The sequence below is a fragment of the Cetorhinus maximus genome, chromosome 19 (genome assembly GCF_964194155.1).
Source record: "Cetorhinus maximus chromosome 19, sCetMax3.hap1.1, whole genome shotgun sequence".
NCBI classification, from domain to species: domain Eukaryota; kingdom Metazoa; phylum Chordata; class Chondrichthyes; order Lamniformes; family Cetorhinidae; genus Cetorhinus; species Cetorhinus maximus.
Window position 1 is genome coordinate 90,784,522 of NC_135897.1, and position 72,089 is coordinate 90,856,610.

General features: G+C 45.9%; 1 protein-coding gene across 4 annotated transcripts; it reads right to left on the minus strand.

Annotated features, from left to right (window-relative positions):
* Positions 1-2,772: 2,772 nt before the first annotated feature.
* LOC144694030 (interleukin-1 receptor accessory protein-like) lies at positions 2,773-53,450 on the minus strand. Of its 4 annotated transcripts, XM_078564370.1 has the most exons (12): positions 53,310-53,450; positions 52,560-53,262; positions 38,646-38,722; positions 31,641-31,926; positions 29,980-30,205; positions 26,635-26,803; positions 26,471-26,542; positions 25,799-25,925; positions 20,537-20,685; positions 15,624-15,767; positions 14,709-14,852; positions 2,773-6,519 (listed from the first exon to the last, which is right to left on the minus strand). In XM_078564370.1, exons 3-12 carry the CDS (start codon positions 38,719-38,721, stop codon positions 5,999-6,001), a joined length of 1,914 nt encoding a protein of 637 aa, XP_078420496.1. In that variant the 5' UTR covers position 38,722; positions 52,560-53,262; positions 53,310-53,450; the 3' UTR covers positions 2,773-5,998. The 4 variants fall into 4 exon arrangements, with proteins under 4 accessions (XP_078420496.1, XP_078420497.1, XP_078420500.1 ...); XM_078564371.1 differs by lacking the exons at positions 52,560-53,262; positions 53,310-53,450 and adding an exon at positions 46,099-46,181; XM_078564374.1 differs by lacking the exons at positions 52,560-53,262; positions 53,310-53,450 and adding an exon at positions 46,089-46,122.
* Between the last annotated feature and the right edge of the window lie 18,639 nt (positions 53,451-72,089).

A 72,089-nucleotide genomic window follows, 5' to 3' on the forward strand; every position in this document is an offset into this window, starting at 1 on the left:
GCTATGATCCAGTTCGGGACCTTTTGTTTAAAGTAGACAAAGTTTGAGATTCAAGACACTTGCTAAGAGAATAAAGGCACAAGGTTCCATGGGTTCTGAACAAACAAAAATGAATCTTACTATAAAAGATCAGGAACATACAATTTATAATATCTATTTTGTACTATTACATTCAGGTTAATATGAAATACATGTGAATTAACAGGCAAGCTGTGATCAAATACACCACATTGCACAATAAATAGCAAATGCAACCAAGACAGATTCCACAGATTTCTCAACAACCCACCCAGCCATCAGTAAACACTGAGTCAACCGGTCTCGTTGAAACCCTGTGTCCCTCACGAGGGATTCCAGTTTTTACCTTCAAAGATCTTGCCTTGGAATTCTCTCCAAAAGTCACTCCAACTCAGATGGCCTCAACAAGGACCAACCTCGCAGGATTTCAACCTCGTCTCACAAGACTCCGTTCCCCTGGATTCCCAAGGTTGTGCTCCGGCGCTAACTTCTGCTCTTCAGCCATTCTGATCGGAATATCACTGCTGCAAAGGATTACCCTCACCCCGATGGCTCACAGCACAGGGGTCACCAACCTTCTGCTTTGTCCTTGGGTCTACACCATTTAGGATCTTAATTTCCAAGGCTATCCTGTTAGCACATCAGCTAGCCCCTAACAGACAACAAGAAGATTATTGTACATTGTGGATCAGTCAGAATACTGTCTTCATGAGGGAGGGACAGCACCATGATACAATCTGCCATGGCCCACTCCACTTTGGGATATATCGTATTTTCTTCAATGTGAATTTCTAATTATTATTTATAAAAGTTTGGGGGTGGTGGGTGTTGGGGGGAGTTGGAAGATGAAAGCCTACTTATTTGCCTGATTGACAGTCAAGAATCATCCAATGAAGAGTCTGTCCACTCTGCAATTGGCTGGGCGGCACGAGGGCAGACATGTTGAGTGACCAATGGCAGGGTGCGGGGGGAACAGGGCAAATGGAAGCCAGAGGACACGTGAAGAATTGAAGCCGGCAATCCTAACTTTGGTGAGCCTCGATCGGGCATCCAAGGTGTCCATGCCACGTAAATGTGGCTGCAGCATAGACTAGGCAAGATTGGAGTGAGAAGGCTGGAGTGAGAACAGAGCGCATTTCATTTCCTGTACTAGAGGAAGTGGCAGTACTGCAGTATCAGCAGCCAGTTCAGGAAACCCTTGCACCTGAACAGCAGATGAAAGGAAACTGCACAACAACATTAAAGCTGCTCAAATTACTATTTGCTCACAGAACATGGGCATCACTGGCAAAGTTAGCATTTATTGCCCATCTCTGACTGCTCTGGAGGTGGTGATGGTGAGCCACCTTCTTGAGACAGGGTAAAGACAGCTAAAAGACAGTTAGTGAATCAAATAGGATTTCATGACAATCCCAGAGTTACGTGGTTAACAATAATGAAACCAGCTCTTTATTCCAGATTTTTAAGTTTAAATTCCCCAGCTGTGTGATAGGATTCAAATCAAAGTACTTTACATAGTGAAATAAATTAGATAAAGGAAAGAATTGCAAATTGGGCAGTACCTCATTAATTCATTCTTTTTTACATGTTTAAGATGCAAAGTGCAGTGGCCATTATGTTGGTCAAACTGGCAGTAACTTATAGTGTGTCGTGTTGTCCAGTATGTGAGCTACAACGTGGCTAATCGAATTTCTAATTAGTAAATAAAAAAATGGATAATTGGCAGAGTGATTGGGCCAATGATCTCACTATCATATTCATGCAAACTTTAAACTTTCTGTGCGCTTGTTGATAAAATGGTGAGAGCACGGGAGGTTTTATTTTTGTTCAGTGAGAATGTTATGGTTCCGAGGGTATTGAATTGTGGTGAGCACTTCATCCTCTACCATATGTCTGAAATGTTTTAAACAAGTACCTCGAGACACTGTTAAGCACCTTCTAAAAATCTACATGCAGCTGCATCTATTACATTCCCTTCGGAAAACATGCAATAAGCTGCCACAAAGTGGTTATCGCACAAAATTAGACAGGATTGGAAGTAACATATTAGCATGGATTGAGGGTTGGTTAACAGATAGACAACAGGGAGTAAATGGGACATTTTCAGATCGGCAGGTCATTACTAGTGGGGTGCCACAGCAATTGGTGCTGGGGCCTCAGCTACTTTAGTGACTTGGATGAGGGGACTGGTTGTGATGTATTCAACTTTGTTGACAAAACAAAGCTAGGTGGGAAAATAAGCTGTGAGGGCGACACAAGGAGGCTGCAAAGGGATATAGACAGGTTAAGTAGATGAGTTGGTGGATTGGCAGCCAGAATATAATGTGAAGTTATCCACTTTGGTAGGAAATATAGAAAAGCCAACTATTTCTCCACCCCCACCCCCCCACCCCCACCCCCACCCCACCCCCCAACCCCCCCGCCCCTGCCACCACCCCCCCCCACCCACCTTCCCCCCACCCCCCACCACCCCCCGCCCCCAGAGGTGACAGGTTGGGAAATCGAGTTTTGCTGAAAAAATACATTTTGTCGAAGCTTTTCATCTTGCACTCATCAGGACAATCGCAAGAACACCAACGTCAGGGGAAACAACAATGTACAACATACTGTATGAGAAGAGAGTGCTGATTGGTTGGCAAGTGGACCTGATAGGTAGAGGCGTTGCCATGGAAATGTTGATAATCAGAGGGACCTGGGTGTCCTTGTGCACAAATCACAAAGTTAGCATGAAGGTACAGTTAGCATGTAGGAAAGCACATGGCATTTTAGCCTTTATTATAAACGGATGGGAGTATAAGTGTACAGAAGTCTTAGTACAATTTCATTGGACATCGGTGAGACGACACTGGAGTACTATGTATTGTTTTGGTCTCCTTGCCAAAGCAAGGATACAGTGTATGTTTACCGTACAAGGAGTGCATCAAAGATTGGTTCCTGGGATGAGGAGATTGACCTATGACAAGAGATAGAGTAGACTGGACCTATATTCCTTTGATTGAAACTGGGATTTGACATGGTGGACACTGGGAAGTTTAGAATTAGAGGTTACAGTCTCCGAAAGGGATTGGCAATTTAAGACTGAGATGAGGAGAAATTTCTTCACTCAAAGGGTTGTAAATCTTCAGAATTGTCTATCCAGAGAGCGGTGGATGAGCAGTTGATGAATATATTCAAGCCAGATATCAATAGATATTTGGATACTCATGGAATCAAGGGATGTGGGATAGTGCAAGTAGGTCAGCCATGATTTTATTGAATGGAGGATCAGGCTCGTTGGGCCAAATGGTCTACTCCTGCTCCTATTTCTCATGTTCTTATGTTCATCCATTCAATCTCTTCAAAAAAAATTACATTTCTCAAGTAGAATTGCCTCTAGTTTCACAAGATATTCGCTTGGGCAGCCCCTTGGATGGATCGAAAGTTTTTCCCGACAATATGTAACCCTATGATAATGCGACTCTGCACCATAACGATGAAAATGACGTGTTACATGAATTAATGCTACATGCTCACACAAAGAATCCTCCAATTCTCTGATAGTTGAACCAATTAACAATTTAGTGTAATGAGGTCGTATAAAAATCAACTAACTGGTTTATTTTACAACAGTTAAGTGAACAAGCAGAGTAATATTTATAGCAAGTAATATAGTCATATATTATTATATAGTAATATTATTATAGTAATATTTATAGAATTCACTGAGCCTCCTTGAACAGCACCTTCCAAACCCACAAACACTACCACCTAAAAGGACAAGGGCAGCAGATACATGGGAACACCATCACCTGGAAGTTCCCCTCCAAGCCATCCTGACTTGGAAATATATTGCTGTTCCTTCACTGTCGCTGGGTCAAAATCCTGGAACTCCCTCCCCAACAGCACTGCGGGTGTACCTACACCACATGGACTGCAGCGGTTCAAGAAGGCAGCTCACCACCACTTTCTCAAGGGCAATTAGGGATGGGCAATAAATGCTGGCCTAGCCAGCGACGCCCACATCCCATGAGCCAATAAAAAAAAAGTCTCAAATTCAGCATCACATCTTTTAACAAATAAAATAACAAACACACTACACTGCCCCAGTTATTGGGCCAATTATCACTTTCCTAGTCAATAATATGCACTGCTTCGAGGCAGTTGTATCTTCAGGTGGTCCTGCTTACTCCCCAGTTACAGGTCTTCTCCCAGAAACTGGCCAAGGCCATGTGTTCACCTGTCCTCTTGATGATTCGCTAAATGTGATACCATCAGGATGACCTCTGGCTCTCCCCCAGCTCCTCTTGCTTTGTCCAGGAGAGCTGCCAATTAAAGCAGCCACTATTGCTTTGTGTTTGGGTCCCTCGAAACCATCACTCCTTGATCACAATTGAACGGAAACATCCTTACTTGAAATGGCACTGGAAGTCCCTAAGGAGTTTAAACTCTGCGTCCATTGTCTCACGTTGAAGTATTTGGCACATCAGCCTCTAATACACCATTTCCTAGCCCCCTGTTTGGTGAATTTGACTCCTTGAATTCTAAATTTAACAGTAGCATTTTAAAACTAATAACCATAGTCTGAATGTTCAGTGGACCAACACTAAGAAATTCCAAAAGTGAGACCCTGCCCATTTCTAAATATTTACTTTGTTTTGTCTGAAGTTAGAGATTCTATCAGTGTGACCACACCTGACATTCAACTAATCAGCCCAAAGTTACCATTTATCCTTCTCTCCTTCCGTGAACACAGGGCGCACGTTGACTACATTCCAGTGCCACTCTCCCATCTCCTCCTGGACTTCTTTCAGCAGCAATGCCAAGGCCCAATGACTCATCCACCTTGTTAAACTGTGGAATGGAGAGAGTGGGGAGCAATTGGAGTAGGGAGAGAGGGGTGGTGGTGGGGGTGACCCATGACGGGATGGAATATTGGCACACCTTTGCCTTTGTTCTTTTGATTTTCTGCTTCTCACGTTGAATTGGGCCAGAATCTACATGATAGAGGCCTGGAACATTGGTTACGCGTACCCAGAGTCAATGCTGTTGTGGTTGGCAGGACAGGGTGGGGGAGGTAAGGAAATGGGAGCAATTGGTAGGCAAGATGGAGAGATTTATGGGCAAGTCTGCAACTTTTGTGCTACAGTTTAGAGTTGGATGCAAGGAGGAGCTATCATGATGGCTGCATTGTGGTGGAACATGAATGGGCAGAGATGGTTCCCAGATCTGATTAGTTCAGTACTCAAGCTGAAGGGCAATATTCTGGAACTAGATTGGCTGGTTAATTTCCTGCGACGTGATTGGATGAAAATTTAATGCTGGCCTGATAACAGGAAGTTACTTGTTTACACAGAGAACGGTGAACAGCTGGAACATGGTTGAGGTGCAGACACCAAACTCATTGAAGGAACAGCACTGTCAAACCTACGCTACACTCCCCTGTTGTAGTGTTATGTTTACCTTGTATTGAACCTTGACTAGGCCGCTTGGAGCACTCTGCACTGTTCTGGTCTCCATGTTACAAAAAGTATAGAGGCAGTGGAAAATGTTTAAACAAGGATTCACGAGGATAATATTAGAGCTCAAAGGATATATTGATCAGGAAAGGCGGAATCATTTGGGGCTCTTTTCTCTACAAAAGGGAAACATGGACCTGAATCTTGCGCTTGTCAGGTGAGACCGCACGTCCTTTAGCAGCTAACCCTATCAGACCACACCGCAAAGGGACGGTTGTCTTTGTAACAATTGGTATATCACGTAGCATTCTTAACAAGATCTTCGTTGAGATGGGGTGAGATGGAATGGAATAGGCATATCGCATCATAATTCCACCCTCCCCCACACCCAAAACAAGCCATGTATCATGGACTGTTTAAAGATATGACCCGCAACTTTGCTTCTCTTGCTTGCCCCCTGATTTGCACCATTTAAGATTCTGTGAAAAGGAGCATTCTCTACAGGGAGAATACCTTTTTTTTATATATAAATAGAGCATTAATGTTCAACAAAGCGTTGAGGACCTGGCTTCTTCTGTAGTAGAGTTTTCAGAAACTGTAGGCGTTTCGATTGCTCTTTCATCGCAGGTATCAAGACACTTGCTGGTGATAAAACAGTTCTCAGAAACAGGTGGGTTGAGCAAGTTTCCGCCCTGCACGAGTGAGTCAAGTTTTTTGTATGTTAGCCTCTCGCTCTTCCTTTCGGACGTCTGTGTTTTCCTTTTCGTGGGAAGAGCAAGCCGAAGCCGCTTCCAAAACTGGCTCCTCAGATCCTGCGACTTTTCCCCTTCCCACTTGATGGTCGCCATCACCGCCTTCAGCCTTCTCAGCTCTGCCACATGGCTGACTTTCCTCACCGGGATGAACTCCACCAGTATAACTCTGATCTGCCCAGTGCTGGCCATGCGCTCAGTGCCAGCCTTCAGCTCTAGAAGCGCCTGTGTCCCATTTACCAGGTAATTCGGGCTCAGCACTACTACCAGCCTCCTGCTTTTCCAAATACAGGCCAACGTCTCATCTGTAATGACTAAGAAATAAAAGATGGAGATGTTAGAGGAGAGGAGGATGGTCGACATTCACAATGAACCACTGTCAAAACTACGCTGCACTCCCCTGTTGCCTTGTTTATGTTTCCCTTGTATTGAACCTTGACTAGGCCGCTCGGAGCACTCTGCACTGTTCTGGTCTCCATGTTACAAGAAGTATAGAGGCAGTGGAAAAGGTTTAAACAAGAATTCACGAGGATAATATTAGAGCTCAAAGGATATATTTATCAGGAAAAGCGGAATCAGTCGGGGCTCTTTTCTCCACAAAAGGGAAACATGGGCCTGAATCTTGTGCGTGTCGGGTGCACACAATCGGCCGGCCCAGAAGCGGACGCATTATGCACTTCCGCCTGCGATAGGCCCCAAACGCTGGCTGACTGACCAATTAACGGGCTACCAGCATGAAACGCGCACTGAGGAGATCTCGGCGCTGCCGGGGGTGGGGGGGGAAAGAGGGCAGGCAGCCAGAAAAGTGAGGGTGCGGGCGGGCACTCCTAACGAACACCCACCCTGGAGGCAGACAGCCGCTCCGGAGCTGCACATCTGGACAGGTGAAATGAGAAGGAAAAAAAATGCAGCCAACTCTACCTCTACGCAGCTACACATTCAAGCAGCTGACAACAGAACTCGAAAAACCATCAGTCACCAGACATATTTTTAAATTATATTTCACCCTGGACATTTCATCCCATCCTGGGGATCGAGGCTGCGGCGAAAATGTGAAGCCCGCCAGGCCGATTGGCCTCTCCGACAACTGCAAAAGTGGGCGGGCAACGTAAAATTGTGGTCAATAGGCTTTTTAATGACCTTAATAGGCCTCTGAGGTGTCAGCAGGCATGGCTCTAACTCCTGCACGCGGCCGCCCACCTCAATGTTACACGCATGGGCCATGACGTTGGGATATCATTTCGCGCAATTTTATGTGTGTTCGGGTTGGGCGCGTGCCTGGCCCCCGGAATGCAAAATTCAGGCCACCAAGTTTAATTGGATTGAGATCTTTAAGATATACGAAAGGGTTTGATACAATAGACATGGGGCAGGACTTTTCAGATGACAGCGTTTCCATCCCCAGCACTCAAGGGGTCAGCAGGGATCGCATCTCCGAGGATTAATTGGCTGGAGACAGGACCTCCGTCTGACTCTGTAGTCCCAGCGGTGCCAGCAGCAGCAGCAGCCGTGGCCAGGACTGAGACTAGAAGCAGTCCCCGAGGTTCAAAGTTCTGGAGTCCAAGACCAGGTAAGTGTAGGGGATCTACACCCAGGGGTGTATTGGGGAGCTGGGGGCTGTGGGGATGATGGGGGTCTTGATGGAGAGGCTTGGAAGGTTTGGGGGGTTGTTGGAGGAGGGGGCACCTGTGGGAGGCAGACCCTGAGGGTGGTCATGCCCGATGTTGAAAGGAGATCCTTGAGGAGGGTAGGAGGGCTTCCCCCCCCACAAGGGTGACCTGCCAGGCTTCCCGCTGAAACTTCCCCTGTCAACCTCAAAGTTGACCGCTTAAGTCTCAGTTGTAGAAACTGGTAAGCAGGCCACACTAGGCCTCACCTGTGCCTCCCCTCCCCCACATCCCTGTAAAATTGCAGACTGGTGGGGGACCAGTGGCATGAAGCCCCCCCAAATCCCCTCACCTGCAAACCTGCCAGCAGGGGACTGTAAAATTCTGTCACCTGGAGAAAGGTTTCTTATTCCCTTTTGCAGGAATCCAAAACTAGAAATCATGAACATTCACTAAAAAAAAAATCCAACAGGGGATTCAGGAGAAACTTCTTCACTCAGAAGATGGGCGAGAATGTGGAACTTGCTACCGGAAGGGGTGGTTGAAGTGAATAGCAGAGAAAGAAAGCTAGATAAACAAATGAGAGAAAGGAATAGAAGGATATGCTGATTGGTTGAGGTGAAGAGGGGTGGGAGTAGTCTCATGTGGAGATTAAACACCAGCATGGAGCAGCGGGGCTGAATGGCCTGTTGCTGTGCTGCAAACTGGATCATGTACATTAATCTCCACCAACTGCCCCTGCTGCAGGCATTGGGTCCCATGCCGAGGTTCGATGCCACCTATGCCAGACGCCCTCTGGTGCCAAACAGGCAGTCTTCAAATGAGCCTGAATAAATGCCAGTGGGATGCTCAATCAGATGGACACCAATTGGGAGATTAATCCAACTGCTATCCCACGGGTATATACACACTTTAAGATAGAACCATTGAACTGATAAAGATGGGGACCCCACCCGAAATCAGGAGCAATGGAGGTTAGTGGCAGCTTTTCTATTGGCACCTCAGCGGAGATCAAGTAATCCAGCACAGAGCTGGGATTGAAGACTTCACCCAGTGATAAACTGAGATTCGACATCATAGCTAGTTTGGGTGAACACACAGTACCCTTGCCCGATGAGAGACACACTGTAGTGCAGGAAGGGCCCAAGTTTCATTTCCAACATGTTAAGATAATTGATCCCAGTGGTTGATAGAATCAGAGCACAGAAGAGATTGTTCAGCCTAACCAGTAATTTATAAATGTTCAACATGACTTCCTTGCTTTTGTACTGGACGGTTCTATTGATTACGCCAAGGATCCTGTGTGTTACTTTTCCCTTAAAATAGCCTCTTAAACTTGTCCTGTCACCAAAGACTGGTGTATGTGATGGTTCAGTAAGGATACCACAACTGGTCTAGTTCATCACTGGGTTCCTGCTCCTGATAACTATATAATGACACTGTTAGAATACATTCTTTGTAAGATACATTAAGTATAGATGCATATACACATAGGGTGAGGATTTGGTTTAATCTTTAATGATTAAGTTGTTTGTCTCCTTTTTACTTCTAAGTGGCTTGCAGATTTGTACTGAAATACTGAAATGGTTAAATTTGTTCATTCTCAAGGCGCCTTAGATTTTAAAATGTCTGGGTACAATTTAGCGAAGTGAACTGTTTAGCTTTTGCGAAAAGTGCAACGAGGGCCAAATGACCACCTTCTGTGTAATTACTATTCTGTGATTCTATTTGTGTGACTCTTGCCTGTTTGACTAAACTTTGTCAATACAATAGACCCTAGAGAACGATAGAAACTTAGACAATGGGGCCAAGAGGATTAGTTACATGGCTGAATGGTAAACAAGTTGGCATCTGGAAGGAGCTACCTCATTTTGGGGGTTCTTATTCAGAAAAACTGTTATCAGGATACAATGAAACATCTAGTGTGTGTGACTAGAGACCTATAAAGATCTTGAACTTTCCTTCACAATTTGTAGAGCCAGCACTGAAGAGATTGATAAAGATGACATCCCTATTCAGAGGCACAACATAGGAATTGCATTTATTTCTCTGTATGACCACTGCTCAGAGATATTACCTGTAAGACTTGGCTGAACCCTGTAAAAAGGATTAAGTTGCAAACCATGTAAGGTGAATGGGCCAAAATTTGGCAGATGGAGTTTAAACGCGGATAAGTGTGAGGTTATCCATTTTGGTCGGAAGAATAAAAAGGCGACTTATTATTTAAATGGAGAGAAACTTCAGAATGCTTCAGTGCAGAGGGATCTGGGTGTCCTCGTGCATGAATCGCTGAAAGCTAGTATGCAGGTACAGCAGGTAATAAGGAAGGCAAATGGAATTTTGGCTAAAGGAATAGAGTATAAAAATAGGGAAGTGTTGTCGCAACTGTACAGGGCATTGGTGAGACCGCACCTGGAGTACTGTGCACAGTTTTGGTCCCCTTACTTGAGGAAGGATGTGGTTGCATTGGAGGCGGTTCAGAGGAGGTTCACTAGATTGATTCCAGAGATGCAGGGCTTGTCTTATGAGCAGAGATTGAGCAGTTTAGGCCTATACTCGCTAGAGTTTAGAAGGATGAGAGGAGATCTAATTGAGGTATATAAGATGCTAAAGGGGATAGACAAAGTAGACGTGGAGCGGATGTTTCACCTTCTGGAGCATTCTAGAACGAGAGGCCATAGTTTTAGGCTAAGGGGTGGTAGATTTAAATCAGAGATGAGGAGGAATTACTTTTCTCAAAGGGTCGTGAATCTGTGGAATTCACTACCTCAGAGTGCAGTGGATGCTGGGACGCTGAATAAATTTAAGGAGGAGATAGACAGATTTTTTATTAGTAATGGGTTGAAAGGTTATGGGGAGAGGGCGGGAAATTGGAGTTGAGGCTGAAATGAGATCAGCCATGATTATAATGGAATGGTGGGGCAGGCTCGAGGGGCTGAATTGCCTACTCCTGCTCCTAGCTCTTATGTTCTTATGTTTGGTTGTCAGATTTCAATTATCTTGCAACCTATGAAACTTTGGGGTCAGAACAGGGTCAGGGTCAGGTTCAGTTGTGGTTTCCCCACCCCCCACCCCCCACAACAAGTTGGACAACCCGATGACTTAATTTTTACCACCAAGGCTCACACATGAAGAGTGACCATATGGGCGAGATGCTTAAAGGACATTGATACCTCTGGAACCTAACCCAAGTACAATAAGGGAGAGGAGACCTTGAAACAAATGGAGAGAGAGAGAGAGAGAGAGAGAGAGGGAGGGAGAGAGACCAAACTCTGATTAGCTCAGTCACGGTACCAAAATGGCTACCTTGTTGGCTTCTGGCATGTCCTGTGTCATCACATATCTCTAAATGTGGGACCTTGTGGATCTCATGTTGCATTTCTCACAGAGCTTGGAGATTGGATAGAAATACTGGAGTGGGAAAGCCTGCTTCAAACAGAAACAACTATGAAATACAACACACAAATCAAACTAATACCTCCATCGAATTTAAACCACGGGATTGGACCACACCCTGAGATTAAGCTAGTTATTTTCCTATATCTAGGGAACTTCAACAAAAGCAGCAGATGCTAATGGGCAGATTCCTCAAGGCTCCCAGTGCAACAGCCCATCAATGATAAAAGTTTCATTCTTATTTTCCAATCCCTTCATGGCTTCAACCCTCCCTATCTCTGTCATCACCTCCAGATTTACAACCCTCTGAGATCCCTGCGCTCCTCCAAATCTGACCTCTTGTGCATCTACGATTTCCATCACTCTGCCACTGGCATATTGAAGACGTTATTACAGGGCACTTCGATAAACTCAAGGCAATCAGGCAGAGTCAACATGGTTTTGTGAGAGGGAAATCATGTTTACCCAATTTATTGGCGTCCTTTGAAGAAGTAACATGTGGCTGTGGATAAAGGTGGATGTACCGTACTTAACTTTTCAGAAGGCGTTTGATAATGTGCCACATAAAATGTTATTGCGGAAAATAAAAGCTCATGGCCTAGGGGGTAACATATTGGCATGGGTAGAAGATTGGCTGGCTAACAGGAAACAACAGGCATAAATTTCCTGGTTGGCAGATGTAACGTGTGGCGTGCCACAGGGATCAGTGCTGGGGCCTCAACTCTTTACAATTTATATAAATGGTTTGGATGAAAGGACTGATGGTACGGTTTCTAAATTTGCTGATGGCACAAAGGTAGGTAAGAAAGGAAATTGAGAAGAGGACATAAGGAAATCGCAGAAAATATATAGTTGGGTTAGATGAGTGGTCAAAGATCTGGCAAATGGAGTACAATGTGAGGTCATCCATTCTGGCATGACGAATAAAAAAAGCATATTATCTAAGTGGTGAAGATTGCAGAGCTCTGAGATGCAGAGGGATCTGGGTGTTCTAGTGTATGAATTGCAAAAGGTTAGTATGCAGGTGCAGCAATAAATTAGCAAAGCTAATAGAATGTTATTGTTGATCGCGAGGGGATTGAATACAAAAGTAGGGAGGTTATACTTCAGTTATACAGGGCATTGGTGAGACCACATCTGGAGCACTGTGTACAGTATTGGCCTCCTTATTTAAGGAAAGATGTAAGTGCATTGGAAGCAGTTCAAAGAAGGTTTACTAGATTAATATCTGGAATGGGCGGGTTGTCTTATGAGGAAAGGGGGACAGGTCAGGCTTGTATCTGCTGTGAAATGAGAAAAAATCTTTTTCACACAGTGAGTGGTTCGGGTGAACTGCTCGAACGTGTGGTGGAGGCAGATTCAACCGAGGCATTCGAGAGGGCATTAGATGATTATTTGAATAGAAACAATATGCAAAGGTACGGGTTGATGGCACTAAGTCATAATGCTCATTCGGAGAGCTAGTGCAGACACAATGGGCCGAAGAGCCTCCTTCTACACCATAACAATTTTGTGATTCTTTGTTTAGAAGAGTAAGAGGCAACTTGATTGAAACCTTTAGGATCCTGGGGGGACTTGACAGGGTGGACTGGAGAGGATGTTTCCTCTTGTGGGAGAATATAGAACTAGGGGTCACTGCTTAAAAATAAGGGGTTGCCCATTTAGGACAGAGATGAGGAAAAAGCCTTTCTCTAAGGGTTGAGAACCTTTGGCACTCCCTTCCTCAAAAGGTGGTTGAGGCACATTTTTTGAATACCATTAAGGCAGAGGTAGATAGATTTGTGATAAGCAAGGGGGTGAAAAGTTATTGGGGGTAGGCAGGAATGTGGATTTGAGGTTAAAATGAGATCAGCCATGATTTTATTGAATGGTGGAGCAGGCAAGAGAGGCTGAGTGACCTACTCCTGCTCCTAATTCGTATGCCCATATCTGTGTCCTGAACTGCCTGGGCCCTAAACCTCTCCATCTCTCTACCTCACTTTCCCCTTTCAAGGTCCTCCTTAAAACCTGCCTCCTCATCCGAGCTTTTGGTGATTTGTCTCGATATCAACTCCTTTGGTTCTGTGTCAAGCTTTGATCGATAACGCCCTTGTGAAGTGCCATGAGATGTTTTGCTATTTGAAAGGTGCCACATAAATGCTAGTTGAGGTTGTTGTTGCAGTATCTGTGGTTTTTCTCGTTCCTCATTGGTGAACGTGGGTCAACAGAAAGGGAACAGAGTGAGGAAGGTTCAGGGCCCATCAGATAGTAAAAGGTGCTCAGAAGACTTGCTCCTCTAGGGTGAAGTTAAACCAGAAAAGATCATTTAGACAAATCTCCCCACCCCCATCACATTCCTGAGAAGTAATTGTTTGAAGACCCCTACCGGAACCCCCCGCCACCCTCCCCCCACCAGCACATCTGGACCTTTATGACCTCCTCCAGTCAGGAAACTATTACCAAGACCAAACCAGAGTGCCTTCTGCTTCCCGGAATGTCCAGCAGGAGACAGGCAGCAAATAAAACCAGATAGAGAAGGTACTTTCTTGTGCTCAGCCCCTACCCTCACCCTGAGGGTAGCAGATAACATTCCCTCCCAAAGGGCTATTCCATGAAAACTAACTGAAGTCACCCCAGCAGACGCACATTGGCAACTCTCAGACAGCAATTTGCAAAGTTGGCACCAGAGTCAATACCTTTACATCAAATGAAAGGAACAGACGCTCAACAAGTAACTTGCCCTCCTGAATTTTCTCCAAGGTGCTGAGGGACCAACATCTGTCCAGCAGCTTTCCCCGAGAGACAGTTAGCTGAACAAAGCAAACCCAGTCTGATCCAGATCTTACCAAATGCCCCCACATTAAAAAAAATTGTCTAGGAGGAGCATTGACAAGGATTTGTGAGCAGGAGCGGTCACAGAGAACAAAAGAAAAGAACAGATTGTGGCCTGGAAACTTTGATGTGAATGGTGGAACAGGCTCAAGGGGCTGAATGGCCTACTCCTGTTCTTACTTTCCCATGATCCAGGAGCCCCACATGATTTATCTCCTCCTCGGATTGCATCAGTATAGTTATCGTCCAAGTGACCAATGCAGCGCAGGCGAGGGAACGATTCTGTGTTTTCTTACATGTTTTAAGCAGTGGATCTAAAGTGGGTGCAGAGAGGAAGAAGCAGTCCAGGAGCAAATGTTGAGCCTCAGAAGGTGTAATATTCAGTTCTCTATCTGTGTCGCACTAGTTCACCTCTCAGTGTGGTCGGGACTGAGAGGGTGTCACATTCGGCTGCAACACCACGGGTTAGGGAATTGGGAATGGCACTCAAACAGGGCTCTTAATTCCGATTGTGATTCAGCCGGTCACACCCGTCGGAAGTTTTCTGGGTAGGAGTCAACACCTTCAGAAGATAGGAAACAGAGGGAAAGCGGTTATGGGAATACAGGGTTGGGGAGGGGATGGTGTTGGGGGAGAAATATATAAGGTGACCTTTAAGAGGATAGTAAGCAGCTCCACTCCATACATACTTCCACCAGGTAAACTGTCCCGGTCATAGATGCAGACTCTGTATCCGTATTCATTTTCCAGAACGGATCGAAGAGTCGTAAGGACAAACTCTTCCTCTTCGGCGTTCCTCGCGTACGACATGTAGACATCAAACTCCTTCCCATCTGTAAATCACAAGAGGACAACAGAGAAAACCTTCAGTCCGAATGCTGTGTGTGTCACCTCCCTTGTTGTGCCCTTCCCAGTTATATAAACAGGGTATGACAACAGAATGGTTAGGTTACTGAACGAGTAGTCCAGAGACGTGGATCATTAATCCAGGAGGGCTGGATGACTGGTGTGGACATGATGGGCCGAAGGGCCTCTTTCCATCCTGTAAAACTCTGTGATCCAATGGATCTAAAGAACAAGAGAGATCCCTGATGGTTCAATACTGTAAAAAGGACTTGGGTTAACACTGAGTGTACTGCAGCCCAGACAGTGGCGAGTGGGAGGCACAATGACTGACTTCAACAGCCCTTGTGCATTGGAGCTGCTGCTAAGTGCTCCCACGTGTGGACAGGCTCTGGGTTACTGTGGTCAGCCATCTCCACACTGTTACACTGTTACATCCATCCTGTCAATTGGGTGGGGTGCTGGAAGGTGATGAGTGCCAGCGAGGAGTCAGCATTTTCAACAAGGAAAAAGGAAGGGAGAATACTTCTGGTATAAATTTAAATTCAATAATATGAATTAACTGAAAAGCATGAGTCAAGTCCGGGAGTTCAACCCGAGCAGCTCCAGCTTGCACACAGCCGTGGCAATGATAGTGTCACGTGGAACTGGGGACCCGCACTTCCGGGATCCACTTTTTAGGAATTCTGAGCTTTTCAAAACGGGTACAATAAAGTCAAAGAATTCAGCTGGTACACTGTTACATTGCAGGGTTCCCTCACCTCCTATTGTTTCATCAGTCCCAAAGTACAGTCGGTAAAGCAGTATGATTTCCATCCACCAGAAGTGGTAGACAATGATTGAAGTGACCAGTATCAGCAGCGTAACTCCTAACGCACAGCCAAGTTCAATCGCGTAACTGGGAGCTGGAGAAGTGATAAAACAACTTGTTAGAAGGAAAACAACATAGTGTAAAGTACAAAAATAACGGACCCTTAAAGAACACCCTTAATACCACCAGAACATCCAGAGAACCTTTGAAACCAATAACATTTTAGCCGAATTTTGGGTGGAAAACCGCTGAGACAATTACAAAAATATTAGGGCAGTTAGTAGTTGATTGGAGCCATAGAGTCATAGAGGTCTACAGCACAGAAAAAGGCCCTTCGGCCCATCGAGTCTGCGCCGGTCAAACAAGTACCTAACTATTCTAATCCCATTTTCCAGCACTAGACCCAAAGCCTTGTATTCCATGGCATTGCAAGTGCACATCCAAACACTTCTTAAATGTTATGAGGGTTTCTGCCTCTACCACCCTTTCAGGCAGTGAGTTCCAGATTCCCCTTTGGATGAAAAAATTCTTCCTCACATCCCCTCTAAACCTCCTGCCCCTTACCTTAAATCTATGCCCCCTGGGTATTGATCCCTCCACCAAGGGGAAAAGTTCCTTCCTGTCTACCCTTTCTATGCCCCTCATAATTTTATACACCTCAATCATGTCCCCCCTCAATCTGCTCTGCTCCAGGGAAAATAACCCTAGTCTATCCAATCTCTCCTCATAACTAAAACTCTCCAGCCCAGGCATCATCCTGGTAAATCTCCTCTGCACTCTCTCTAGTGCAATCACATCCTTCCTATAATGCGGATTCCAGAACTGCACGCAATACTCTAGCTGTGGCCTAACCAGCGTTTTATACAGTTCCAGCATAACCTCCCTGCTCTTATATTCTATGCCTTGGCTAATAAAGGCAAGTGTCCCATTTGCCTTCTTAACCACCTTATCTACCTGTCCTGCTACCTTAAGGGACCGGTGGACATGCACACCAAGGTCTCTCTGATCCTTGTTACTTCCCAGGGTCCTACCATTCATTGTGTATTCCCATGCCTTATTTGTCCTGTCCAAGTGCATCACCTCACACTTATCTGGATTAAATTCCATTTGCCACTGATCAGCCCATCTGACCAGTCCGTCTATATCCTAGAAACCATAGAACCATAGAAAAGTTACAGCACAGAAGGAAGCCATTCGGCCCATCTTGTCCATGCCAGCCCGAGGTCACCCAGGTGCCCTTTCTAATCCCACCTTCCTGCACCCGGCCCATAGCCCTGCAGCTTACAGCACTTAAGGTGCAGATCCAGGTACTTTTTAAAAGAGTCCTCCTGTAATCTAAGGCTATCCTCCTCACTATTTACCGCCCCACCAATTTTTGTGTCATCCGCAAACTTACTGATCAACCCTCCTACAAGTCTAAATCGTTTATATATACCACAAGCAGCAAGGGACCCAACACCGATCCCTGTGAAACCCCACTGGACACAGGCATCCAGTCACAAAAACACCCTTCGACCATCACCCTCTGCTTCCTGCCACTCAGCCAATTCTGGATCCAATTTGCCAAATTGCCTTGGATCCGATGGACTCTTACCTTCATCATCAGTCTCCCATGTGGGACCTTATCAAAAGCCTTGCTGAAGTCCAAGTAGACTACGTCAAATGCATTGCCCTCGTCTACACACCTGATCACCACTTCGAAAAATTCAATCAAATTGGTCAGAAATGACCTCCCCTTAACAAAACCATGCTGACTGTCCTTGATTAATCCCTGCCTCTCCAAGTGTAGATGAATTTTATCCCTCAGAATTGCTTCGAATAGTTTCCCCACTACTGAGGTTAGACTGACTTGGTCTGTAGTTCCCTGGTTTATCCCTTCCTCCCTTCTAGAATAACAGTACCACATTGGCTGTCCTCCAGTCCCCTGGCACCTCTCCTGTGGCCAGAGAGGTATTGAAAATTATTGCCAGCGCCCCTGCTATCTCCTCCCTTGCCTCACTCAACAGCCTGGGATACATTTCATCCGGGCCTGGAGATTCATCTACTTTTAAGCCTGCCAGACCACTTAGAATCTCCTCCCTTTCTATGCTAATTTCTTTAGCGAAGAGCCTTTAGGGAAGGTTAGTCACTTTATAAAAAACAGGCATTATCTCCATGACAACTGTGCTGGGGAGTTTTGTGCGGTGGATTCTGGGTGGTAAAATGGCCTTAGATGAACGAGAGAGAAGGACAGGAAAATGGCATGGCATGCATCAGTGCTCATTCTCCAGTACCACAAACACACTATCACCTCCCATCAAGCTTTCTAATTCTGTCCTCTATAGCACATTCCTCCAGCCTCCCCACTAATATACCTAACTCTGTTCTGATTGACATTTCATCAGAACATCGACCTGAAACATTCATTGTTTCTCTCTACAGATGCTGCCTGACTTGATAAGTATTTCCAGCATTTTCTGTTTTTATTTCGGATTTCAACCATCTGCAGTATTTCGCTCTCTATCCTCCCTCGACCATCATTCCAAAGCTGCACCTTTCTGTCCGCCCAGTACAATTCTCTAATATCGCAACTGTTCTACTCAGAGCATCTTTTGACATTTTCCAATATTATACATGTTTCACCAATGGTAAATATTCTTCACACACTTAGGAAGAGATGGTGTTGTGGTGGTAATGCCATTGGAATAGTAACCCAGAGGCTCAGTGTAATGCTCTGGGGACATGGGTTCAAATCCCGCCATGGCAGCTGGTAGAATTTAAATTCACTTAATTAAAAAGCTAGTCTCAGTAATGGTGACCATTAAACCATTGTTGTAAAAACTAATGTCTTTCAGGGAAGGAAATCTGCAGTCCTTACCTGGTCTGGCCTACATGTGACTCCAGACCCACAGCAATGTGGTTGACTCTTAACTGCCCTCTGAAATGGCCTGGCAAGCCTCTCAGTTCAAGGTCAATTAGGGATGGGCAACAAATACTGGCCTTGCCAGCAATGCCCACATCCCATGAAAGATTAAAGCAAAAAACCCCACAAAAGGTAGAAGTAGAGCATGTTATACAGGAAGAGGAGTAGGCTATTCAGCCATTCGAGCCTTACCAAACATTTATTTACATCTTGGCTGAAATATACCTCAATTCCATTTACCCACCTTCACCCAAGTCATTAAAATACAAGTCAAAAAGCTGAGGCTCCAGTACAGATCCCTGTGGGACACCAATTATTATATCCCACCAGAGAACGAATTCTCCATTACTACCAAACTCTGTCACTTATCTCCCAACCAATCACCAAGCCATGTCATAAGGCCACCTCCAATTCCACACCGTTCATTATTATTAATAATCTCTTCTGCTTCTAGGATTTTGTGTAGACAATATACATCAGCCACTCCGACTCACTATTGGAGTGACATTCTCAAAGAATTCAACCAAATTAGTCAGTCATGATCAACCCTTTACAAATGTTAGAAATTTTTAGAGGGAGTGATGGATGGACCTTTGACTATTGTGTGCCTATTGAAGGTCACCAGAAAGAAAAGAAAAGGTCTATGCCATTTGAGAGCAGCCTAATGGAAGGAGATGGTGGTTACTGGACCTGAATTGTCTCAGTGCTGGGGAAGGGAGTTAGTTTTATTTAAAAATTCATTCACGGGATGTGGGCTTCGCTGGCTAGGCCACGTTTATTGCCCATCCCTAATTGCCCTTGAGAAGGTGGTGATGAGCTGCCTTCTTGAACCGCTGCAGTCCATGTGGTGTAGGTACACCCACAGTGCTGTTAGGGAGGGAGTTCCAGGATTTTGGCCCAGCGACAGTGAAGGAACGGTGATACATTTCCAAGTCAGGATGGTGAGTGACTTGGGGAGGAACTTGCAAGGTGATGGTGTTCCCATCCATCTGCTGCCCTTGTCCTTCTAGATGATACTGGTTTGGGAGGTACCAAGTTTCAGTGTACCAAGTGATGAGTGTAAGTAGTGATTGACTCTTGAAGCTGAACTGCCTTAGGAGATGGGGGGCAGGATTCCTAAAATTAGCTATTGGGAATCCCACACCCCCACTCCGAGTTTGTCTCCCTCAAAAACTGTATCACTGGGGATTGTTGGCCGGGTGGAGAGGTACAAGCGATTGCACCATTTACCATGCTGAGTGAACGTGGATGGGATGATGACCATTCCTCATTTTGTAGGATCATAATCATGATCAACAAATATCAGCTTCACAATGAAAGAAAGATCCCATATTTCTATAGTGATTTTTACTAGCTCAGCCAACAGGTATGTTTGAAGTAAGAGCAAAATACTGCAGGTGCTGGAAATCTGAAATAAAAAACAGGAAATGCAGGAAAAACTCAGCAGGTCTGGCAGCATCTGCGGAGAGAGAAACAGAGTTAACGTTTCGAGTCCATTATGACTTCTTCAGAACTGTATGTCTGAAGTGCAGTCGATGCTGCAATGTAGGAAATGCATTGACCAATTTGTGTACAGCAAGATCCCACTAAGAGCAACATGATAATTTACCAGATAACCTGTTTTCAGTGATGTCAGTTGATGGATAAATATTAGCCAGGATAGCAGGGAGAACTCCCCTGTCCTTCTCGAAAGTAGTGCCATGGGATGTTTTACCTCCATCCGATAGGACTGACAGGATATCAGTTTAGCATCCTATCTGAAGGAAGGCACCTCCGGCAATGCAGCAATCCCTCAGTACTGGACTGGAATTCTGAGCTCAAGTCCTTGGAATGGAACTTGAACCTATTATCTTCTAACTCAGGCACGACATAAACATTTAGGGACCAATCGGAAGGACGGAATCAGATTAAAGCCAGCGAAAGGACAGGGTCCCCAACATGTTCAAGTAAAGTTCAGATACCTTTCTTGAGTAAGGTCACTTGTACAGAACTCAATCCTTTCCTGTTTTTCCCAAAGCAGGTGTAGTTCTTCTGGAGGTCACTCAGGGTCACAGATTTAATGCTTAATGTACTTGTAATTGTCTTGTCCTTCAGATTCGACAACTCTTCACTGGAAGAAAAAGTGACCATTAAGCATCCTGAAATTTACCAAATAATCCTTCCTCTAGGCCTCAGCCCAGTTCCCTTTCTCTCTGCATAAGTTAAACATAAAGGACTCAAGAGGCTGAGGGTTTATCTCGCACCTCATCATACTCTTAGGAATTCTTCACAATGAATTATTTCAGACACTAACTTTTTGGACATTAAGGGAATCACAGAATAGGGGGATAGGGCGGGAAAATGATGTTAAGGTAGGAGATCAGCCATGACCATGCTTGAGAGCTGACTGGCCTGCTTTAGTTCCTATTTCTTGTGTTCTTATGAATTACTCTCCATAATGAAAGCCACAGGCAACAGTCACTAAGAATGGTCATTTCGCTAAGTTATCTGTGGATAACTAGAGCCCACAGAATTTACCCCAGCAAGGGTGGTATAAAAGTTACAGGCCAGCAGGCTGCAATTTGACTAATTGCACTCATTCCAGTGAGAAGGCGATGGAGGAGGATGTGACAGTACAAGGACTGTTTTGGATAGTCCCCATGATCTGTGGACTCTCGGCTGTGTTCTAGGTTACAGGTGTGCATGACCTATCTTCCCTTAGACAGACTGTGGTCGTACTCTAGTACCTGCTCTAAACTAACTTCTTAACACTACATCTAAACAGATTACAGAATTGGTATGTTGCTTCTGAGTACAGTGTGTCCCATCCTCGCTCTCGAGAAAGTCTAACACATGACTGACTGATGTCACTGACACATCATCAGTGTCATCTGTCATTAACATATCCATTCTATTAACCCATTACAGTACGAGGATGAAAAGGACTTGAACTCTCAGAACACCATTCACAACCTTAAGACATCCCAAAGCGCTTCACAGAAAGTGAAATACGTTTGAACCGCAGTCACTAATTTGATGTACAGAATTTGCAAATAGCAAGGTCCCAGAAATGATGATTTTGGTAGCATTGCCTATAAGAAACAACCAACTTGCTCAGTCCCTCATCACTTTGAGATGTCTTGTGGATATTATTCATGTCCAATAAATTCCCTTTAGTCACTGTAGACAGTTAATTGGCAAATGAAGTCCTACAGAAAAGTACGATGATTGGCTTCTTTTAGGTGTTGAATGAACTGGAGCTCATGCAGCAGGGCAATCACCTGTTCTTCTCCAGATAATGCGGCAAAATCCTTTACATCCACCTAACCAGGTAGATGCAGCCTTGGTTTAACAGCTCATTGAAACAAGTACGTCTCAGTGTGGCACAACTGCACTGAAGTACAACCTTTATGATGTGTTTAAGGCCTGAAATGGAAAATTAATCAATGTTCTTCTCATACAGAGGGTACCGTGCTACCAAATAAGCCACGTCCCTTTTACAGGACATGTGCTGTTCTCTGAACTCTGAAGTATTTGGTGTTTGTTTTGCACGGATTGTGAATGTTGATTCCTAAGTCAGCCGGTTCTATCAACGCCTCATCCTTTGACTTTGGGGTAACTTTCTCACAATTAACTAGAAAGCAATCACATGACACGGCAATAATTGGCTTTGGCACAACTCTTGCAAATATTTTGGGCGTTGTTTCCGCAAAATTCATCTATATCTTGCGTTAGGATTACTTCATCTGTAAATACACCAAACAAACATAAACATAGATTAACTTGTACTTCTTCTGGTTTCTTATTTAATCCTGATGTGCTCCGATAATTGAACTTTCTTTCCGTCAATTCAGCTTGGCTGCCTCATGTTATGGTGCTGCCTGAGACCCTTGCTGCAGATTTCCTCCAGCTGCACTGTGGACGTGCTGACCCTGATCGCTGAGTATTTTAAAAGGTAAGTTCAGCTTTCTTACTGTATTCTTTTGCTCACCCTTCTTGTGATTTGGTTAGGCCTGTTGAATCTGCTTTCACTCAGGTCTGGCTTTTCATCTGCACAGTGGGTCCTTCTTTTTTTCGTCCTTTTTTAGCCTTTTTTTTAAAATTTAGCTCAGCTTTCTTGTGCTTTGACCAGGTCCTTTGACTTTGCCACTCTGTCCGATCAGGTTTGGCCTTTCATCTGCATCGTGGATTCTTTTGCTGCCTTTCAGTTGTTTCCCCCTCTACCCCACCTTTTTCGAATTTCACTCAGCGTTCTTTTTTTGGATCTAGCTAGCTTCCTTGACTCTGCGTTGGATCAGGTCTGGCAACTGACCTCGACATGCCCTGGTGGAATCCCTCAGACTCCAAATCTATAATGGGGCTTTTTAATTAGGAGCTTTCCAACTGCGCCTTCAAATTCTTTTTAGGCGAATTCCAATTGAGTCTTCAGTTTAGGTGCGCTTCTCTCTCAGGTCGGGCTTCAGTTTCTTGACTTCTTCATGCTTTGAGAATCTGGGTCCCTTCTCTAGCTTCTCTGGGATTTCAAAGTCCATCCTTTACTGTCACCATGTTGTAAAGGTTGTTTGGTCTTTCACAGAGTGGTCTGAAGGCTGGTATGGTTGAACATAAGCTGTTTATTGGTAACACATAACGATGTACATACCCAAGGTCCTGTCATGCATGGGTGCTGCCTCCTTCCAGACTCTTCTCCACTGACAGTCTACTCTCATGTGCCTCTCTACATCACACTGTGGGCGGTACCGTTCTCCAGTCCCGCGTTAACCCTTGCTATGCCGGACACCTTGATACTACAGATCTAACCCGGTCATTCTCCCTAAAAGTCACTCCAACTCAAACGGCTTCAACGATGGCCCACCTCACATGGTTTCAATCTATCTCTTGAGATCCCATTCCGCTGGATTCCCGTGTATTCGCTCAAGCATCAACTCGCAAGCACAACTTCAGCTCTTCGGCCGTGCCGAGCGGAATGCTGCTGCTCCAAAGGGGTACCTTTGCCCCAACGACCTGAATACAGAATCACCAACCTTCGGCTGCTCTCTTCACTCAAAGTCTGCTCCCTGCAGCCCTTTTCCTGTTTGAAGCTTGTTTCTCTAGTTCTCTCTTTTTAACTGAACTGGGACCTTTTCCTGTCCCTGTCCCTGTCCCCTCTCTGAGATTCTTCTTTAGGATCCTCTCCCTTATCCCCGCCTGGGACTCTAGTCTTCCAAGGCGCGACACCCCTGGGTCTTCACACTGTTTTCCTTCTTGCCCAGGTGCTATGCTTAACAATAAACTCTGAGCCAGACCAATATTTCTCAGGATAACAATTTTTCTAGTCCCTTTATTGGAGAAAAATGGAGTGACTTCCCCTTCAGATATAAACCCCTTGTGATCTTTTTCAGTTCTATCTATTCTTTCTGTTAAAACATTAGTGGCAATGGGGTTCTCACAAGGTTTACTCTCTGGTGCAGCTTTCTCTGTGGAAATTCCTGTCACTTGCACCAGTGCCACTGTTTTAACATCTGTTCCCTTTACTGGTGCTGTATTTTCTGAAGACTCCTTAAAAGCATTCGTATTACTGCCACCAGCTTTCTATTCAGCTTCCAACAATGGGCTTTGAGAAGCCCTGTCTTATGGCAATAAAAGTATACAGGTTTCTTCATCTCACTTTTATCCTCTACACTATCATTTCTATTGACTAGAACAGCTTCTGCCTTCTCCCGAAAGCAAGAATCTTTTTCTATTCCTCCAGCTTCCTTGTGGACTTACCAATGGAGATTTACTGCCCTCTAGCTGCCTGCGTGATAGATTGTACCCATCTGCCAGAACTGCTGCTTCCTGTATCTTAGGAATCTCACAGTCTTCCATTTGTGACCTAATTGGGATGCGGTTTTGAAATTCTCTCACATTCTCAAAATTTTGTTCTAACTTCAGTGATCGAAACCACCGGTCCCACAACATTTCCATCTCCCCAGCAAACTCTACAAACATTTCATTCGGCCTTTTCTTTAAAGGCCAAAATTTCAACGGGTATGCTTTACGGACAAGTTGATAAACATTAAGTACTGCAGTTTTAACTACCTCATAATCTGAAGACTGCTCTTCCGAAAGGCTGGAATACACATCGATAGTCTCCCCAGCCAAAACACTTTGCAAAATGAGAGTCCAGGTGGCCTTTGGCCAGTTCAGCTTTTGTAGCCACCTTTTCAAATGAGATAAAATATCTCTCAACTCCATCTTCAGTGAATTTAGGCAATAGGCAAAGACTCTTTGTCATATCAAAGCTCGGAATGAGACTTGATTCCTCATTCGAACTACTAGACTCTTACACCCCATGACCCCAGCTGTTCTCTTGCCAGTTCATGATGTCTGGTTTATTTCTCTCTTTGAAGCTCAAGCTAAAGATTTCACATTTCCTTTTATTTTGCTCTTTTTCCAATGTGAGCTTTTTCATTTCTTTTTCTATTTCAAGCTGTTCCCTTTGCAATTGAATCCTCATCAACTCAACTGAATTTCTATCTGGATTAACTTTTCCTTCCTCCAATCCCAAATGCTGTGCTGTTACCTCAATTACGTCTGCCTTCTTAGCCCCTGCTTTTAACTCTAACTCCAACTTTTCTGCTAATGCAATTTTACTCAACCTTGGTTAATTGTTGCAAATCACTCAGGAAAAGATCCTCCCTCTCCAGAAAAGTCATGGCAATGAAAAGTAGAGTGCCTTTGTCAAATCAACATAGTAAAATTCACCGTGGAAATCTCACCAACCTTAACCTCAGCAAGTACCAGCACTCGTATTTGTCAGTGGATTCAAAATCCCGCAAGAGCCCCCAATTTACGATATCACGCGCGTAAAAACTCCAAGGTACATTCCCAACCTCCACTCTCAACAGGGTAAGTATAGTTTTCATAACAAAGGGCAGTGATTGATTTCAATCAGTGCGCCACAAAATCTGTGAACAAAATTCTTCCACCCACCCACCCATATCAGATCACTGGAAATTTGCCATCCCCACTATATCAAACCCAGGGGTGTTGCCAATTTTATGAGAGGGGCTTACTTTGGATGAAGTGATTTTTGAACCAGAATAAAATTCATTGATGTGGGAAACAGTGCAAATGGATTTGGCTGCAACTCATGTTTCCAAATTCCCCAATCTTTGGCATCGGTTCGGCCAGATTGTGTCAATGTAACTCACTGAAACTTTGAGCTCGTTATTTTTTAAATGGAGAAAGCCAACTTTAAAGCAACTGGCGGTTTACAGTACCTCTGAAATATTTTTATTGTCGGAGCTAATTCCTGTGCATTTCTCCCATCGACAGACCACCAGAGATTTGTGTGTGAATCCTGGATGCAATGGAAAAACATCCTGCAGGTTAAATCTACTTCCTGATCTGGAGATAGATTGAAAATAAAGTTTAATGCTTGCAATGTCACAATTTGTTAAACATATCAACCAAAAAAAAGGAAACTTTACTTTCACATGTTTATCTGTGAATTAATTTGTTATCAAAGGCCATTTTTGAATTTTGATCATGATGTGACATTTACATCATGTCACAATTTCAATAAAATTACTTGTAAGCCTCTTTATCAAAAGATACAGATGTTATTAAAAGTTCTGTATGGGCCACACACTTCCAGTCCACAAAGATAACTTCCTTTTGGCACTTTCTTGCTCATGCTTTTCTGTCAACACCTCCCCATTTTAAATTGCTATGTCAACAGACACAATGGTGTTACAGACTCTGACCACTAGGTGGAGGTGTGGAGCACATTTCTGAAATCCCTCTCAACTGATTCACCATCTTGTACAAGAATTTGCATTGGTCAACTTGATCATTGACAATTTCACTGACAATTTACTAGCACATTATTGAAATCCCTCATTCTACCAAATTTGGCAAAACTAAACAAACTGGCAAAGGACCACACTCACCATATTCCACTTCAATCTGTTGGTCAGTCTTTGGCTGAACTAAAATTGGCGGCTTTAGGTCATGTTGGCTAGCTGTGGTCAAACAAAATCTCACATTAGGACAACAAGTCAAGGACTTCGGGCTCCAGAAAGAAATTGTGCACTAGGTCAAAAGGAAGTTTTACCACAAATTGAGACAGTGACCGTTCTGGTCAGATTATACTGCTGGTCTCTTCGTGTCGTTGTTACGATACAGGTGTATTCTTTTTCATGATATTCTCTTACAACAAAGAATAACAATTTACCCTCAATCTCTTTTACTGTGTCCATGTCTTTCCCAACTCTACGACGCCCCTAAGTAGTGAAGAAAGAATGAGATCAGCGCAATTAGCAACGTGTCTGTGTATATTCCTTTCCTTCTATAATCCTTTAAAAATGGAAAACTGGTATCATCTAATCACATAATAAATAGTCACAAAAGCAGCTGTCTTTGGAGCACCTAATTTCACCCTTCTTGAATGGGGCCTCTGCCATCTAGATGGACAAGGACATTAGGCACAAAAAATACCACCAAGTTCCCCTCCAAGTCATACACACCAGCCTGACTTGGAAACATCATTGGCTGCTACTTCATTGTCGCTGGGTCATAATCCTGGAACTCCCTCCTTAACAGTGTTGTGGATGTACTTACACCACAAACTGTGGCGATTCAAGATGGTGGCTCAACACCACCTTCTCAAGGGTAATAGGTAATTTTGTTTTGGTAGTTGGCCAGAACCCATGAAGGACCATAGCCAACTCCCTCCATTAGAGAGAGACAATTGGCTATACAGCTTGAAAACACCACTCCATATCAAGCATGGGACAAGGCAAGAAGATAGGCCTCCATGAACTACCACAGCTGATAGGAGGTTTGAACCCACAATGTTGCATCATTCTGCATCACACTCCAGCCATCTAGCCAACTCCACTAACCCACCCACACAAGGGCAATTAACAGATGGGCAATAAAAGATGCTTGCCAACAAATCTCACAAATGAATTAAAGAAAACCTTGTGATTAACATTTTTTTTAGAGAAAAGAACAACTATTCAACACCATATTAATGGAGTGAGATGGTCAGGAACAGGGATGGAATCTGAATACAAGAATCTGCTTGCTAGAATAAGCACACTAGTGGAAATGATGTATGGACCTGTTAAAAGGAAAGAGACAGAGTCAATGTTTGGGAACAGAGTTCATGGGTGGGACTGAAGACAATGACTTCAGTTATCCCAATATTTAGTTGGAGGAAATTTCTGCTCCTTTAGAGACTGGATGCCAGGCAGGCTGTGCAACAAATCAAGGCCAGCGGAGGTGGCTGAGAGGTGGCAGTGAGGTAGAGCAGGATCTCATCAGTGCACTTGTGAAAGCAGCAACGATATAAGGGACCAGGTAAGCCTCAAAGGCTGAGGAGAGTAACCAGGTTGATGCCAGTGCAAGAAGAACGACTTGCTAAAGTTAGGACACATCAGCCTCGGGAAGACATCCCAGGGGAGCTTTGCAGGAAAAACTCAATGGAATAATGATATCAAGGGGTGGAGAACTGGGTCAGGACATGGCGGGCACATTTTGCAGTTACTTCCAGACATATTACTTTCCATAGGGATTGGTTAACAGCTCAAAGGGGTTGGCTAGCAAACAGGAGGTCAGATCAGGACACGGAACTCAACTAAGAAACAGCTGGATGCTCAAATGAGCAGATGTTAGGGTTGGTGTGTGACTTTGAGGGGAATTTGCACATGGTGCTGTTCCCATGCATCTGCTGCCCTTGTTCTTCTTGGTGGTAGAGATTGTGGGTTTGGAAGGTGCTGTCGACGGAGCCTTGGTGAGTTGCTGCAGTGCATCTTGTAGATGGTGCACACTGCCATTTACCAGCTACTGAATAGACTGTTTCTCTTGCACAAGTTAGAGTAAATCAACAGTTGGCTGCTTTCTGATAGTCTTCCTGTCTCCCTGCATACCTACCGCTTTAAATATGCCCTAAAGTACTCTCTCCAATCTCTATCTGGACAATTCTCCTCGAATATTCAGGTAGCCCCTGTAATCTATTAAGCCCGGCAGATTCCTGCAATACTGAAGTGTTAGCCTTAAATTTTGACATCAAATCTTAGAACATAGCATGAATTGGTCTTCCTGAATAAACACTGGTGATTGTGGGATAATAAACAAACTCTTTGTTTTAGGCCCTCTAGAATATTCCTGCCAAAAATAACAGAAGTAATACCATAGAGACCTTGGAGTGTAACTGCTAAAACGTGCTTACTCCTATCAGAAGGCCACCACTTTTCAGTTGACTACAGCACCACACATCCATCTGAGCAGGCTCGAGTCCTATTTGCTAAGCCAAGCTACCAGCAAGTGAGAAACAGTGCAGGAACTCTGGTTGGAGGTATTCCTGAAGGTTTCATTACATGACCTCCCCTATCCCACTGCCCCATTATACCATTGGTCTGTCAGCACGCCCATTCTCATGATGCCATGCCTTCCCAAGACCAACTGAGAAGCAAACAGAGCCCACTAAACTGAATAGATGCTCTTCAACAAATTCTTTTTCCTCTCCCATCTCCAATTTCCTTTTATAACTAATAAAAGCATTCAATGAAATTTATTTTTCAAAATAAACAAAAGCAATGTACCAATTGTTTTTCTCCAGAATTTGTTAGCGGCAGTGTCCTGGGTGTCACTCTTTAATTCCTGGAAACTTCAGGACAATCCTAGAGGAGTTGGCAACCATGTCAGACACACACCCCAAACTTAATTTTGAGCTCTTTTCGTTCAGTGAAGAAATAGAAACATTTAGAAAAGACGCTTTGAAGTCAATTTACATTACAAGTGCAGAACATTTGCTTTAATGATCATAGCCCAATTGTCCTTATCACCTCTCAAGTCATCGAGACGATAGCCATTAGAATTGGACCGTTGTATAATCCATGGACATCTTGTGGTGCCGTGGGTAGCATCCCTGCCTCTGAGCAGAAGCTCCAGGCCCGAGTCCCATCCCAGAACTTGATGGCTAAGGAATGTGCGCTCATAACGTGGTCAAACAGGTTGTGCATCTACCTACAAATCCTTTCAACACACGGCAATGGCAGGTGGTAAGATTGGGCAAGATTCCTGGTCAGTCATGTGATGGAAAGAAAGTTGGAGCCTCTTCCATCACTATCCATAGCTCCAGGCTGCAACATGCGTGTAAAACTGCATGAAAGCAAAATACTGCAGATGCTGGAAATCTGAAACAAAAACAGAAAATGCTGGAAAAACTCAGCAGGTCTAACAGCATCTGTGGAGAGAGAAACAGAGTTAAGGTTTCGAGTCTGTATAATCCTGAAGAAGTCTCTAAAGACTCATACGGACTCAAAATGTTAACCCTGTTTTTCTCTCCACAGATGCTGTTAGACCTGCTGGTTCTTTCCATGTAAAAGTGCATGTTGCCAAAGCAACTATGACTCCCCGTGTGAACAGTAACACACCATTTGATGTTGCGTACCTGACACTGGTCCTTATTCAGGTCCTCAGACAGGTCCATATACCAGGCAACTGTTGAATTGATTGAAGAATCGGAGAACTCAGCAGTGTTTGGACAGATCAAGTTTCTGGTTTCTCCGAGAACGAATTCGACAGGAAAGACCATTTCCTTACTGCTGTTACAACTGTTGCGTCCTTTCTGAATGACCAGGAGAGGTATTGCCACTTTGTGACAATACGTGGTATTCCTGAGATGGAATAAATATTCTAATCAATGCAGCCCTGTTTGCAAGGCGAAGTTTAGTTTTTAGCTCCTCCTTTTCCAACTGTTTGTAAAGGAGGTGCATACGGATAATAGTCTTGTACCCACAGTATTCATCCACATTATTTCTTTGCATTTGTCATGCATTTTCAGTATTCCTTAGCTTTATTTCCCCACCGTTTAAACATGCCAACTTGGCTCAGCCGGTAGGATTCCTGCATTCCAAGTTAGAGAGAGGGCGGAGGGTGGGGTGGCGGTGCAAGAGAGAATTGGATATGGCAATCACTATTCAACTCCTGATGATAGAGAGGCTGACTCTACCCCACCCCCAGTACCAGTTTATTGTCACGGCCACAGCACAGTTGAAATAAGATGGTAAGTTTCTTTTTATTTTGGCTGTTGTGTAAGTTGCTAGGCCCTGGCCCCACCCTCTGTCCTATTTCAGAGTCAGCAATTTAAATCAGATTCATTATTTGAAACCACAGAATTGCATCAAAAGAGATCAAAACAGCACAGCACAAAACTAGTGCACACAGTTCTACTTCTGTGAAGTTCTGGCTTATTTGCATCTTAAAGAACTTCCTGTCTGAAACCCTCACATGCGAGACAAGATTTTTTAAAAATTCTTTCATGGGATGTGGGCATTGCTGGCAAGGCCAGCATTTGTTGCCCATCCCTAACTGCCCTTGAATTTAATGGCTTCTTAGGCCATTTCAGAGGGCAGTTAAGAGTCAACTACATTGCTGTGGGTCTGGAATCACATGTAGGCTAGGTTAGGATGGCAGTTTTCCTTCCTTAGAGGACATTAGTGAATCAGATGGGGTTTTTATGACCATCAAAGGCAGTTTCATGACTGAGGCTAGCTTTATATTCCTGATTTATTAATTGAATTAAAATTCCCTCAGCTGCCCAGAGCGTTAGCCTGAGTCTCTGGCCTTGTGGTAACATCCATGTCCAGCGACATTACAACTACGCCACTGTCTCCCCCAAGAATCAATAAAGTGAAATAGTTTCCACTGGCAGGAGAGTCGGTGACCAGAAGAAAAAGATTCGAGATAATTGGTGAAAGATCCAGAAGTGAGAAATGTTGTTTTATCTGAAAGATACATCCAGTTAGGACGATCCAGGACACACTGCCTGAAAAGACGGGAGAAACAGATGCAGTCATGACATTCAAAAGGAGAATCGAAAGGGGAAAATAAATTGCAAGGCTGCGGGCAAAAGAGGAGTGGGGGGGGTGGGGGGTGCGGACTAACCAGATTTCTCCTTCCAAAGAGCCAGCAGAGGCACAATGGGCTGAATGGCCTCCTTCTATGCTGTACGAGTCTATGAAATCACAGCCATCGACTTCCATTGCAAACCTATTTGAAAAACCTTGCTGAATGACAGAAGTTTCAAATTAAACAGTTTCAAACAAGTACCTCAACATGCAGATGTAGTTGCCAGAATCATTGGCAAGCACTGGCCAAAACCACAGGACGTCCTCCTCCTTTACAATTCGGTTCTCTGCTTGGTGAAAGTCAATAGGCTCTTCCAGGTCTTCATTTTGTCTGGTCTTATACCACACCAGTGTTAATCCCGAGCCATGGGCCATGCTGTAGTTGAACTTGATGTGTGTCAGGAAGAGGGGGCAGCTTATCTTTGCTGGCTCCCCATTGTAGGTCTTCACTGTATTGATGTCGTCCACCCCCCAGTCCACACATTGTCCTGAGACAAACAAACAAGAGGAGAAGATAAGGTAAGAGAAGGCAGGGGATTATGACAACTGGTGACATAGATGACGTAGATAAACATCCTAAGACACTTCATAGACATGACACACAAAGGAGATACTAGGAGGGCTTAGCAAAAGAGTTGGCTTTAAGGAGATATGTATGGTGCTTTAATGAAAGAAATGGTAAGTTCAGGGCTTTGTGCGCGTGTGTGCGAGAGCGCGTGTGTGTGGAGGTGGAAATTGAAGGGTTGGAGAAGAGGACACATATCGGGAAGGGTTGAACCATTGATTGATTTAAACACATGGATGAGAATTTTAAACTGGAAGAATTAGGGGAATGGGAGCCAACGTGGGGCCGGTTGAGAGATCACTGTGCACAGGGGTGAAGAGTGAATGGGTAGCAGAGTTTTGGATGAGCCAAACTGAAGTTTACAGTGGCTGGGGGGTGGGAGGCTGGCCAGGACAGCCCTGAAATTACACAGAATTGTTACAGTGCAGGAAGAGGCCATTCAGCCCATTGTGTCTGCACTGGCTCTCCGAATGAGCAATTACCTTAGTGCCATTCCCCTGCCTTCTCCCCGCAACTCTGCACAGATAACAGTCTAATTCCCTCTTGAATGCCTCAATTGAGCCTGCCTCCACCACACTCTCAGGCAGAGCATTCCAGACATTAACCACTCTCTGCATGAAATAGTTTTTCCTCATGTCGTACTTGTTTCTTTTATCAATTGTCTTAAATCTGTGCCCTCTCGTTTTTGATTCTTTCAGGAGTGTGAAGAGTTTCTACCTATCTGCTGTGTCCAGATCCCTCATGATTTTGAATACCGCTATCAAATCTGCTCTCAACCTTCTCTTCTCAAGGAAAACAATGCCAACTTCCGCAATCTATCTTCATAGCTGAAGTTCCTCATCCCTGGAACCATTCTCGTGAATTTTTTCCGCACTCTCTCCAAAGCCTTCACACCCTTCCTAAAGTGCCCAGAACTGGGCGCAATACTCCAGCTGAGGCTAAACTAGTGACTTATACAAGATCAACATAACCTCCTTGCTTTTGCACTCTACGCACCTCTTAATAAAGCCTAGGATACTGTATGCTGTTTTTCATTTGTTCATGAGATGTGGGCATCGCTGGCTAGGCCAGCACTTATTGCCCATCCCTAATTGCGCTTGAGAAGCTGGTGGTGAGTTGCCTTCTTGAGCTGCTGCAGTTTATTAACTGTACTCTCAACTCGTTTTGCCACCTTCAGTGATTTATGTGCGTATACACCCAGGTCCCTCTGCTCCTGCAGCCCCTTTAGAGTTGTATTCTTTATTGTATACTTTATCTCTGTGTTCTTTCTACCAAAATGAATCACTTCACATTTCTCTACACTGACATTCATCTGCCCCCTGTCTGTCCATTCCACTATCTTGTCTATATCCTTTTGAAGTTCTACACTATTCACCTCACAGTTCACAATGCTTCCAGTTTTGTATCATCCGCAAATTTTGAACAATCGAATTTGGAAGTGAAAAAGGCAAGGATGAGGGTTTCAGCAGCAGTTGAGCTGAGGCAGGGACAGAGCAGACAGGTCATGTTACTGGGGAGGATGTAGGCAGTCTTGCTGATGGAGAGGAAATGGGGTGAAAAGTTCAGCTCAAAGTTGAAAGGGGACTGAAATCACCAACAGCCTGGTTCGATCTGAACCAAGGCCAAGGAGGAGGGTTGAGCAAGGGGAAGCACTAACTGGTCCCTCATCAAAACTGAGTCACATTCCAAGGAGGCAATGGACCTTATGGAGCCACAGGTTCAACAGCACCTGGAGGGTAGGGTATGGACCACAATTACATGTGCCATATCTCAGTCACCCATGCTCAAATATCATCCATAAAATCTATCCAATGTACAAACAACTCAGTAAAGAAGCAGCAAATTGAAAAAAAAAAGCAGATCATTTGCTTTTGGTTCCTTCTGTGCTTGATAAACCAGCCCAGTGACACAACCAACCAGAAACAAAATGAAGCCCAGGGAAAGAAGTCATGGTTGTAACGAACGTGACAGCACTGTAAACACTTTAAACATTCATCCAAACAGATTTAAAGAGTTGGGATAAGGCTAGAAGTCAAATCATAATTTTAAAAAAATTTAATTGCAACGTAAGTAGCAACTTTCCAATGCCCCTAGCCCAAACATTTATATCCTTTACACCTCTAATCAAGAACATTGAAGAAACTCGAAAGCAGAATACAGCACCAACACATTTAAAGCGGTGTTTGAAATTTAAGAACCGGCAAGAGAGCTGATCACTATTCCCTAAAAAATAAATGTAGATTATATAAAAGGAATGACTTGCATTTATATAGCAACTTTCACAACCACCAGACACCTCAAAGGCCATTACAGCCAATGAAGTACTTTTGAAGTGTAGTCGCTGTTGTAATGTAGGAAACACAGCGGGTAGTTTACACTCAGCAAGATCCCACAAACAGCAGTAAGATATTGACCAGATCATTGGTTTTAGCAATGTTGTTTGAGGAATAAAAAGTTGGTCCAGGATGCCAGGGGTAACAGCCCTATGTTTCTTCAAAATAGTCATGGGATCTTCTCCATCAAGCTGAGATGTTAGACAAGGCTTTGGTTTAGTGTCTCATCCAAAAGGCAGTACCTCTAATGGTGCAGCACTCCCTCAGTACTGCACTGGAGTGTCAGCCTTGATTTTTGTGCTCAGTTCCTGGAGTTGGGCATGAAGCCACAACCTTCTAACTCAGGTACTGCCAACAGAACCACTGTTGACACCGACTTATAAATTAAAAGTGCTGCATAGCCAGTGAAGGCTTTTTGATGTGCAGCCACAGTTGTATTGGAAAAAAGGCAACAACTAATGTGCAATAAGATCACAGAATCACAGAGTGCAGAAGAGGCCCTTCGGCCCATCGAGTCTGCACCGACATGTGAGAAACACCTGACCTACCTACCTAATCCCATTTACCAGCACTTGGCCCATAGCCTTGAATGTTATGACGTGCCAAGTGCTCATCCAGGTTCTTTTTAAAGGATGTGAGGCAACCCGCCTCCACCACCCTCCCAGGCAGTGCATTCCAGACCGTCACCACCCTCTGGGTAAAAAAGATTTTCCCCACATCCCCCCTAAACCTCCTGCCCCTCACCTTGAATTTATGTCCCCTCGTGACTGACCCTTCAACGAAGGGGAACAGCTGCTCCCTATCCACCCTGTCCATGCCCCTCATAATCTTGTACACCTCGATCAGGTCGCCCCTCAGTCTTCTCTGCTCCAATGAAAACAACCCAAGTCCATCCAACCTCTCTTCATAACTTAAATGTTTCATCCCAGGCAACACCCTGGTTAACCTCCTCTGACCCCCTCCATTGCAATCACGTCCTTCCTATAATGTGGTGACCAGAACTGCACACAGTACTCCAGCTGTGGCCTCACCGAGGTTCTATACAACTCCAACATGACCTCCCTACTTTTGTAATCTATGCCTCGATTGATAAAGGCAAGTGTCCCATATGCCTTTTTCACCACCCCACTAACATGCCTCTCCGCCTTTAGAGATCTATGGACACACACATCAAGGTTCCTTTGTTCCTCAGAACTTCCTAGTGTCATGCCATTCATTGAATACTTCCTTGTCAAATTACTTCTTCCAAAGTGTATCACCTCACACTTTTCAGGGTTAAATTTCATCTGTCACTTCTCTGCCCATTTAACCATCCCGTTTATATCTTCCTGTAACCCAAGACACTCAACCTCACTGTTAACCACCCAGCCAATCTTTGTGTCATCCGCAAACTTACTAATCCTACCCCCCACATAGTCATTTATGTCGTTTATATAAATGACAAATAATAGGGGACCCAGTACAGATCCCTGTGGTACACCACTGGACACGGGCTTCCAGTCACTAAAGCAGCCTTCTGTCATCACCCTCTGTCTCCTACAACTAAGCCAATTTTGAATCCACCTTATCAAATTACCCTGTATCCCATATGCATTTGCCTTCTTTATAAGTCTCCCATGTGAGACCTTGTCAAAGGTTTTGCTGAAATCCATATAAACTACATCAACTACACTACCCTCATCTACACACCTGGTCACCTCCTCAAAAAGTTCAATCAAATTTGTTAGGCATGACCTCCCTCAGACAAAGCCATGCTGACTATCCCTGATCAAACCTTGCATCTCCAAGTGGAGATAGATTCTCTCCTTCAGAATTTTCTCCAATAGTTTCCCTACCACTGATGTGAGACTCACCGGTCTGCAGTTCCCTGGCTTATCTCTACAACCCTTCTTAAATAGCAGAACCACATTAGCTGTTCTCCAGTCCTCTGGCACCTCCCCTGTGGCCAGAGAGGAATTAAAAATTTGGGTCAGAGCTCCTGCGATCTCCTCCCTCAGCAGTCTGGGACACAAATTATCCGGACCTGGAGATTTGTCCACTTTTAAGCCTGCCAACACCTCCAATGCCTTGTCACTCCCTATACCAATTTTCTCAAGAACCTCGCAGTATCTCTCCCCGAGTTCCAAACCTTCATCCTCATTCTCTTGGGTGAAGACGGATGTGAAGTATTCATTCAACACTCTACTGATGTCCTCTGGCTCCACCCATAGATTTTCCCCTTGGTCCCTAATGAGCCCTACTCTTTCCCTGGTTATCATCTTCCCATTGATATACTTATAGAATATCTTGGGATTTTCCCTACTTTTACCAGCCAGAGATTTCTCATATCCCCTCTTTGCTCTGCTAAATGCTTTCTTAAGCTCCACTCTGCACTTTCTGTACTCCACTAATGCCTCCGCTGATTTACTCCCCTTGTACCTGCTAAAAGCCTCTCTTTTCCTTCTCATCGTATCCTGAATATCTCTGGTCATCCATAGTTCTCTGGGCTTGTTACTCCTTCCTATCACCCTAGAGGGAACATGTTGAGCCTGTACCCTACCCATTTCCTTTTTGAACGCCCCCCACTGCTCCTCTGTAGATTTCCCCACAAGTAGCTGTTCCCAGTCTACCTTGGCCAGATCCTGCCTTATTTTACTAAAATCCGCTCTCCTCCAATCCAAAACATTTTTTTGCAACTTGACGATTTCTTTGTCCATAACAAGCTTAAATTGTATCATGTTGTGGTCGCTATCACTAAAATGCTCCCCCACAACCACCTCAGCCACCTTTCCGACTTCATTTCCCAGAATTAGGTCCAGCACTGCGCCGTCCCTTGTTGGACCCTCTACATATTGACCTAAAAATTTCTCCTGTATACATTTCAAGAAATCTACTCCATCCAAGCCCTTAACACTATGTCTATCCCAATTAATGTTGGGAAAGATGAAATCAGCTAATATAATTACCCTATTGTTATTGTTTTTACACACCTCCACAAATTGTGCATGTATTTGCTCCTCAATTTCCTGCTGACTATCTGGGGGTCTATAATAAACACCTAACATTGTGGCTGCCCCTTTTTTATTCCTAAACTCTACCCACAAAGCTTCATTCGATGCCCCCTCCAAGATATCATCTCTCCTTACTGCAGTAACTGACTCCTTAACTAATAATGCAACGCTTCCTCCTCTTTTACCCCCCTCCCCTGTCTCGCCTGAAGATTCTATATCCCAGAATGTTGAGCTGCCAATCCTGCCCCTCCCTCAACCACGTCTCAGTGATTGCTACTATATCACAATTCCACATGTCAATCCTCACCCTTGGCACAGTAGACCCTCTGTGAAGAACATAAATGCCAGACTCCAGTAGTTATGAGGCGTTCGCTGTGCCACCAGCAATACTAATCAATAGGTTAGCATCTATACTGATGGAAATGGGAATATTCATTGGCTGTTTAACCCTTAACTGACTCAAAATGTCATGCTCAAATAAATTTGGGACGTTCTGAGAACATTAGATACATTATATAAATGCATGTCTTTCTATTCCACTGTAGCTTTGATTACAGTCCATTGCTACATGCAACCTACCCATGGTTAACCATTCCCCACCAACTTCGAGAGACAGCTGAATCCTCAGTGATCCTTTCCTCTCACCTAGCTCCAGGGATTCACGACCATGTGGGAACATCCATCTCACAGCACCTCTGAGCCAACGCAGTACCTCGCGAAGTAGCCACCATTGTCTTGTAGGAAATGCAGAAGCCAATTTGTGCACAGCAAGCTCCCACAATGTGAGGGTAGCCAGTTCATCTTTTTAGTGGGTGTTGCTGAAGGGATTAATGGCATCTTTTTATGGCTACATGAGGCAGATAGGAGTTCTGTTTAACGTCTTATCTGAAAAATGCCACCTCGAACAGTGTCTCACACATTCACTGGGGTGTCAGCTTGGAGTTTGTGCTCAAGTCTCCTGAGTGGGACTTGAACCCATGACTCTCAGACACAAGAAAACTGAGGAGACACAGATTGGGACAAATGAACACAGCGCTCCAACCAGAGCACAAGAACAGGTAGCTTTCCTTAGTTCTTATTGGTTCATAGATAGTCTCAAACCTAAGGCTCAGACTGTAGCTCAGAAGAATGAACAGGAGAGTGGGATTAACTGGATAGCTTTTTCAAAAGAGCTGGCACAGGTATGATAAACTGAATGGCCTTCCCTTGGGCTGTAGGGTGATTTCATTCTGTAATGAAGTAATTCAGAAGGGAGGGCAGATACCGTAAACATACCTCATTATTCAGAGTTATAAAAAAAGCCACTGTGATTCACTCACCCGATTCACTATGGGTTTCTGTTGCACCAATACAAGCCAATATCCACAGGATGAGGACTGAAAGAGACCAAGGCATTCTAGAACAAAGCAGAGATAAGCTTTATCATCTTTTTAAATTGACACGCAAGAGAGATTTGGTGTTCGTCAAGGTGAGGGAGTTTAGCACAAAGTGTTACAGACAGGGCAGAGATGATATGCATGTTCCCCACTTTTCCACTTCTTGACTGACTGACTGAAAACAGTATGTTTTTAAAAAAAAAGTTTTAACCCCTGAGTGCTGTAATTGTCCAGGGGAGATAAATTACAGGTTTTCTCGTAAATTTTAAAAGATAAATGTTTCTGATTCACAACCACACCCACTCGCACCTTCACACAGACACACACATTCTCGAGAAAGGATTGCAATTACAAAAGGTAACCTGGATTTAGGTTTTAAGAGTTTGAGAGTTCTTTGTCACACTTGCTTTTCCCTGGGGTAAAGCCTTGAAAGGATAGAGGCCTGTGATACTTTTCTGCTCCATTGAAGAAAGAAGTCTGGAGGTTTTAGGACGATGGATTCACTGTTGTTTATTGTTTGCACCAGCAGATTTCTCTTGTTCCACACCAGTCAAGGTGCAATCGAAGACCTGTAGTGAAACGCTGGTCCAGTTCCTCAGGTAGAGAGGTCAAGGCCAGCCCAATGCATCTAATGTTTCTTGGGCAGGGTTTTGTTCCTTCACTGGTCTAGATTTTTCTCTCCCTCTCTGCTCCAAAAATGTAACTCATTAAGTCTCCTTATCAGAAACCCAGAAAAGTTGTTTGCATTTTAATGACTTTGTCAAGACTTGTCCAGGCATGAAGATTAGCTCAGAGGGTCTTGTAGCTCCATGTGTACTGGCAGGAAAGAAAAGGTCACCTGACCTCTCAGCTCCATTTTGTTTTAAAGTCATTAAAATGCAAACGACCCTTCCTGTGGTTAACGGCTGCCCTTCTCCAAATAACGAAAGAAACTGGTTTCACGATACTTTTTGCAGACTTTTCATCTCCAGAAACCTGGAGAATGGATGTGAAAAAACCTTGTTTTATCATGACGGTACATGAATGGGCGACAACTTGGATCCCATTGTTTCACCAATGGCCTAGCTATCAGGAATCGTTTGTGAGGATGATGGAAAATAATAAATGGTCACATGACAGGAATTACGTTTCTGATAAGGAGATTTAAAGTGAGCATGAAACAAAAGGAACTGACCATTTTCCCTTTTCAGGCCTTCGGCATTAGCACTAAGTACTTCACGGTAACAATTTCAGGAAGGAGGCTATCTTCAGCCCACGTAGCCCACCTATCCCCAGAGTTCCTTCAGAGAATTTCAAATAAGCCTGAATCCCACTTGATTATAAGGAAGAACCTGTCTAATTAATTTTAAGGCTCCTCGTTCCACCACTTGTGCTGGTTAATCTATTCAACATACTGACCACTCTTGGTTAAAAAAAAATTCCTGCATTTCATCATTACTTTGGCTGTTCTTAATTTCCAAATATGACACTTGTGATTAAATTCAGGACGTGGCAGATAAGCTTTACTTGGATCCAATTCATCAGAACCATATCCGATTTTAAACTCTATTATATCCCCTCTCATTCTTCTCTTTTCAAGAGAGAAAAAGATCCAGGGTAATGAATTTTTCCTCAGATATCATTCCCTCAAGTTCAAGAATCTAATCAGATAGACCTTCACTGTATCACCCCCAATAATGTTCAGTACCCTGTGGTCAGATTGAGAAAAAACTCCCTCTGTTATGTCCACCTGATACTTATTTATCAGCGCTTTCTGGATTGGAATCCCAGGTCCCAGATGTGAAAGACAGTCACCAATTTACTGAAAAAGGTTTATTTGAATGAAAAGGGTGATAGGGAGAGATGGGAGAATCACCGCATTGTGTCATTATAGGAGAATGAAAAATTACGCAAAAGAAATTGACAAGTGATAAGGTATGTGTGCCTTATGGGTGTCTGGTTAGCTCAGATGACTAGAGTGTGGTGCAGAATGACACCAACAGCATGAGTTCAAACCCTGTACTGGTTGTGGTAGTTCATGGAGGCCTGTCTCCTTGTCTTGCCCCACCCTTGATGTGGAGTGGTGCCCCTCAAGCTATATAACCAATTGTCTCTCTCTCTAACAGAGAGAGATATGCCTATGGCCCCTAGTGGACTATAGGTAATTACCTGACATGAATCTTCAGCTGCAAAAACTGTCATAGAACACAATGTATATAGACACTGCATTTGATAGTAATTTGTGGATTTGGAGAGTAAGTGAGAGAGAAAGATAAATTTCCATTAGATATTCCTATGTCCACATTATAATAAAAACCACCTATGCAATCCAATTATACCCCAGAATTTGATAACAAAGCACATTCTCTATAGAGCAGAGGTAGGAATGTGCTGCTTACATAGAAACATAACATATAGAATATAGGAGGATGACATTCAGCCCATCCTGTCCATGCTGGCACTTTGAAAAAGCCATTCAATTAATCCCACTCGCCTGCTCTCACCCCATAGGCATTTTTCATTATCAAGTCAGACATAGGAAATGTGTGCAAGTGTTAAGTTTTTAAATACTTTAGTAGATCTCCTGTGGCATTGGAATGAGCATGAAAATATATTTTTTTCACAAGGAAGAGTTGGGGTGTTGTACAAAGTGGAATAATTAGGGACACTGTCTTGGCCCTTGGCAGTTGGTGGGGCAGGGAGGAGGGAGGTGCTGAGGGAGGGGTGGGTAGTGCAGAGGAGCAGGGTGGGGGTGGGTGTGGGGGTATGGTGGGGATCCCAGAATCTGGCAATACTAAGATGGCATGTCATGCTTCCAACATGGTTCCAACTACGAGGTGAGTACCCAGGGTCTGGGAATGGTAGGTGTAGAGGACTTACACAGCTCACAGTTTACATCAGCAAATCCCATTACTCCAGCTTCAAAAAGTGCTTCATTGTCTGTGAAACACTTTGGGATGATCTGAGGTCATGAAAGTTGCTATAGAAATGCAAGTTCATCCCTTTCTTCATCAATGTAGACGTGGAAATTTATAAAATGGGCAGAAGTTGAAAAAAAAGAGACAAAATTAATAGGAAGTGCAGGCTGGAAGTACACACAAGTGCAAAATTTTTAAATAAATTGTAGATGTTGAAAGATCGCCAAACCACAAGGGGATTTTGGTTGGAATTATTGAAAACAGAAATGTAGCTTAAGTTGTAGCAGAGTGCTATGCACCAGTTGAAATAACTGTACAAGGGGGAGGTGATGGCATAGTGGTATTGTTGCTGGATCAGTAATCCAGAGACCCAGGCTAATGCTGTGGGAACCCAGGTTTAAAACCCGCCACAGCAGATTGTGGAATTTGAATTCAATAAAAATCTGGAGTTAAAAGTCTAATGATGACCATGAACCCATTGTCAATTGTTGTAAAAACCCATCTGGTTCACTAATGTCCTTTAGGGAAGGAAATCTGCCGCCCTTACCTAGTCTGGCCTGCATGTGATCTCAGACCTACAGCAATGAGCTTAATGGCTGAGCAAGCCATTCAGTTTTATCAAAACCACGACAGTCTCAAAAAAGGAATGAAACCGGACGGACCATTCAGCATCGACATAGGCACCGGAAACAGCAATGGCAGCCCTGTCGACCCTGCAGTGTCCTCCTTACTAACATCTGGGGGCTAGTGCCAAAGTTCTGTGAGACCTGTCTCACAGACTAGCCAAGCAACAGCCTAACATAGTCATACTCATGGAATCATATCTTAAAGATAATGTCCCAGACACCACCATCACCATCGCTGGGTATGTCCTGTCCCATCGGCAGGACAGACCCAGCAAAGGTGGCGGTACAGTGGTATACAGTCAGGAGGGAGTTGCCCTGGGAGTCCTCAACATTGACTCCGGACCCCATATAGTCTCATGGCATCAGGTCAAACATGGGCAAGGAAACATCCTGCTGGTTAGCAAGTACCGCCCTCCCTCAGCTGATGTATCAGTGCTCCTCCATGTTGAACACCACTTGGAGGAAGAACTGAGGGTGAAAAGGGCACAGAATGTACACAGGGTGGGGGACTTCAATGTCCATCACCAAGAGTGGCTCGGTAGCACCACTACCGACCGAGTGGCCGAGTCCTAAAGGACAAGGCTGCTAGACTAGGTCCGTAGCAGGTGGTGAGGAAACCACCTCATCCTCACCAACCTGCCTGCCACAGATGCATCTGTCCATGACAGTGTCGGTAGGAGTGATCACCGCACAGTTGTTGTGAAGATGAAGTCCTGCCTTCACATTGAGGAAACCCTCCATCGTGTTGTGTGGCACAACCACCGTGCTAAATGGGATAGATTTCAAACAGATCTAGCAACTCAAGACTGGGCATCCATGAGGCACTGTGGGCCATCAGCAGCAGCAGAATTGTACTCAACCACAATCTGTAACCTCATAGCCTGGCATATCCCCCACTCTACCATTACCATCAAGCCAGGGGATCAACCCTGGTTCAATGCAGAGTGCAGGAGGGCATGCCAGGAGCAGCACCAGGTATACCTAAAAATGAGGTGTCAACCCAGTGAAGCTATAACACAGGATTACTTGCAATCAGCATAAGCAGCAAGTGATAGACAGAGCTAAACAATCCCACAACCAATGGATCAGATCTAAGCTCTGCAGCCCTGCCACATCCAATCGTGAATGGTGGTGGACAATTAAACATCTCCAACAAGATAGAATCTAACCATCGCCCCTGACGTTCAATGGCATTACCATCACTGAATCCTCCACTATCAATATCCTAGGGGTTACCATTGGCCAGAAACTGAACTGGACTAGCCATATAAATACTGTGGCTACAAGAGCAGGTCAGAGGCTGGGAATCCTGCAGCGAGTAACTCACCTCCTGACTCTCCAAAGCCTGTCCACCATCTACAAGGCACAATTCAGGAGTGTGATGGAATACTCTCCACTTGTCTGGATGAGTGCAGCTCCCACAATATGCAGGAAGCTTGACACCATCCAGGACAAAGCAGTCTGCTTGATTGGCACCACATCCTCAAACATTCACTCCCTCCACCACCGACGCACAGTAGCAGCAGTGTGTACCATCTACAAGATGCACTGCAGGAATTCACCAAGGCTCCTTAAACAGCACCTTCCAAACCCACGACCACTACCATCTGGAAGGACAAGGGCAGCAAATACATGGGAACACCACCACCTGCAAGTTCCCCTCCAAGTCACTCACCATCCTGGCTTGAAAATATCTCGCCGTTCCTTCACTGTCACTGGGTCAAAATCCTGGAACTCCCTTCCTAACAGCACTGTGGGAGTACCTACACCACATGGACTGCAGTTCAAGAAGGTGGCTCACCATCACCTTCTCAAGGGCGAATAGGGATGGGCAATAAATGCAGGTCTGGCCAGTGACATCCGCATCCCATGAACGAATAAAGTAAAAACAAAAGAACATTAACAGTTTAATTCATCCCCAATCAGCAAGGCCCATATCACGGAGAAGAGGGATGAACAACTTCTCCGAACCGCAAGTGAGTTTCATTCCATTAAAATAGAACTTTTGATTTCAGGGTTCTTCTTGATATACAGCTGAGCAGGTACACATTTCCCAGAGTCAAGCCATGATTGACATTCGCAATCAGGTAACTCTGATGCCACTCAGAGTTACTTATGTATTAACACATGGGCCAAGCGGTCCAGAACTAGAGCCAGTTCCGAGAAAGAGTCATATTGGACTTGAAATATTAACTCTGTTTCTCCCTCTCCTGATGCTGCCAGACCTGCGGGGATTTTCCAGCATTTTCTGCTTTTGTTTCAGTTTTCACAACATCCACAATATTTTGCTTTCAAACAAGACATAACTGCTCGCTGGATTAATCCCTCTCACTCCACACCAAATCTCACATAAATGTAACATCACAATGAGGTATGTGTCAGCATTTAATAATTCAGAAACAAACAATCTTATCTTCCCCCATTCGCTCTAATCAGTTTAATTCCCAAACATTTCATCAAGGTGATGGAGGTTGGTGCTCAGGAATGCAACACTCACCATTTCAGGAGCAAAGTGGTAGCATCAATCACTCCCAGGACAGATACACAATAGTGTTCTCTCTACACGCTCCCATCAAGTACTCCCAGAACAGATACAGAATATTCCTCACTCTAAACGGTCTCGAGCACTCCCAGGAGACAAACTGCACAGCTTAGATTTTTAAAAATTAATTTTCAGCATGTGTGCACCACTGGCAAGGAGAGCATGTATTGCCCACCTCGAATTGTCCTCAGGAAGGTGATGGCTGAACCATTGCATTTGTGTGGGGGAGGTAACACTGCAGTGCTTGTTAGGGAGGGAGTTCCAGGATTTTGACCTGTAACAAGAAAGGAGCTGTGATGTAGTTCGAGGCCAGGATGTTCCATTAAATACCCCTTGGTCAGATACAGAGCAAAGCTCCCTCTACCCTGTCCCCATCAAACACTCCCAGGGCAGGTACAGCACAGGGTTAGATACAGAGTAAAGCTCCCTCTACACTGTCCCCATTAAACACTCACAGGACAGGTACAGCACGGGATTAGATATAGAGTAAAGCTCCCTCTACATTGTCCCCATCAAACACTCCCAGGACAGGTACAGCACGGGGTTAGATACAGAGTAAAGCTCCCTCTACACTGTCCCCATCAAACACTCCCAGGGCAGGTACAGCACAGGGTTAGAACAGAGTAAAGCTCCCTCTACACTGTCCCCATCACACACTCCCAGGACAGGTACATCACGGGGTTAGATACAGAGTAAAGCTCCCTCTACACTGTCCCCATCAAACACTCCCAGGACAGGTACAGCACGGGGTTAGATACAGAGTAAAGCTCCCTCTACACTGTCCCCATCACACACTCCCAGGACAGGTACATCACGGGGTTAGATACAGAGTAAAGCTACCTCTACACTGTCCCCATCAAACTCGCCCAGGACAGGTACAGCACGGGGTTAGATTCAGGGTAAAGCTCTCTCTACACTGTCCCCATCAAACACTCTCAGGGCAGGTACAACACGGGGTTAGATACAGAGTAAAGCTCCCTCTACACTGACCCCATCAAACACTCCCAGGACAGGTACAGCACGGGGTTAGATACAGAGTAAAGCTCCCTCTACACTGTCCCCATCAAACACTCCCAGGACAGGTACAGCACGGGGCTAGATACAGAGTAAAGCTCCCTCTACACTGTCCCCATCAAACACTCCCAGGACAGGTACAGCACGGGGTTAGATACAGAGTAAAGCTCCCTCTACACTGTCCCCATCAAACACTCTCAGGACAGGTACAGCACGGGATTAGATACAGGGTAGAGGAAGTTTTACTCTGTATCTAAATATTATCCATCCCAGCCAGTCCTAAAACCAGCTGAAGTGAAAAACTAACCGGCACCAACATGTATCCAATAACCACGTGAGGCAGTAAAACCAGTTGAGCAATTGTCTGATGCGCAGATCACTAAAGAGGAGTATCAGAGCCTTTTCATTCATTATAAAAAGAATTCAGGAAAGGAAGAAAGAATTACATTTACATAGCGCCTTTCACCAGCCTCGGAAACCCTGAAGCAATTTACAGCCAATTAAGTACATCGTTGAAATGCAATGACTGTTGTAAAACAGGAAATGTGGCTACAACTTTGTGTCCAGTGAGCTCACACAGAGAGCAATGAGATATTATCATATATTCTGCCCGAGTGATTTTGGCAAAGTGATAAGTACTGGTGAGAACTCTTACCTTCTTCTTCTTAGCATAGTGACTGTGGAACCTTTAACATCTAACAAAGGAAGTAGACAGCTCAGTTTACCATCTGAAAGTGCAAATCTCCAAAAGGGCAGGACTGCATCAGTTCTGCACTGGGAGGGTCAGGCTATATTCAAGTCTCTGGAGTGGGGTTTGAACCCAGAACCTCCGACTCAGTGGTGAGGGTGCTACTCACTGAGCCACGGTTGACAAACAAGAGTCAAAGGCCAAAATGCTGATGGCGCAGGGGTCTTCCCTTCGGCCGAATGAAGAACTGGAAGGGGAGCAGTGCTGTAGCCAGATTTCCCATTTGGTGAGATGTCAATCTCGCTTGTCCTGGCCTGTCCCTGGCAAAAATGTCGTCATGTTCACCTTTAGTTCCAAAGAAAATTAAATCTTATTTTCACAAGAGGATTTTTGACTGATTGAAATGTTAGCGGGTCCAATAAAATCTTCAGTTAGTACTCAGTTGTCCAGGCAATGAATTATCCTCAGAACTGCTGACACAAGGCAGGAGCTGTGACAAGTCCTCAATCACTCCAATAGTCACCAGTTCCACCAGAGTCACTGAAGAGCATATTGCAAGGATACCTCGAGGAAACCTTTGCTGTCAATTCACTGCTCAGGAGAAACTGGGGATTTTAGGTTCACGCAATGAAATGTAAATCAGTTACGTGGAGAGACTGGAGTAGCTGGGGCTGTTCTCCTTTAGTGCAGAGAAGGTAAAAGGGAGATATGAAAGAGGTCTTCAAGATCATGAAGGATTTTGATGAGTAAATAAGGAGAAACAGTTGCCATTGGCTGGAGTGTCAGGAATCAGAGGTCACAGATTTCAGATCCCACCTCCTGGGGCCTCTCCCCAACCCCAGACGCCCCACCTAACCCCAAAAACTGTCAACTTGTCTCAGCTCCTGGGGGGGCTCTTTCACCCCCGCCCCGACCACCACCACACCCTCCCACCTCACCCACCCCCGGTCTGAGTCACCACCCTCAGCTCATGGACCCCTTTCCCTCAACACTCTCTGTCCCAGCCCACATAGGAACTCTCCCCTCACAGTTCCAGCCTCCAAAAAGCAGCCTCAAACACCATCAGGACAGAGGGAGAAAATTGATAAGGCCAAATTAATGTCATTTACAGTTTGCAGATCTTCAACAGAAACCTTACACAATATTAATCCAAATAAACTGGTTCAGCTGACATCATAAACTATGAGAAAGGAGGACAAATATTCTGTGAACGTTAGAGGAAGAGGAAGATTAAGTTACAGCCCCTGACTTGTAATACGGCCTTGTAATACAACACTGAAGTCTACACAACAAAGAAACAATGATTCATCACTAAGCGCAGTGAAAGAGACTGGAAGCAAGTCAAATATAATAAAGATAATTGCTATGTTTGTACAGGAGGGATATGGGGACACATAAAACAGATTCCCATTCAACTCTGATAGCAGGATATCGTCACCAGGTTTCTCAACTTCTCTCTGTGTCCAAAACACACCAGATATTGGCAAAACTGGAAAACAACAATTTGCAATTACCCGTAACGTCATAAACGTCTTGAGACACTTCACAAGAACACTACTAATCAAAACTTGTTACCAAGCCAAAGGAGGTGATATCAAGAGGAGGAGACCAAAGACTTGGATGAAGAGGTAGGTTTTAAGATGCATCTTAAAGGGGGAGAGACGTAGAGAATCGGAGAGGTACAGGGAGGGAATTACAGAGCTTTGAGTCCAGGCACCTGAAGGCATGGCCATCATTGGTGGAGTAATGCAAATTGAGGATTTGCAAAAAGCCAGAATGGGAGGAGCACAGAGATCTCAGTGGGATATCTTCTGGGGCTGCAGGAGGTTACAGAGATAGGGAGGAGAGAGGCTTTGGAGGGATTTGAAAACTAGGATGAGTATTTTAAATATCTATTGCCAGAACAAGGACCAAAGCTGATGGTGGGCGCGGTGATGGGCGAAAGGGGTTTGGTGCAATTTAGGATATGGGCAACAGAGTTTTAGATAAACCGAAGATTACAGAGTGGAAGATGTGAGGGCAAACAGGAGAGCTATGGAATAGAAACAAATTTAATAGATAATGTTATTCAACACGGGGAACGGAACACTGCTCAGTCTCTCCTCCCTCAAATTTCGGCATCTTTGACTGATGTACCAAATGGCCCAACCCAACATTGAAAATGAAAAAATGTTATCAGGGGAGTTGGATGTTTGAGGGCAAGCTACAACTGGCCTAGGATTTGAAGAGTCCCAGAGCTTCACATTTGAATGTGGAACTCATTACCACAGGATATGTTTGAGACAAATAGCTTAGATACTTCCAAAAGGAAACTGGACAAGTATCTGAGAGAGAAGGGAATTGAAAGACATGTTGAGCTAGGGTAGCAGGAGATGGAATGGGAGCAGACTCAACTGAAGTATAAACACCAAAACAAACTAATTAGGTTGAATGATCTGTTTCTCATTTACACACTGTCCCTCGGGCAACATTATCCAAAACAGATCAGTTTGAACATGTACGCTGATGACACCCAGCTCTACCTCAACACCAACTCTCTCAACTAAATTGTCTGGCTGCTTATCTGACCTGCAGTGCTGGATGAGCAGAAATTTCCTCTAGTTAAATACTGGGAAGACCAAAGCCTTTTCCTTTAGTCCCTGCTTGACCAGCACCACATCCACCACTTAAAAATTCACTCCCTCCATGCAACAACTCACCAAGGCGTCTTCAACAGCATCTACCAAATCCATTATCTCTACATCTAGAAGGACAAGGGCAGCAGATCCATGGGAATATCATCACCTACAAGTTTCCCTCCAAGTCATACACCATCCTGGCTTGAAACTATAATTGCCATTCCTTCATGGTCGCTGAGTCTAAATCCTTGAGCTCCCCTCCCTAACAGGAGGGAGAGCATATTTGTACCACACAGACTGCAGCAGATCAAGAAGGTAGCTTCTCAAGGGCAATTAGGAATGGACAACAAATGCTGGTCTTGCCAGCAACACTCACGTTCCATGAACAAATAATAAAAAAACAACATTGTCCCCTCGCCACTGATTCCATCCCTCTCACCGACAACTGTCTGAGGCCAAACCAGACTGTTCATAACCTTGATGTCATATTTGACCCTGAGATTATTTAATAAAAATTTTTTTTACAGGATGTGGGCTTTGCTGGCTAGGCCAGCATTTATTGCCCATCCCTAGTTGCCCTTGAAAAGGTGGTGGTGAGCTGCCTTCTTGAACTGCTGCAGTCCATGTGGTGTAGGCTCACCCACAGTGCTGTTAGGGAGGGAGTTCCAGGATTTAATCACAGCAACAGTGAAGGAACGGCAAAATATTTTCAAGTCAGGATCGGGAGTGACTTGGAGGGGAACTTCCAGGTGGTGGTGTTCCCATGTATTTGCTGCCCTTGGCCTTCTAGATGGCAGTAGTTGTGGGTTTGGAAAAGGTGCTGTTTAAGGAGCCTTGGTGAGTTCCTGCTGTGCATCTTGTAGATGATACACACTGCCACCACTGCGCATCGGTGGTGGAGGGAGTGAATGTTTGTAAATGGGGTGCCAATCAAGGGGGCTGCTTTGTCCTGGATGGTGTCGAGCTTCTTGAGTGTTGTTGAAAATGCACTCATCCAGGCAAGTGGGGAGTATTCCATCACACACCTGACTTGTGCCTTGTAGATGGTGGACAGGCTTTGGGGAGTCAGGAGGTGAGTTACTCGCTGCAGGATTCCTAGCCTCTGACCTGCTCTTGTAGCCACAGTATTTGTATGGCTAGTCCAGTTCAGTTTCTGGTCAATGGTAACCCCCAAGATGTTGACAGCTTCCAATGACATATCTGTGCCATCACGAAATCTGCTTATTTCCACCTCCATAATATTGCCCTGCCTTAGTGCACCTGGTGCTGAAACTCTCATCCATGCTTTGTTAACTCTCAACTATTTCAATGTTCTCCTGAGTGACCTCTCACATTATACCCTCCATAAACATGAAGTCATCCAAAACTCTGCTGTTTTTGCCCTCACTTGCATCAAGTCCCATTCCCCTATCCCCATGATCGCTCACCGACACTGGCTCTCAGTTAAGCACACCGCGATTTTAAAATTCTCACCCTTGTCCCTTTGGCTTGCCCTTCCTTATCTCTGTAACCTCCTTCAGCCTCACAAGCCTCTAAGGTATCTGGTCTCCTTCAATTTTGGCCTCTTGATTTAATCACCGCCACTCTACCTCTCTCTCCTACTTTAAGATGCTCCTTAATACCTACCTCTTTGACCAAGATTTTGATCATCTGCCCTGTTATCTCCTTGTGTGGCTTGGGGTCGTATTTTGTTTAATGACACCCTTGTGAAGCATCTTGGGACCTTTCGCTATGTCAAAGGCGCTGTATAAATAAATACACATTGCTGTTGTAAAATCTACATAATTTGATAAAGGAGATCAGGTCAAAATGAAAACCAGGTCTAGCACATTCAGACGGGCATACGGTATTTGTGGAGGAATCATCACTGACCTCCTGCCCCCACAATTCCGCCATTATTTGCCAACACACCGATTCTCGTGGCACATTCCCTTCTCCCATCAAATGGAAAACAAACAAACTCGGTTACCTGACTGGGTGGTTCTTGATAGTCAGCCAACCTTCCCTTCTGCCTCCTTTCACATATTTTGAAAACTGACAAACAAAAATGTTTGAAGAAAATTCAAGGGGTAACTATTTTTAATGCCCCGATTACTTTTTGCCCACAGCAGTGACCTAAAAATTAATCTCTAATTCCTGGAGACCCCAGGGAAGGCCTGGAGGGGGTTTGGGGGGGATTTGGGATCAGACTGCACCATTTGAAAACTTAGGGCAGAATCTAGTGAAGCCCCCTGAAATAGGAAACAAGGTGGGCAGGAGGCGAAATGTCAACTTCCCCAGTGCCAGGGTGAAAGCTGGGGATTAGGTTGGCGATGGGTGGACGGGCATCTGCCAAAGGTAGCTCCAGCACAATCGAGGGGAGATCGAGGATGATTGAGGGTTGGTCAATGATGATAAGGTGGGGTAGGGGAGATCGAGGATGATTGAGGGTTGGTCAATGATGATAAGGTGGGGTAGGGGAGATCGAGGATGATTGAGGGTTGGTCAGTGATGATAAGGTGGGGTGGGGGAGGTCGAGGATGATTGAGGGTTGGTCGATGATGATAAGGTGGGGTGGGGGAGATCGAGGATGATTGAGGGTTGGTCGATGATGATAAGGTGGGGTAGGGGAGGTTGAGGATGATTGAGGGTTGGTCAATGATGATAAGGTGGGGTGGGGGAGGTCGAGGATGATGGTTGGCAGGTTGGGGGTGAACATGGGGCAGATCCATTGGTGCTGAGGGCAGCTCGTTGGTGGGGGCAGGGGCGGGACCTGTGTGTAAGTTGGTTGACAGACAGCTGATCAAGGGTGATGGTGGTTGACTTGTGGGTTGCAGAAGGCAGGGCTATGTTGATGGAGGGAAGGTGACTGAGGGAGAGGGTAGGGTGCTAGCTTGTGCCAGGGGGTCCCAGTGAGGCAGGTAGGGAGGGGGTAGCAGCAGTTCAAGTTCAAAGTCCTCCTCTCAGACAGGAGGATGATGCTGCTGTCCTGCAGGGAGTGGGGCCTGTCCCAGTGCCATTTAAATGTGACACTCGGACCTTTGACACCGTGAGATAACAGTGGGGTCAGCGACTTCCTGCCCACCTCCGCCACATGATTGGCCCGGTCCCTCGACTGTGCACAGCTAATTGGCTGGTAACCATGTGACTGCACATGGCATTGTCCCGTCTCCGAGTGCAAATCCCACATGCATCCAGTCCTGTGTCGGGACGCTCACCACAGCAACAAGGTTCTTCCCTTTGTGTGAGTCAGTTTGAGCAGTGGGGAGGATCAGGATCAAAGTCCCCGGCAGCATCTTTAAAACTAATATTTATAGACCCACACACCTCCCCCCATATACACTTACAAATATTCACCCACACATCTACCGTCCCCCACCAACCACAAGCACCCAGACTACAAATGCCCTCTTCCCTTCCCCTCCCCTCCCCTCCCGGCTACAGCAACAAGAAGTGTTACTGACAGGGAGACCCACTCACACTCTGTTCCTACCTGCTCTCAGTAATAAGTTGTATCCCAGCTCCTGCACAGGTACCACCTCTCTCCAGCTCCAATCCTCACTCAGTCCATCACTTTCTCCAGCTCAGGTGTCACTCTCCCTGTGTCCCACTCCCAGTCTCTTCTTACTTTCCTTCTCAGTCACTTTCTCCTCTCAGCCTTTTTCTTTCTCTATATCCAAAAATCCATGATCCTCTCTTTCTCTCCTCCCACCATCATCTCCATCTTCTTTCTGTTTATCTCTATTGCTTTCTGCCTGCTTCTCAGTCTGTCTCTCTTGCTCTCTCTCCTCGCCTGCTTCTCTCTTTCTCGCTCCCTCTCTACCTGTCCATCTATCTATCTCTGTTTCTCTCTCTCCCCCCCTCCCCCCCACTCTGGCTCTCACCCCCTGGCTGGCTCTCCCCACCCCCACCCCCCTTCTATCTATCTGTCTATCTCTCTCCACCTCCCTCTCTCTCCATCTGTTTGTTTGTCTCTCTCTCTCTACCCGCTTGTCTCTCCCTTTCTCTGCCTGTCTGTGTCTGCCTCTCTCTCTCTCTCTCTCACTGTCTCTCTCTCTCTGTCTTCACACTTTCTCTCTCTCTCTGTCTTCACACTTTCTCTCTCTCTCTGTCTTCACACTTTCTCTCTCTGTCTTCACACTTTCTCTCTCTGTCTTCACACTTTCTCAGTCTCTCTCTGTCTTCACACTTTCTCTCTCTCTCTGTCTTCACACTTTCTCTCTCTGTCTTCACACTTTCTCACTGTCACTTTTTCTGTCTGTCACTCTCTCCGTCTGTCACTGTTTCTCACTGTCTGTCACTTTCTGTCTGTCTCACTCTCCGCCCCACTCTCTTCCTGGCTGCTTCGTGAGCGGAAACTGACCAACTTCCCTCCCACTTCGCTGAAACTGACCCGAGTTAACCCGGGAGGGTGGAAATTGGGAAACTTTGCAGTAGGAATCCAGGAAAGCAGTAGGAATCCAGGAAATCCCCGGGCCAGCAGCCAGGAGAGTGGGATCTCCCTGTTTCTCTATGGTTACACTACAGGAGCCCACCAACCGGTGATTCGGAGTCAGATATATTCCCACTCACCCACTTTGCACAATGTCAATCCACCACAGCCTGGAACCACAGATCCGCTGCAGCCCACGCCTTTTAAAGGATCCTTGTCTTCCGGAGAAATATTGGCCGACTTTTTGTTATTGTTACTGTTAAAAATATGCAACAAATCATAATCATATAGAGCTCTCTCTCTCTCTCTCTCAGTCTCTGTATCTCTCTCAGTCTCTCTCTCCCTCGGTCTCTTGTGTTTCTCTCTCTCCCTCAGTCTCTGTCTCTCTCCCTCGGTCTCTGTCTGTCTCTCTCTCCCTCAGCCTCTTTGTTTCTCTCTCTCCCTCAGTCTCTGTGTTTCTCTCTCAGTCTCTCTCTCCCTCGGTCTCTGTGTTTCTCTCTCAGTCTCTCTCTCCCTCGGTCTCTGTGTTTCTCTCTCTCCCTCAGTCTCTGTCTCTCTCTCTCTCCCTCAGCCTCTTTGTTTCTCTCTCTCCCTCAGTCTCTGTGTTTCTCTCTCAGTCTCTCTCTCCCTCGGTCTCTGTGTTTCTCTCTCTCCCTCAGTCTCTGTCTCTCTCTCTCTCCCTCAGCCTCTTTGTTTCTCTCTCTCCCTCAGTCTCTGTGTTTCTCTCTCAATCTCTCTCTCCCTCAGCCTCTTTGTTTCTCTCTCTCCCTCAGTCTCTTTGTTTCTCTCTCTCCCTCAGTCTCTGTGTTTCTCTCTCTCCCTCAGTCTCTGTCTCTCTCCCTCGGTCTCTCCCTCTCTCTCTCTCTCGCTCAGTCTCTGTATCTCTCTCTCTCTCCCTCAGTCTCTGTCTGTCTCTATCTCTCTCTCTCAGGCTCTGTTGCCTCTCTTTCCCTCAGCCTCTGTCCGCTTCTCTCTCTCTCCCTCAGTTTCTCTCTCTCTCTATCCCTCAGTCTCTGTCTCTGTCTCTCTCTCTCTCTCCCTCAGTCTCTGTCTCTCTCCCTCGGTCTCTGTCTGTCTCTCTCTCTCTCTCCCTCAGTCTCTGTCTCTCTCGCTCCCTCAGCCTCTGTCCGTTTCTCTCTCTCCCTCAGTTTCTCTCTATCCCTCAGTCTCTGTCTGTCTCTCTCTCTCTCTCCCTCATTCTCTGTCTCTCTCTCTCTCTCTCTCTCAGTCTCTGTGTTTCTCTCTCTCTCAGCCTCTGTCCCTCTCTTTCTCTCAGTCCCTGCCTGCCTCCCTCTCTCCCTCAGTTTCTCTCTCTCTCTCCCTCAGTCCCTGTTTGCCTCTTTCTCCCCAGTCTCTGTCTCGCTCATTCTCTCTCTCTCAGCCTGTCTGTCTCCCCCAGTCTGTCTGTCTTTCTCTCTCCCTTAGTTTCTCAGTGTTTGTCTCTCTCCCTCAGTCACTGTTTCTCTCTCTCGCAGCCTGTCTGCCTCTCCCCTCTTCAGTCTCTCAGTCCCTCTTTCTCTGGTTCTCTCTCAGTCTCGCTCTGCCTGACTGCCTTTCACTGTCAGTTTCTCAGTGTACATCTGACAGGAGGCTGTTCAGCCCATCATGGCTGCACTTTCTCTCGAAATGATTTAATTTGATGGAACATGTGGTACAGGAACTGGCCATTCTTCCCTACCCCTCCCTGCCAGTGTTTGTGCTGCACTTGAGTCTCCTCCCATCTGCCCTTATGTAACTCCAACAACGTTGATTCCTATTCCTTCCTCGCTCGTGTGTTTGCCCAACTTCCCCTTAAATGCATCTCTGCTGTTTACCTCAACACTCCCTGTGGGAGTGAGTTCCACATTCTCACTACCCTTGCGGTGTATTTCTTGATGACTGTTTTATATTGATGGCGCACAGTCTTATTCTGATGGTGACTAATTACACTCCCCTGCTCTTCCCCCATCATCCTAACTGTCCCCCCCTGCAAGTATGGTCCCAATTCCCCTTTCAATCAATTTATCTACATTAGAACCTGTCTCCTCAGGCAGTGAATTCCAGGTGACAATTCAGGTAAATCAGGTATTATTTAATTATTGGTGATCAAAGCAAAATACTGCAGATGCTGGAAATCTGAAATAAAAACAGAAAATGCTGGAAAATCTCAGCAGATCTGGCAGCATCCGTGGAGAGAGAAAGAGAGTTAACGTTTCGAGTCCGTATGACTCTTCAGAGCTCTGGAGAAGAGTCATATGGACTTGAAATGTTAACCCTGTTTCCGTCTACACAGGAATTCACCGAGGCTCCTTTGACAGCACCTTCCAAACCCACAACCACGACCATCTAGAAGGACAAAGGCAGCAGATAGATGGGAACACCACCACCTGGAAGTTCCCCTCCAAATCACTCACCATCCTGACTTGGAAATATATCGGCCATTCCTTCACTGTCGCTGGGTCAAAATCCTGGAACTCCCTCCCTAACAGCACTGTGGGTGTACCTACACCACATGGACTGCAGCGGTTCAAGAAGGCAGCTCACCACCACCTTCTCAAGGGCAATTAGGGATGGGCAATAAATGCTGGCCCAGCCAGCGAAGCCCACATCCCATGAATGAATTAAAAAAAAGATGCTGCCAGACCTGCTGAGTTTTTCCAGCATTTTCTGTAATTATTGGTGATGTTCAGATTACATCTGGGTGGATGTAAATGATTCCATGGCTAGTATTTCGAAGAAGAGGAGAGGGGAGTTCTCCCCATTGTCCTGCTCAACACTTAACCCTCAAACAATTTCAGGAAAACAGATGATTCAGTCGTTATCATATGGCAGTTTGTGGGATCTTACTGTGTGCAAACTGGCTGCCATGTTTTCCATATGGCAGCAGTGGCTACATTTCATTGCGTTTGTAACGTCCTGAGGATGTGAAAGGTGATGTTTTGAAAAGCAAGCAGATACAGTGGCGGGCTCATCGATAATTGTGCTCCACATTTGGAGTTTCGGTTGAGAGTCTAGGCCAAGACCCTTTGGGGCAGAGAGTAGGACAGAAGCAGCCTGAGGAAGCACTGGGGTTTGCTGTTTGTCGGCATTGAACCTCCTCTCTTCTCTCTTACACAACTCATCATGAATAAGCACTTGACATTTCATGGTGCGGTGTACAGAACAGATTTTATTGATACCTAGAGTGAGGCATCAGCCCAAGTCCAATCAGAGAGTGGCTGTTCTGTTTCTTTATCTTTCGAGCAGTCATAAGAACTATTGGAAACCAGGCTCACTTGAATGTCATGTTTTGCCCGCATCAAAGGTCCTTGTCATAGATGAGATCTCATGACACATCTCTTCCCTAGCCCTTTGAAGACAGACTCTTCATGCAAATAGCTGGAGCTCTTTACCCCAAAGCTGTTTCCCTTAAACATCCTGATCTAAATCTTTCCAACATATTTCGAAGAACAGGCTTTATCTACTGATATCTTTCTGTTCTGTAGAAAATGGATAACTTTCCCTGTGTATATTATCCTAGTGCCTAAAGATACATTTTAATCACTCACGGTTAATGTCACTACTGATGTCATCTATTTCAGTGCACAAGCACCCCACATCTTAGAAGATAAGCTCTGCATTTCTCTTATGACATTTCAAATCCTCCCTGTTTATACTGGAAGTTTCATTGCTGCATCATATGAGGAAGTTTAACTGTTAGTTCTTTAGCTCTGTGCAATGTGCAGGGGGAGGTGGTTTTGCGGGAGACGGTGAAATTTGAATTCAATAAAAACCTGGAATTAAAAGTCTGATGATGACCATGAAACCATTGCCGTAAAAACCCACCTGGTTCACAGGGAAGGAAATCTGCCGTCCTTACCTGACCTACATGTGACTCCAGACCCACGGCAATGTGGTTGACTCTTAACTGCCCTCTGAACAGGGCAATTAGCGATGGGCAATAAATGCTGGCCTAGACAGTGGTGCCTGCATCCCATGTACAAATAAAAGAAAATGTCCAACACTCCAAGGCACTAGACCCCAGCGGCCCCAACTTGCACCACACTTTACACCGTCCGTATAAAGAGCGGGTATAATAGTGCATTGGCTCTGTTACAACACAAGTCCTAAAAAATACTTGCATTTATATAATGCATTTCAGAATAACTCCAGGCACTTTACAGACAGGGGAGACGGCCGTGCAGCGGTAATGCCACTGGACTAGTAACCCAAAGGCCCAGGCAACTGGCAGGGGTTCAAACCCCACCTTGGCAGCTGATGGAATCTAAATGCAATTAATAAAATCTGGAATAGAAAGCTAGTCTCAGCTAGTCTCAGCGATGGCAACCACGACAGACAACTATCATTGATTGTCGTAAAAACCCACCTAGTTCACTAAAGTTCTTTAGGGAGGGGCGTCTGTCGTCCTTACCTGTTCTGGCCTACATGTGACTCCAGGCCCACAGCAGAGCGTTTGACTCTTAACTGCCCTCTGTTGGCCTAGCAAGTCACTTCCAAGGGCAATTAAGGATGGGCAACAAATGCTGGATTTACCAGTGATGTCCAGAGTAAGGATGCCCAATTTAGAAGGGCAGTTACGGTCAGAGCATAGTTCAAATCTAAGCTGTCAGTACTTGAACCTGCAACAGCTGACACTTGAATCTCAATACCTGGATTATTGATCTAGAGAACATGCTTTATTCATAAGCCTCATTAACACCTTGTTGCCGGTGGCTGGAAATCCCATTAATCAGAGAAATTCTCCCCCTGTCGATTGAGGGTGCCTGGCTGCCATTGTCCCTGCTGTGAGGGGGTGCAGTAAACCCAGGCCATTAATCCTGTTTCTCTCCACAGATGCTGTCTGACCTGCTGAGTATTTGCTGCAATCCCTGTTTCTATTTCAGATTTCCAGCTTCTCCCTTTCTCTCTTTCAGTTTTTGCCATGTGACATGGAATCCCCACAATGCTGGTTAATCACCCCTCATTACAACCATTATTTTGTTTTTGGATTTGGCGAGTGATTTTATAGCTTTTCATTTGGGACCTTAGCACTTTTGGTTTTAATTTCTGCCTCCGGTTATGATGATTGATTCTGTAGAGTTGAATTCTCCACCCACATTGGATGGGTGGAGTTTTGGGATCAATGGGGTTTTGGGATGGGTGGAGTTTTGGGATCAATGGAGCTTTGGGATGGGTGGAGTTTTGGGATGGGTGGAGTTTTGGGATGGATGAAGTTGGGGATCAATGGAGCTTTGGGATGGGTGGAGTTTTGGGGTTGGTGGAGTTTTTGGGATGGGCAATTTGGTGACTTGTGAGGTGTTATGAGTTTGTGGGCTCAGGGATTAGATGAGTGGGGTTAAAGAGTTTGATGAGGTTACCGACGGTTAGGATCATGGGGCAGGTGGATGGAGTCAGGTGATGGGCCTTTCAAAGCCATCTTGGACCAGATGATTTCTTGGGAGCATATGCTCAGTGTGGCACAGTGCGTTCAATGTGTTGATTCCATTGCATTAACACATTAAAATGTAAGTCAAGCATTGGGCAAAATTCAGTAACACTGCCCCCACTGTGTCAGTTGGAGCCACACTCCCTAAGAGGGTCTCATCTTCAATCCCTGTCAGCTGTTGAGTGAGTTAGTTAGTTAGTGAACACTGGCAATGTCCTAGAAATCATAATAGATCTCTGAAATAGAAGGGAAGAAGAAACTTTCATTTGAACAACACCTTTCATAACCTCAGAATGTCCCAAACAGCTAAACAGCCAATATAAAGCACAACGAAATATTGTAATTACATGGCCGCTTCACAGGACCAATGATCAAACAAAATTTGACACCAAGCCTCATAAGGTATTAGGACCGGTGACCAAATACCTGGTCAAAGAGGTAGGTTTTAAGGAGCGTGTTAAAGGAGGAAAGAGTTAGAGAAGTTTAGGGAGGGGATTCCAGAGTTTAGGGCCTAGGCAGCTGAAGACACGACCACCAACGGTGGAGCGATTAAAATCAAGGATTCTCAAGAGGCTGGAATTGGAGAAGTACAATTATCTTGGAGGGTTGCAGGCTGGAGGAGGTTACAGAGATAGGGAGGGGTTGAGGACATGGAGGGATTTGAACTCAAGGATAAGAATTGTAAAATGGAGGTGTCTTTGGACTGTGAGCTCAAGTATGTCAATGAGGATGTGGGCTGATGGATGAGCAGGTGAACGGATGAATGATGCAAGTTCGTTTACAGGCAGCAGAGTTTTGGATGAGCTCAAATTTAGAGAGGGAGCAAAGTGGTGAGGCAGCCAGGGCAGAGTTGGAATGGTTGAGTCTAAAGATAACAAAGGCATGGATGAGAGTTTCAGCAGCAGATGAGCTGAGGTGGTACAAGTGATATTACAGGATCTCTTGGTCACGGAGAGGTTATGAGGGTCTGAGAGTTAAACAGAATGCCAAGGCAGCAAACAGCCTGGTTCAACCTCAGACAATGGCCAGGGAGAGCGATGGAGTCATTGGCTCAGAAATGGAGATTGTGTCATGGTCCAAACACAATAGGTCACTCATGGCAATATTGAATTGGAGTGTATTTATACAATGTCATCACTGTTGCAATGTAGGAAACCGGCAACCAAATTTTTTATTCTTTCACAGGATGTGGGTGTCGCTGGCTGTGCCAGCATTTATTGCCCATCCCGAATTGCCCTTGAGAAGGTGGTGGTGAGCTGCCTTGTTGAACCGCTGCAGTCCATGTGGTGTAGGTACACCCACAGTGCTGCTAGGGAGGGAGTTCCAGGATTTTGACCCAGCGACAGTGAAGGAACGGTGATACATTTCCAAGTCAGCATGGTGAGTGGCTTGGAGGGGAACTTCCAGGTGGTGGTGTTCCCATGTGTTTGCTGCCCTTGTCCTTCCAAATGAGATTACAGGTTTGGAAGGTGCTGTCTAAGGAGCCTTGGTGAGTTGCTGCAGTGCATCTTATAGATGCTACACAGCGTGCCTTGGTGGTGGAGGGAGTGAATGTTTAGGGTGGTGGATGGAGTGTCGATCAAGTGGCCTGCTTTGTCCTGGATAGTGTTGAGGTCCTTGAGTGTTGTGGGAGCTGCACTCATCTAGGCAAGTGGAGAGCATTCCATCACACTCCTGACTTGAGCCTTGTTGATGATGTTGTTGGCTTTGAGGTGTCAGGAGGCAAGTTAGTTGCCACAGAATTCCCAGCTACGATAAGAGCAATATACTGTGGATGCTGTAAACCTGAAACAAAAACAGAAAATGCTGGAAAAATTCAGCAGGTTTAACAACATCTGTTAGACCTGCTGAGTTTTTCCAGCATTTTCTGTTTTTGTTACAGGATTTTCAGCCTCTGACCTGCTCTTGTAGCCACAGTATTTATGTGGCTGGTCCAGTTCAGTTTCTGGTCAATGGTAACCCCCAGGATGTTGATAGTGGGGGATTCAGTGATGGTAATGCCATTGAATGTCAAGAGGAAAAAGCAGGAAATGCTGGAAAAACTTAATGTTTTGAGTCCGTACGATCCTTCTTCAGAGTCATGAGGACTCGAAACGTCAACTCTGTCTCTCTCTCCACAGACGCTGTCAGACCTGCTGAGTTTTTCCACCATTTTCTGTTTTTGTTTCAGATTTCCAGCATCCGCAGTTATTTTGCTTTTATCTTAATGTCAAGAGGAGATGGTTGGATTCTTTCCCCTTGGAGATAGCCATTGGCCTGGCACTTGTGGCACCCGGCAATTTGTGCACAGCAAGCTCCCAGTCAGCGGTGAGATAATGACCAGGTATCTGTTTTAGTGATATGAGTTGTGGGATAAATCACCATCCACCAGGGCGAGTGCCCCTACTCAGCCTCAGAATAATGACCATGGGATCGGGTACCTCCATATAAGATGACAAATGGGGTCTTGGTGTAATGTCTCATTTGGAAAGTGGTGGCTCCAGTAATGCAGCACTCACTCAGTACCGCGCTGGGAGCACCTTAATGATGTGCGTAAGTCTCCAGAGTAAGAGCTGAGGCCCTCCCACTCGGTGTACGTATGTGACACACTCAGAGCGGGAGTGGGGAAATTCAGCCAGGGCTCCAGCTTCACCTCCACTTGTGCAGACATTCGGTAAGGACAGCATCAGGCTTTTTACGATGTTTCCCCAAGTTGAATAGTCCTCTGACACTCACAGCTTAGGCTCACCCACAGAGCTAGGCAGCAAATGAGGCTTCTGGAAGGAAATCTTGATTTGAAGTCAGTGCTTAAGAGAGGTGTGCGGGTAAGAGAGGTTTGTGGGTAAGAGAGGGGTGTGAGTTAGAGAGGGGTGCGGGTTAGAGAGGGGTGTGGGTTAGAGAGGGGTGCGGATTAGAGAGGGGTGCGGGTTAGAGAGGGGTCTGGGTTAGAGAGTGGTGAGGGTTAGAGAGGGGTGGGGGTTAGAGAGGGGTGTGGGTTAGTGAGGGGTGTGGGTTAGAGATGTGTGCGGGTTATAGAGGCGTGCGGGTTAGAGAGGGGTGCGGGTTAGAGAGGGGTGTGGGTTTGAGAGGGGTGCGGGTAAATGAGGGGTGTGGGTTAGTGAGGGGTGTGGGTTAGAGAGGGGTGTGGGTTAGTGAGGGATGCGGGTTAGAGAGGGGTCTGGGTTAGAGAGGGGTGAGGGTTAGAGAGGGGTGCGGGTTAGAGAGGGGTGTGGGTTAGGGTGGGGTGCGGGATAGAGAGGGGTCTGGGTTAGAGAGGGGTGTGGGTAAGTGAGGGGTGCAGGTTAGAGAGGGGTGCAGGTTAGAGAGGGGTGCGGGTTAGAGAGGGGTGTGGGTTAGTGAGGGGTGTGGGTTAATGAGGGGTGCGGGTTAGTGAGGGGTGCGGGTTAGAGAGGGGTGCAGGTTAGTAAGGGGTGAGGGTTAGAGAGGGGTGTGGGTTAGAGAGGAGTGAGGGTTAGAGAGGGGTGCGGGTTAGAGAGGGGTGAGGGTTAGAGAGGGGTGTGGGTTAGAGAGGGGTGTGGGTAAGTGAGGAGTGTGGGTTAGAGAGGGGTGCGGGTAAATGAGGGGTGAGGGTTAGAGAGGGGTCTGGGTTAGAGAGGGGTGTGGGTAAGTGAGGGGTGTGGGTTAGAGAGGGGTGAGGGTTAGAGAGGGGTGTGGGTTAGAGAGGGGTGCGGGTTAGTGAGGGGTGCGGGTAAGTGAGGGGTGAGGGTTAGAGAGGGGTATGGGTTAGAGAGGGGTGTGGGTTAGAGAGGGGTGTGGGTTAGAGAGGGATGCGGGTTAGAGAGGGGTGCGGGTTAGAGAGGGGTGTGGGTTAGAGAGGGGTGTGGGTTAGAGAGGGGTGAGGGTTAGAGAGGGGTGTGGGTTAGAGAGGGGTGTTTGTTAGAGAGGGGTGCGGGTTAGTGAGGGGTGTGGGTTAGGGAGAGGTGTGGGTTAGAGAGGGGTGTGGGTTATGGAGAGGTGTGGGTTAGTGAGGGGTTTGGGTTAGGGAGGGGTGCGGGTTAGAGAGGGGTGCAGGTTAGAGAGGAGCGAGGGTTAGAGAGGGGTGAGGGTTAGAGAGGGGTGTGGGTTAGAGAGGGGTGTGGGTTAGAGAGGGGTGTGGGTTAGGGAGGGGTGTGGGTTAGGGAGGAGTGTGGGTTAGGGAGGGGTGTGGGTAAGTGAGGGGTGAGGGTAAGTGAGGGGTGTGGGTAAGTGAGGGGTGTGGGTTAGAGAGGGGTGCGGGTTAGAGAGGGGTGTGGGGAAGGGAGGGGTGTGGGGAAGGGTGGGGTGTGGGTTAGAGAGGGGTGCGGGTTAGAGAGGGGTGCGGGTTAGAGAGGGGTGCGGGTTAGGGAGGGGTGCGGGTTAGGGAGGGGTGCGGGTTAGGGAGGGGTGCGGGTTAGGGAGGTGTGCGGGTTAGGGAGGGGTGTGGGTTAGAGAGGGGTGTGGGTAAGTGAGGGGTGAGGGTAAGTGAGGGGTGTGGGTAAGTGAGGGGTGTGGGTTAGAGAGGGGTGCGGGTTAGAGAGGGGTGTGGGGAAGGGAGGGGTGTGGGGAAGGGTGGGGTGTGGGTTAGAGAGGGGTGCGGGTTAGAGAGGGGTGTGGGGAAGGGAGGGATGTGGGGAAGGGTGGACTGTGGGGAAGTGTGGGGTGTGGGTAAGTGAGGGGTGTGGGTAAGTGAGGGGTGTGGGTTAGAGAGGGGTGCGGGTTAGAGAGGGGTGTGGGGAAGGGAGGGGTGTGGGGAAGGGTGGGGTGTGGGTTAGAGAGGAGTGCGGGTTAGAGAGGGGTGTGGGGAAGGGAGGGGTGTGGGGAAGGGAGGGGTGTGGGTTAGGGAGGAGTGTGGGTTAGGGAGGGGTGTGGGGAAGGGAGGGGTGCGGGTTAGAGAGGGGTGTGGGGAAGGGAGGGATGTGGGGAAGGGTGGACTGTGGGGAAGGGTGGGATGCGGGTTAGAGAGGGGTGTGGGGAAGGGAGGGGTGTGGGTTAGAGAGGGGTGTGGGGAAGGGAGGGGTGTGGGTTAGAGAGGAGTGCGGGTTAGAGAGGGGTGTGGGGAAGGGAGGGGTGTGGGGAAGGGAGGGGTGTGGGTTAGGGAGGAGTGTGGGTTAGGGAGGGGTGTGGGGAAGGGAGGGGTGTGGGGAAGGGAGGGGTGTGGGGAAGGGTGGGATGCGGGTTAGAGAGGAGTGCGGGTTAGGGAGGGGTGTGGGGAAGGGAGGGATGTGGGGAAGGGAGGGGTGTGGGTTAGAGAGGGGTGTGGGGAAGGGTGGGGTGTGGGTTAGAGAGGGGTGTGGGGAAGGGTGGGGTGTGGGTTAGAGAGGGGTGTGGGGATGGGAGGGGTGTGGGTTAGAGAGGGGTGTGGGGATGGGAGGAGTGAGGGAAGGGAGGGGTGTGGGTTAGAGAGGGGTGCGGGTTAGAGAGGGGTGTGGGGAAGGGAGGGGTGTGGGGAAGGGTGGGGTGTGGGTTAGAGAGGAGTGCGGGTTAGAGAGGGGTGTGGGGAAGGGAGGGGTGTGGGGAAGGGAGGGGTGTGGGTTGGAGAGGGGTTTGGGGAAGGGTGGGATGCGGGTTAGAGAGGGGTTTGGGGAAGGGTGGGATGCGGGTTAGAGAGGGGTTTGGGGAAGGGTGGTCTGCGGGGAAGCTGGACTGTGGGTAATGGCCGGAGGTTGCTCTGTGTCAGTGAGGATAACAAACCGAGATTTCAGCAGCAGTTTCCACATTCCCGGAGAGGGAGCCAGGACCCCAGGCCCATCCCAGCCGGGAATGGTCACCTGGTGATGGGGTTGAGGGTGGTGTAATGGGGAGGTGGCGGGGGTGAGAGACTGGGCATCAGGAGGCCGCTGTTGGACAGGGGGTACCGGAGTTGCAATGTGTGTTTGTGTTGGGGGGGTGGGGGAATGGAGGGATGGGGGTTTGAGTGGCCGCAGACCCTCAGGAAAACCATGAAACACTAACCTTCCTATTGGAGGCCGGGTCTCCCACCTGATCTCTCTGACATGAGCAGTTTGCACAGTACAAAGTAAACAGCCAGGACCCTAAATGCACAGGATCCCGCACCCCGACATTTAAATACTGACTCCCTCAGTCTACCTGACGCTGCCTGAAAACATGGCTGGTAAAGTGACTCGCCAGTGAGGAAGGGGTAGGATAGTGAGCAGTTACCATTTTAACCCATTCTGCGCCCTCTGCCCAGTTTACCCCGGGAAGGTGGAGTTAAAATTGAGGCCGTGAAACCAACGCCCGGTGACTGTTAACCTCAAACTTAAACCATTCTCCACATAGGCCTCACTGCTCCATCTGGTGGCTTCATGGAGCAGTGCAAGGCATCAGGAAAATTGCCCTTTCCATTGGAAATAAATTGATGTACGGCACAGAGACAGGCCATTTGGCCCAACTGGTCCATACTGGTGCTTATGCTCCACATGAGCCACCTCCCACCTTTCACCTCAGCCTATCAACATATCGTTCTAGACTTTCCTCGTCTTCGTTCCATATTCCCGGCCGGAACAACTCGCTGCAAATCGAAATGTTTCCCTCACCTTCGTCCTGGTTCCTTTCCCACATCATTTTAAATCTGTGTCTTTTAGTCACTGACGCTTCCTTCAGTCACTGGAAAGAGGTTCTGTCCATTTAACCTCTCAAAACCCATCATGATTTTGAACCGCTCTATAAAACCTTCCCCTCTCGAAGGAGAATAACCCCAGCTTCACTGATCCATCGGACATTGTTAACAAAGCAAAAATAGGAACAGAAAGTGCTGGAAATACTCAGCAGGTCTGGCAGCACCTTTGTAAAGGGAAGCAGGGTTAACGCTTTGTGTTGAATGTGACTCTGAAACTCTGTTTTCCTCTCCATAGATTCTGCCAGGATCTGCTGAATATTTCTTGCACTTTCTGTTTTTAGTTTAGATTTACAGCTTCTGCAGTATTTTATTTTTACCGTTCAAAAGCTGTTGAACTGGGCCATTTGTTGCTTCCCTGTCTGTGGGATGTGTTGTGCACAATTTCGCTGCCTGGGTTCCGACGTTTCCACAGTGACTATATTTCGAAGGCACTTAATTGGCCGTAAAGAGGTTGGGACATTCTGAGGTCATGAACATTGCGGTATAAGTGTGTCTTTCTTTCTACACACAGCCTAGTTCTCATTTTAAGACTGGGTGTCTTTGTTCAGGACTCACCCACCAGGAGAACTGCTCTCCTCGGGCACCCAGGTCGATCTGTTGATCAGCAAAGCTCCCCGAAGGGCAGACAACAACATTCTCAAACATTGTCCTTGCTGCAACACAGACATTACCGTTTAAAATAAATTAGATGGAGGTTGTGGAAATAGGACAGACATGGGAATGTAGTGTCCACATAGTAAACATTTACATACAACCTCACCAATCAACAGCAACAATAACTTGCATTTATATAGAACCTTTAACATAGTAAAACTCATGAACATATGAATTAGGAGCAGGAATAGGCCACTTAGCCCCTTGAACCTGCTCCCCCATTCAATAAGATCATGGCTGATCCAATTGTAACCTCAACTCCACATTCCTGCCTACCCCTGGTAACCTTTCACCCCCCCCTGTTAACCAAGAATCTATCTAACTCTGCCTTAAAAATATTCAAAGACTCTGCTTCCACCGCCTTTTGAGGAAGAGAGTTCCAAAGACTCTCAATGCTCTGAAAGAAAAAAATTTATCTTCATCTCTGTCTTAAATGAGTGACCTCTTATTTTTAAACAGTGACCCCTAGATCTAGATTCTCAAACAAGAGGAAACATCCTCTCCACATCCACCCTGTCAAGACCCCTCAGAATCTTAAAGGTTTCAATCAAACATTCCAAGGTGTGGCACAGGAGTGTATCAAAGCAAACTTAACACTGTGCTACATAAGGGGATATTAGGACATATAAGCTTGGTCAAAGAGGTAGGTAATAAGGAGACAGAGAGAGAGGTGGAGAGGTTTAGGGAGGGAATTCCAGAGTTCAGGGCCTATAGGCAGCCGAAGGCACGGCCACCAATGGTGGAGCGATTAAAACTGGGATTGGTTGCAAAGTTGGGGGCTGTAGGGGTTTACAGAGACAGGGAGAGGGAATGGGGTTCAAACTCCGGACAGCAGCTTGGAGAGTCAAATATCTCACTACAACGATGCCAAGACTTTGGTTTTCAGTTTAACACAGACCCTATAAAACCTGATCGAGTTTGGCCAAGTTCACTATTTCGAGATCCCTGTGCTCCATTCCCACACACAGTCCACCAATAGCTGCAGGCACACCTCCCCCTAGTGTTCACACACACTATCTTCACCCCAGAAAGATTCGGATCTTTGGCAGAATCCCTCAGTGTCATATAGAGAATCACAGGACAGGTAAATTTGAGGGAGGCCTTTTAACCCATCCTAGGTCATCTGTCCAAAACTAACCTACAGCAACCCTTCCCCCAGCACCCTGCAGCCCCTCCCCCCTCCCCACCAAAACATTCAATCTTCTTGAATCCTCAAACTTAGAAGGTTGTGGGTCCCAGCACAACTCCGGTGACAAGGCCGATGCTCCAGTGCAGTACCGAGGGAGTGCAGCACTGTTGAAGGCGCCATCCTTCATTTGAGACCTCATACGCCCTCTGAAGTTGGAGCTAAAAGATCTCAGGGCACTATTTTGAAGAAGATCAGGGGAGTTCTCTAGGGCGATATTTATTTCTCAGTAAAACAGGCGACCTGGTCATTAGCACATTGTTGTTTGTGGGAGCTTGCTGTGCACAAATTGGTTGCCCTGTTTCCACAACAGTGACTACATTTCATAAGAACTTGGCCTTGTGACCTATGTGGAAAAGTTGAATCTGATTGTACTTCTTGTGACGGCCATTTTGAAATGTTTCGTAATGTTCTCCCAGATATTTTATGAATAAAGTATATTTTTCCCCCCCAAAAAAACTTCAAATGAACTTCATTAGCTGTAAAGCAGCTGGTGATGAGGTGTGGTTGTGACAGGCACTATAGAGTTACAAGTCTTTTTTCAATGCTCACTCTGAGCAGTGATTGCCAGCAAGACATTAAACCATGAGAGGCATCACAGCCGTAACCAACGGTTACTTGAAATAAAATGTGGAGATGGATGCAAACGCTTGATGACCAAGAGCTAGAACCTCAGCTGAGCTGGAGAAGGACAGATTCTTTGTGCCTTTGAAGGGGCTGTCATGGTTAGTCCAATGTCCCTGCTTTTTGTCCCCAACCCTGACAGATCCCCATCCTCAAGTACTCCTCCGGACCCCTTTTAAAATGATTTTCGGAATCAGCTCCCAACACCATTTCAGATCGAGCGTTCCAGACCCTGACAGCTCTCTGAGTGAAAAAGTTCTCTCATCTTCACACGAGGTTGACACTGCTGACCTAACCTGCTGACACTGAGGCCAAATGTGGCTCCTCTCACAGGTGAAATGGACTAAATGGTTCAAGAACGACCCCTGAAGCTGTGGCAGGTTTCAGTCTATTATTGAAGGAATCACTGCATAAACCTCCTGAGTTACAAACCACTTAAGATCCCGTGAAGACATAATTAGCCAACAAATCTTCCCCTAAAGCATTACGTTTTTATTTTAGATGTTATTTGTGTTCATTCACGGGATTCTCTGGCCAAGCCAGCATTTATTGCCCATCTTTAATTGCCCCTTGAGAAGGTGGGGGTGAGCCACCTCCTTGAACCGCTGCAGTCCATGTGGTGTAGGTACACCCACAGTGCTGTTAGGGAGGGAGTTCCAGGATTTTGACTCAATGACAGTGAAGGAACGGCGATATATTTCCAAGTCAGGCTGGTGAGTGGCTTGGAGGAGAACTTCCAGGTGGTGGTGTTCCCATCTATCTGCTGCCCTTGTCCTTCTAGATGGTCGTGGTTGTGGGTTTGGAAGATGCCATTGAAGGATTCTTGATGAGTAGTAACAAAGGAGTCTAGGGGGAAGAATGACCCTAATATGATAGAATTTTAAATAGGGTTTGAGAGTGATTTAATTAAATACAAAACTAGGGTCTTAAATCTAAACAAAGCAAATGCCGTCAGTATGAGGGGCAACTTGGCTAAGGTAAGATTAGGAAACTAATTAAAAGACCTGACAAGCAATGGCAAATATTGAAGGACTAATTCATAATTCACAATGAAGGGATTAAAAATCCCATGGGGGAAAGTCATCCAATTATGGTTAAAAAAAAAATAAAAGATAACACACTCTAGTTGTTCCTTTCTGGGAATCTAATGTTTTGGAAAGTCCTGGAAATTTTTGTGAGGGGACCCAAGTAAATCGCGGACTACTCATGGGCTCAGTAAAAATAATGAACATTTAACTCTTTCTTACTGTGAGGCACAAGTATTTTTGGAAGTAGTTTTGGAGCAAGTAGGGCAGTTATCAAGTACTGTATTAAATTGTAAACGTAACTCTAAAGTCATGTCCGTGTAATGCAAGGCTTGTAATCGATAGTAGTTAGTAACCCGAAACTACTAAATGTTTGTCCGACTGCTACATTTTACACATCAGTGATTCTGTAGATTAACCATGTTAACAAATTAAGATCAACATACCGGTGAATGTCTGCCCAGAACTCTACGGCTGGTAAAATTAATATAATTACTTTATTGATTTACCTTTATTGTTGGTCCCAAGCGTTCCGGACTGGGGCGTATTACATTCAAGGAAGAGGCCACTTTATAGTGTTTCCAAAAAGGACGGTAAGGTTGAGGTTAAAAACTGAACATGCTGGAAATACTCAGCAGCTCCGGCAACATCTGCGGAGAGAGAAACAGAGTCAATGTTTCAGGTCGATGACCTTTCATCGGAGCTGGAGCACGTTCTAGATCTGACAGGTTTTGAACAAGGACAGAGGCAGGGAAAGGGAGGGTGGTGGTGGGGGGGTAACAAGAGCCAGAGGGAAGGGTGGTGATAGGGCAAAAGGCAGCAGGAGTGACATGATTACTAAGGATTACACACACGGGCCATTCAGCCCAGACCATCTCAGTGTTTATCCTCCACTCACGCCTCCTCCCATCTGTTCCCATTTAAATTCACCATCGTAGCCATTTATTCCCATCTGTCTGAAACGCTTGTCTAGTTTCCCCTTAAACATATCTATGTTATTTTCTTCAACCACAACCACGAGGCAGCATGTTCCACATTCTCACCCCTCCGAACGCTGAATCGGGCGACCGCCTGTGGCGACTCTGAGGCTTCACGCGACTCCGTAGATCGGGTAGGCCCACGGACTGCAGCCCCGCCCATTAAGAGAGCCCACCGACCCGCCCGATAGGGTGGGAGACTCCAGGCCGGCAGCCATTTTCAGATGCTTGCGAAAGCCCAACGCAGACACCGGGACTGCCCGGCAGGGGGTGCAGGACGCTCCCTGTGTGGCCAAACCAGACATTTCGAGCGTTCCTGTAAATCCCGCAATTTTAACTGAAGTCGAAGACCAGAAAAGTATTTATGAAAAACATTTCTTCCAAGAAATGGAAATTCCGGAACCGGACGAACCAATAGAGTTTCCTCGGGAATGTTGGCTCATTCCTAGTAATCTTAGAAAAAACAGATGATGCTCATCATTTGAATGACTCACTGTTTTCCATGAACACCCTTCTACCTTTTATTTAGAAGCAGTGGGCATTCAGTCTTCGGAAGCTGAGGAAGTTTATACACTCAGCAGTCAGTCCCTCTCTTTCACAGAGACACTATCCACTAGACCCCGGGCAGACAAAGAAGTTCTGAATCTCTCAGTTCTTCACCGAGTCAGGCCAGAGGTCGAGGATACCATCGGCACTGCAGCAGACGGTGACCATTGGCATGAAGAGCTGCTGGACCTGAATTGGCTCTTCCTAGAGAGTGATGGGGGAAGAATCCCTTGCAGTACTGAGTGACCTCTTGGAGGTTGAGGTCCTAGAGAATGATTCATCTTTCCTGTTGATGGATGCACCTCATGATGTGTCTGTGGTCTGTTTAAAGAATCAGCTGTGGTTTTAGTGGCTGATTCAGACCTTAGTTCCACTGAATCTACACATGTATTGTTGACTTTATCTCCTGTTGTCCATGAAGAGTTATCCACAGAGGATGCTTTGCCTGAGTCCAGGTCAGAGTCCATAGAGGATCACACTGTTCGAGAGCTGGTACCTTCCCAGGGTCAAAGCTAATTGCCCCTCCACCCCCCCACCTATACTTCAGTCCCAGCTAAAAGCCGTCTTCTCTTCAGAGCTGGAGGTCAGAACAGAAGCTGCAACAGAATCTTTAGCACTTCTGAAGCTGCAGATTCCTGTGCAGATTCTTGTCCCTGAGTTGATTGTCTACAGGAAATTCCTCTCATTACAGAAGATGAGGCTGTCTTCACTCCATATTCTCAGAAATTCATCCCATTGCCCACAGTGGAGCAACCTCGTAGAAAGAGAAGTCTGGCTCTCTTACCGCTGTCTACAGAAAGTAGATGGTCCTCCCGAGGTGTCATTGGAAATCATCCTTTCCTGAAAGGCTTACTGGAGTTTTGTTTCTCCCTTTATCATCATTGGAATCTCCGATCTTCAATCCCTTCTCAGTCTTTGATGCAGCAGTCGATGATACAGCTGTGATAGTCTTCCCTGGAGTCGAAGATCATTCTGAAGCTTCTTTCCAGAATCCTTCGAGGGAACAACAAATCCTTTGGGGTGTCCTGAGTTCTTCTCTTCGAGTCCCGGAGGGTCCAAAGGTCTGTTCTCTTCGGTCTTCTCTTTTGGATCAGACATTCATTGAGGGGTCTTTGTTGTAACTGCAGTTCTGTTATCCTGGAACCTACACTCTGCTTCCCAGCAACACTGCTAGTGTCATCCTATTCTACAGGTGATGATCTCCTCTGCAGTCCTGCCACATCCAGTCGTGGATGATGGTGGACAATTAAACAACTCACTGAAGCTGGAGGAGGAGGAGGTGGTGACATAGTGGTGCTGTCCCTGGATTAGCAATGCTTCGGGGACCTGGGTTCAAATCCCACCACCACAGATGGTGAAATTTGAATTCAATGTAAAAAAAATATGGAATGAATTAAAAGTCTAATGATAATTATAAAACCATTGTCAATTATCATAAAAACCCATCTGGTTCACTAATGCCCTTTAAGGGAGGAAATCTGCCATTCTCACCTGGTCAGGCCAACATGTGACTCCAGACCCAGACCCCAGACTCACAGCAATGTGGTTGATTCTGAAATCCACTCAGTTCTCAAGGACAATTAGGGATGGGCAACAAA

Bases quoted from the DNA above. Each gene is read 5' to 3' on its own strand.
- LOC144694030 (XM_078564370.1), bottom strand. From the start codon at position 38,721: ATGCCTTGGTCTCTTTCAGTCCTCATCCTGTGGATATTGGCTTGTATT. The intron at 31,927-38,645 runs GTGAGTGAATCA...TGTTTGTCTCAG, and splicing joins AGAAACCCATAGTGAATCGG to GACAATGTGTGGACTGGGGG. The intron at 6,520-14,708 runs GTATGTATGGAG...TTTATTTCTTAG, and splicing joins GGACAGTTTACCTGGTGGAA to TCATTACAGATGAGACGTTG.